Raw genomic sequence first — 72,089 nt, 5'->3', positions numbered from 1 at the left:
TCAAGCCCCACATCGGGCTCTCTGCTCAGTTTGAGCCTGCTTCCCCACCTCTCTCTCTGCCTGCCTCTATGCCTACTTGTGATCTCTTTTTGTCAAATAGATAGATTAAATCTTAAAAAAAAAAAGAAAGAAAAGGAAAAAAGAATGCAAACCCAGATTTCCATATTTTATAGGTACAGATTTTGCCCAAGGAGATGAACAGTTGTAAATAATCGTATCCTTGTCAATGCTTTAAAAGAAGCCCACTTTAGACTTCAATCTGCAGGCTAATGAGTATTAACTTCTGTCCTACGACACCCGTGGAAGCATGCTTTGTTATTTAACAATCAGTTTAGTAGGCTTTGTAAAAGACAAATAAGGTAGCAAAATGGTTTCATTTCACCCCTGGAATCAGAGCTCTCTGGGAGTTTTAAGATCCAAACAGTGAAAACAAACAGCAGGATCTAATAAAAACTAATTCTTAATTTGTTGTATTTTAGCACCTCTTTGCCACACATAGAGGCTCAGCCATGTAACTGGTGGTAGAGAAATGGACACCAGCGACTGGATATTAAATCAACCAACCATCACCTCAATGAGCTCTTCTGCCCTTCTGCAGAAATTCCAATGCAACTCAGAGAAACTCATTTCTCACTCAACTCAGTTGTCAGCCTGTTTAATAATTCAGAATGGAAACAGCCCTAGTACTAAAGGATAGGGATGTTTCAGGGGACGGCTATATCAGTATGTAAAGGAAGAACTTCTAAATCTGTAAGAAAAGGGCAAAATCTTAGAGGAGCTTACAAGGGGCACGTGACTCTGAGTGAAAAGCAGAACAAATACCATTTTTCTTATAGTTAAACTGTCCTGTTAATTTCCGTATCAGAATAATTTTTTATTAATGCTAAAATTCCTTTCTCTGTTGTTCAGAACTCACAGAGAAGCAGCCACATTATTTCCTAAATTATTAGTGATTGGAGAAACTTTCAAAACACAGAACCTACAAAGTATGTATCCCCTTTTTTCATTATGATACATTATTTACCCCGCACAGACCTTTTCCTCCTCATCTTTAAATGCGGAAAATAATTATTCTCTTTGGGGATATTGCAAAGCTTAAATAATTTAGTGCCCACAAACATTTAAAACAAAATGCTGACCCACATGAGGTATGGGACAAAGGCCAATAGAACTGACATTTTTTTAAAAAACTGGGTCGAACTCTATAGGAAACCAGCCAGAAATATTTTTTCCTCCAACCACTTCCTTCAGACATGCAGAGCTGGATATCTTTTCTGGTCTGGGACAACACGTTCAGTGATTCCTTCCGCCTTCTAGTCCCTTCATTTATGAGAAAAAAGCCACACTTTGGCAGTTGAAAGTGGCTTTTAGATGTTCCAAAGCCTAGCGTACACCAACACTGCGATTTCATACCCAACTCAATCTATCATCACATCAATTTACAGATGACCCACGTTCAGAGACGTCTGTGGGGAAGATGGGCTTTCAGTCTTCCTTCTTATTTCACTTCCCCTTCCCTCTTCCCCTTATTTTGCTCCTTTTCTCCCTCTCTGAGGCTGTGTGGTCTCCTTTCTCTCCCACTGTAGTAGCTCTGAGGGGCACACATGGCGTGGGAAGTAGGACAGAGCACTGTCATCTGATCTTTTGTTCCTTCAGTATAGCAGATGCCTACACGCTTCCTGGCTTATGCACCATGTTCACGGCTCTTCCATGGGCCCTGCAGTGACCTTCTTACCCTATTATGTCCTCAAGCGAGCAAAACAACACCCACCTGACCCCTTACGGCGCTCCACTGTTCATCTCCGGCTACCGGCAGGTGTCCTCTAACTTCATGCTGCTGGGGGCTTCTCACCAAGGCAGGCCATCCCCCTGGGCATGGACCCACCAAAATATCTTGAGCCCAGTGACTTTCAGCCCAGAGAAAACTCATCTATTCTTGTCAGACTGAGAGTTGAAGTTTCTACGTGCTGGTTACTGGCCCCCTCCTTGGGCTGCCTATCACAACCACTCTAGTCCGTTTCTCCATTTGACAATTCTCCAGGCAGCCGTCAGAAGACTCCATAGCAGTTTCTTTATTCGTGTATACTCTAAAACTCGGAATGCGTGTTAAGCCCTTCTGAGAACTCTCCATCCTCGCCTTCCTGCCCTGTCAGAATCAGGTGAGGAGGCCGGTCTCTGCCAACCCGTGCACTTCCAGTTACTGTGAGAGAACATTCTCCCACCTTGCAGCTGCTGCCTTCAAATCCCTGAGGGAGTCTCTTGGAGCCTCCCTCACCTGACTTGAAGATAAAGGAGAGGAGAAAAACAAGCAATTTTTATTCTAAGCCGATTAAGCCTAATTCTTATGCATTTCTTTCTTCATTTTCTATCTTCTGATGATACAGGTTGCATAGCGAGAGAAGAATTCAAAAGACCTTTCTGGAGGAGGTTTCTTGACCATAGCGTCATTAACATTGTAGAGAAGATCCTTTCTTGTTTGAGGAGGCAGGGCTGGTCCTCATAGGATCTTTAATGGTGCCCCTGCCCTCTACTCACTAGATGCCAGAACATTCCCTTCCCTTTGAGGTATGACAACCAAATGTGTCTCTAGACGTTGCCAGAGAGCCTGTGGGGGCAGAATCACTCTCAGCAGAGAATTCGCCATGGTTAGCTACAGAAGGTGTTCTCTGTAGAAAATTGTCTAAAAAAGATGATGCATAGTCTTCACCTCATTTCTCTCCGAATTTCATAAGATACATGCAAGTGGGATGATCTCTCAGTTATTTTTTCAGGAAAAGAGCATATTACCAACTCAGATTCTCAGACTAGCACCCTGACTACCCAACAATAAAACAATAAAATTTAAATTACCTCTGATGAGTTTGCCTAAGCAGAATCAACCTAAAGAAAGAAAAAATTTTATCTTCACCAGGCCCTTAATATGACAGAAATTTTAAAAATAAATACTAATTAGAAATGTAAGAAGCTTTTCTTTTAAATAATACAGCAATTGGACAGCACTTGTTAAAATAATCAGGTTCCAAAGATAGTTTAAAAATATAACTCAAGTGGCCAGATGACTGCTTAGCTCAAAAGAAAAACTGTTTAACGGTCCTAGAACTTGAACTACTTCTTCTTCCTCCCATTGCTCCCTTTATTTGACTGTATTCTCTCCAATTTTAGATCAGGTAGGTTAAACTGAGGAAACCTTTGTTCATTGGAAAGAACCTATTATCTCATTATCCCCTCACTCCTCTGCCAACCATTCTGCAACTCTCCGGTTGGTTCCTTCATTCTCTCTCTCTCTCTCTTGCTTCTATTGAGATGTATAGAAACGTTCTTAGGAGACCTGCAGCCCTAAGTTCCTATCTCAAGGATACCCAAGGTAACCATAAGGTTACTCTATAAACTCAGGCAAGTCCTTCTCTAAGATACCATCTCTCTAAAGCAGGGGGAACATTTTCCTTACATGGTTGTTATGTCAATTAAATGAGTTAATTAAAGGGGCACATACCACAAGCACAGAATTCGTCTGAGTCTTTCCCAGTCTTTTCTCCTGCTGCTAAGTGACTTAGGAATAGGAGAGATGAAAAGTATGATACACCTGCTGTGTATTTACCATTATATGTTAAAGCAATGAAGGTAAAAAAAAAATACAGTTTTTGATGCACTGCAATTTAAACAATGTCAAATCAATAAAACAATAAAAATGCATAAATATGAATAGAGAAGAAATATAAGGATACAGTTATTAAGAGTGATTATTTTAGATGGTGGAAATATGAATAGATATTTATCCTTTTCACTGTTCTCGGTTTTCTCTGTATGATTAATATTTAATTTCCTAATGAAAAGCATAAATAAACTTCATGGGAAAAGAAGAGAAACTTTTTAGAGTAAAATAAATTTCAATGTTCTCATTAATGAAAGAAAAGTTTACTGGGCTAACTAGTAACTCAGAGAAATAATCTGCACACCAAATAAGATAATGTTCTTTCATATTCCTCCCCGAACTGTTTTCCTGCCTGTATGATGAGTGAATTGAACACCAATGGGTCTCATCCACTCTCAGACTCTTGTCAACAGCAGTGATTCTGGGCTTTATTTTTTATTAAAAAAATATGGTATTTTTTTTCAAGTGATTCTAGCCATTATCATGATAATAGCATTAATCTAATCAGCTTTTTAATAAAGCAATTATACTTATGCAGATTAATACTAAATAGAATGATAATTTCTGTGGGTTAAGCATGTCTTTTTTTCTAGCACAGAACAAGTATCAATAGTTAGGAATATCTATTCACAACATTTCAGCTCGGTTTTGTCTTTTATCTGATGACTTACGAGTTACTCAAAGTATTGACATAGTGCTGCAGTGTGAGTCTAATCCAGGCCCCATGTCGCCATTTTAATTCAGAACCACCTAGACCCCAGGTAAACTATTGCCTCTTTGCCCTGCCACCCCCAGCTGTGACCTTCGAAGGGAAAAAGGACTTCAATCAAGAATTGTCTTACTCTACTGCAAAGAGTCCCACATTTATTTTCCTATAATACTGTGTTCTCCTTGAAGACAAAAGCAAGTTCTGATCTTTTCTGTATTACTAAATCAGTTGCTAAAACATAGATGTTCAACCATAAATACATGATGAATTAATGAATATTTGAAATGGAAGGAATCTTAAAGATCAGATAGCCCTAATGTCTACTGACTTTCAGAACACTTTCCACAGTACAAACAACAAATGGTCTGCCAGACCTTCTTTGGCTCTCCTTATTCTGTGACCAGACGCTTGGGACTATAATCCACCTGATTTCAGAATCCAGGTCCATCCTAAACCTGGCTTTAACTGAAATGTGTGATTTGTGGATTATTCTTCATGGGGGCTTCTTTTATTTGCCTGCCTTCTGGTTTTCTAAACATATCACACTAGTGTAGCTCTCTCTAAAGCTTCTTCCAGATCATAATTCTAAAGAGTACCATTCTGAACATATCTCATCCCTATTTATATTGGTTTCAACTGTCCACAAGGCAATATCCAAATTATTTGATCTGCAAATCAGGAACCAGCTGCCAGTTCCCATATCCATGCCTTGCCACTTATTAATTTATTCTTATAATCGTTATGTACTTATCGTACAACTACTCTGTTCTTCATACTATGCTGGATCCTGGGATATAAGAAATAATTTGACCTGCCTAGAGCATAAAGCTCAATGGACAACATGTAACAATATTTTAGAATAGTGTTCTTCCTGGTTTCACTTTCAACTGAGAAACAAAAATACATATGAATTTACCAACATAAATATAAAACAGCTATTCCCCCACATGCAGAATTTATAAAGAGGCTGAAGAACCACTCAGTACCTCACAGATCAAGGATATTTTAAAAATAAGACTTCTACTTCTGGCCATAATAAGGTCCACCATAAACAACACAAGAATGGAAAACACTATATGAGGACTGTTCTTAGATACTGGATAACAGGTAGCACAGGACTTCGATCCCCAAAGAAGGCAATCAGATAAAGTGAGCCCTATGGGCACATCAGCATATGATTTCTTCTAGGCACTTTCCAGACTGCATTGCAGGGAGAGAGATTGCGACCAGAGAGAGAACTGTGGCCTGAGTTACGGATACAGAGATCTAAGTGTGGGGTAGCTGAGGTGGTTAGAATTTGCAGGGTAAAGTACCAGAAAGGACTCCAGATATCTACATAGGGATCCTCCTGAGTCTTTGGTTGAATATTATCTGTGCTTATATAAGGTAAATCTCTATAAGGCAGAAAAAGAACCACCATCAGAGAGAATGGAGCTGAACAATTCCCAAAGTTCACATAGGCCTGGGAGAGAGGAGCACTGTGAATAGCCACAGGAGAGAAAATTTGTTGAAAATGAATACACTCAACAGAAACTCCAGAAGGGTCACATATTAATAATGGACTGAACAGCCCTAGAATACTCTGGAAACACCAGAAGGAAACTTAAAAAAAAAAAAAAAAAGTTTCAAAATGACCAAGCAGAGCCTTAAGTTACTTAGCTGTCAGAAAAACAAATTTCAACACTCTTTTAAAGAAGACAACAAGGGCGCCTGGGTGGCTCAGTGTGTTGAGCCTCTGCCTTTGGCTCAGGTTGTAATCTCAGGGTCCTAGGATCAAGCCCCACATCGGGCTCGCTGCTCTACAGGGAGCCTGTTTCGCCCTCTCTCTCTGCCTGCCTCTCTGCCTACTTGTGATCTCTCTCTCTCAATAAATAAATAAATAATCTTTAAAAAAAAAAAAGAAGAAGACAACAAGGTGAGAAAATCAACAATGTTAGATTCACAATGTACAGCGTCCATAAGCAAGTAACATCAGGACTTCTGCTACTATCAATGGAGTAACTACTACAGAAATGTCCTCCTGCAGGAAACAATTAGAAATTATGATAAATATATAATTTCCAGGTAAAATATGGGATGCTAGGCTAAATTAGAATTTCAGACAAATAATGTTAGTGAAAGTATGTCCCAGGCAACATTTGAGACATACTAAGAAAGTCTCTGCTAAGAAAGTATCTGCTCTTTACTTGAAATTCAGGCAAATAAAAATTTAAATTTTTAAATTACAGGTGCCTGTATTTTTATTAGCCCAGTAACAGTCCCAGCTTCAGATTAGAGGCAATTCTGAACATGGTTTAGGGTAAGGGAACCCAAACAGATCCCAGAAAACTGGAACCAAAGTGAGCATTCAAATAAAAATTGGAATTTAGGGACACAAAGATGGCTAAACTTTATAAATCAGAGTGCCAAGAGAAGAGAGTTACGAAGAAACAGATGTCTACAAATTCAATATCCATTGAGTCCTTGGCTGTGATTGCTTAGGATACAATTTCATGAGGAGGGAAAACAACAACTTCCAGAAAAAAGAGGTGGGGGGAACAAGGCATATAAATCAAGGCTACATAACTCCCAGAGCTCTCATAGGACTAGAGTCTCTCTACACATCAGAATGGGAAGATTCCATTAAGTATGCAGGTGCCTGGGTGGCTAGGTGGGTTAAGCATCTGCCTTCCACTCAGGTCATGATCTAGGGGTCCTGAGATCCACTCCCATACTGGGCCCCCTGCTCAGTGAAGAGTCTGCTTCTCCCTCTGCTTCTGCTGCTCCCCCTGCTTGTTCTCTCTGTGTGTCAAATAAATAAAATCTTAAACCAAAACAACAACAACAATAACAAAACAAAAAAAAAGACTCCCAAAGGATGAAGTCTTAATAGTCAGGACAAAATAGCTCTAGAGTTATTCTAACTCTAGATGTATCACAAAGATACACAACAAGCCTCAAAAGAATCATTCTCACATACAAATAAGTGTCATTGGCCAGACCAAAGACCAGCTCCAAACACCAAAAACTTTACTACTCAGCAATGTAAAATTAATAATCTTGAGCATCCAATAAAATATTTGCAGCCACAAAAGAATCAGGAATATATTATCTGTTACCAAGAGAAAAAGCCATCAATAGAAACAGACTGAAAAAATGACAGAGATGAAAAAAAAATAAAAATAACAGAGATGATGCAATTAGTGGGCAAGACCTTTCACACAGCTATTGAAAATATGTTCAGTTGGTGCACAGCCATAACATTAATATGATGGGGCAAGAAATGGAAGGTATTTTTTAAAGAACCACACAGAATTTCCAGAGCTGGAAAATACAATGCCTGAAAAGAAACAAACAAACAAACAAAAAAACCCCTCTCAGATGTGCTTGACAACAAATTAAAGACAACAGCAGAATTAAAAAGACTTAGCAATAGAAAATAGTCAGCCATGGAGAAAAAAAAACTGGGAAAAAAAAAAGATACAGTGACAGGTGTAACGATATCAAGCTAACATTGTTAGTAATCAGAAAAAAGATTCTCCCAGAAGAAGAAAAGTTACGAGGTCACAGAAAAAAGATTTGAAGAATGATTACATTTGCCAAATGTGATTTAAAATGTAAACCTGTAGATCTAAGAAGATCAACAAACACCAAAGAGAAGAACCACAGAGAATGCCACATTTGGACACATCATAATCAAATTGCTAAAAATCAGTGATAAATAAGAAGTAGAAACAGGTACACAGTACATAGCATAAAGGAGATCAGAATATCCCAATTTTCTGTCAGTAAAATGAAGACCCTAAGATAATGGAACAACAACTTCAATGTGCTGAGACAGAAAAAAAAAACAACAAACTTTCATCTCAGAATTCTAAATCTCAGGAAAAAAATATTTCACAAATAAGATAACCAAAGAATTTTTCAGAAATACAGAAGATAAGAGAATTCATTATCAACCTTATAACAGAAAGAACATTCAACTTCTTCAGGGGGAAGATTCTTAGACCCAGATATAAACTCAGATCTACACACACACACACACACACACACACACACAAAAATGAAGAGCACTAAAATGGTAAATATATGAGTAAACATGGACAATGTCTTTCACATTTTAATTTTCTTAAAAGATTAATTGGGAAATGAGACTTCCAGAATGGCAGACCATCAAATCTTCTTCACAATAAAACTTGATAAAGTTGTCAAAAAACAGTAATTTCAGGGCTCTGGAAATCAACCTCAGGCATACAACAAATTTGAAAGTGTTCATTCAAGCAAAGCTACTGAACCTTGGGTAAGAACAACAAGAATGTGTGGTGTTTTAGCCAGGGGTCTAGCGTACAACCTTCCCCTGGCTTCATCAGAATGGTAATTCTACGACAAGAAAGTAAGCTCTGCAAAGAAGACTTAGCTGCCAGAGGGGGCCGATTTGATTTTTAAGTAGGCCATGGCAAAAAAACATACCATAGTTGGGAGCCAAATGGTAGGTGACGTTACACCTAAACTGAAATGGCTGTTTCGATTGTGGCAAGCAACAGATCAGCTAAATAGGCAGAAATATAACTGGGTAATAATCCATGGAACAAGAGAGCATTGCAGGAGGCTTCGAGGAGCTCCTAAATACTCTGATGGTCTGAAAGGCTGTGTGCATTTACAGAGCTGTGCACAAGATCAAGAAGAGATGGAGGGGGAACCAGCCAAATACACAACCCCGAGATGAAAACTTGTGCATGCTCAGAAGAGACATGAGAGTGGAAAGAAAAAAAAGGGGGGGGCTAAATTTATAAACTGCCTCAACTTTGACTGCATTCCCCAATCCAGACACAGATCCACAGGCAAAGAGTAGAATCCTTACTGATTCAAATGAGGTTGTATTTTAGAAGATACTCTGACCAATCAATGGCTAATCACTAAGTTATGCTGACAGAGGGATTTTTTTTTTTAATTTGAGAACATATATCAATGTCCATATACCATCACATATCTTGAGGGAGAACATGTCCACAGATTTAATGCAAGCAAGTTACCAAACAGCAATAAAAACAAACCTGGGAGGATTCTAATACAGAGTTGCTCTAATGTATTCCCTAAAATATCCAGCTTTCAGCAAAAAATTGTAAGTCATGCAGAGAAGTAAGCAATATGACCATACTCAGGGAAAAGGAGCAGTCAAAAGAAATGAAGGCACAGGCTTAACAAAGTCTTCAGAAGAGCTATTATAAATATGTTCAAAGAACTAAAGGAACTCACATCTAAAGAGTTAATGGAAACTAGGGCAAGAATGATCCAATAAATGGAGAATCAACGACAGAAATTATTTAAAAGAGTCAATGTACACAGTATATTATATACATATATACATATATAATAATAATAATAATAATATGTACTTAGAGCTACTGCAATTCCTTCTATCAGCATTTTGTAGTCCTTCACTTACAGATTCTATACATATCTTATTAGACTTGTATCTAACTACTTTCCTTTTGGGAACTATTATAAATGATTTTTTTAACAAAATTATCAAATTATATATGTTATTTACTGGTATATGGGGTCAGAGTTTATTTTGGGTCATTGGTCTTATATCCTGGAAACTTGCTAAACTCACTTATTAGGTTCAGAAGTTTTTGATACATTCTTTGGTATTTTCTATATTCAGATAATATTATCTTTGCACTTACTTTTAGTTTGTTGTTGTTTACAGTTTTCCTAAATATAGAATTCTTGGTTTACTTTTTTTCTTTCAGCACTTGAATGTTATCTTACTACTTTTCGAACTTCATCATTATGGATGTCAGTTGCTCATCATATTGTTTTCCCTCCTGTATGTGAGGTTTTCTCTCTTGCCATTTTCAAGATGTTCTTGCTGTCTTTGGCTTCGAACAGTTTGATTCTGTTTGTAGATGTGAGCTTCTTTGTGTCTCTCCTACAAGTTTGTTGAACTTTCGGAAGTCTGAATTATTTTCTTCAAATATGGAAGGGTTTTAGCTATTATTTCTTTAAATATTTTTTCACCCACTTTCTATTTATCCTCTTCTAGGAGCCCATTATGCACTATCATGGTATACCATAGATCTTCCTTTTCCTCTTCTCTATTCCAATTTTGTTTTTAAGTTTCCCGACTTTTTTTCTTCTACCATCTGAAATCTACTGTTGATACCCCTAGCAAATTTTTTATTTCAGTTACATTTTTTCATCTCTAAAATTTGCATTTGGTGCTCTTTAATAAACTATATCTCTATTGATTATCACAACTTATTATATTAATAGAAAAAATGAAAAAAATATAATCCTTTCAATAGACACAGAAAATACTGAACAAATATAATACTCATTTAGGAAAAAGTTTAAGCCAACTAGGAAGAAAATAAGGGATTTCCTCCACCTGATAGAAGAGCATCTGTGAAAAATCAATAGCTAATATTGTATTTAATGTGAAATATTGAGTGAGTTCCCCTAAGACTGGGAACAAAGCAAGGATGATCACTCTCATCATTTCATTCAACATTATACTATGGGTCTTAAAGAGTGTAACAAGGCTAATACTAAGGAATCCACGTAAAAAAAAAAAATTAGAACATAGGAGTTCAGTAAAGTCAAAAGAGCCAAGATAGATACAGAAATATCAATTAAATATCAGCAATGAGCTGCCCACATATGAAATTAACAATTGCATTCACAATAGCCTCAAAGAGTGAAAAAAAAAATACCTATGCTGAATTTTAATAAAAGAAGTACAAGTCTGGTACACCAAAAACTACAAGACATTGCTGAGAGAAAGGAATGAAGATATAAATAAATTGAGAAGTATTCTATGTTCATGTTCAATAGTGTTAAGAAGGCAATTCTCCTCGAATTGATCTATAGATTCAAAGTAATCTCTATCAAAACACCAGCAGGGGGGCGCCTGGGTGGCTCAGTGGGTTAAGCCGCTGCCTTCGGCTCAGGTCATGATCCCAGGGTCCTGGGATCGAGTCCCACGTCGGGCTCTCCGCTGGGTGGAGAGCCTGCTTTCCTCTCTCTCTCTCTCTCTCTCTCTGCCTGCTTCTCTGCCTACTTGTGATCTCTCTCTGTCAAATAAATAAATAAAATCTTTAAAAAAAAAAAAAAACATCAGCAGGGGTGGTTTTTTTTTGGTAGAAATTCACAAGTTGTTTCTGAAACATATTAAAATGCAAAAGACTTGAGAATACCCTATACCATTTTGAAAAAGAACAAAATTAGAGAACTTATACTTCCAATTTCAAAACTTACTATAGTGATATAGTAACCAAAAATAAGGTGCAACTGGCTCAAGAAAGAAATGTAAAGTCAAAGGAAAACAACTGGATGTCCAAGAGTAAATCCTCACATTTATGGTTAATTAATCTTTGATACATACCAAGGCAATTAGAAGGGGAATAGAAATAGTCTTTTCAACAAACAGTGCTGAGACAATTGGACAGCCACATGTAAAAAGATGAATTTAGACCTTTATCTCATATCATACACAAAAATTAACTCAAAATGAACGATATACCTAAACGTAAGAGCTGAAATTATTAAAAATTTCAAGGAACTCGGGATGCCTGGGTGGCTCAGTTGGTTGAGTGTCTGCCTTCAGCTCAGGTCATGATCCTAGGGTCCTGGGATCAAGTCCCACATCAGGCTCCTTGCTCAGCAGGGAGCCTGCTTTTTCCTCTGCCTGCTGCTCTCACTGCTTATACTCTCTCTCTCTGACAAATAAATAAATAAAATCTTTAAAAAATTTTTTTAAAGAACTCAAAGAGAGGCTAGCTTCATGATTTTGGGTTAGGCAGAGTTCTTAAACAGTATACCCAGCGCATGATCCATATAGGAAAAAACTGATAAATTGAACACCATCAAATTGAAGCTTTTGTGCTTCAGAAAATACAACTGAGAAAATGAAAAAAATAAGACACAGAATGGAAAAATATTTTCAAATAATATATCCGATAAATACCTTGTGTCCATAATATATAAAGAACATCTACAAATCAATAATAAAAAAATAAACACAATGAAAAAAATTAGACAAAAAAGAATTGAAAAGATACTGTACCAAGAAACACATATGCGTAACTATTAAGCCATTCCCATTTTTGTAAGCTTGGATACCACACTCCTCAAGGGTCTCTTCTTCAAAATATATATCTCTCAATCATGTGTTGTTAGATGTCCTTATATATGCATGCTTTAGCTATTAAACTGATCCAGACATTTGGAAATATCAGTAAATAGCATGTTATGATTATGTGAGGAAGCAGAGACTAGTATGGATGTTGTTGTTGCACAGAGTAGCTATTAAACTGTGATGATTAGAAAGTCAGACTATAAGAGACCTTTCATATAGTTTCTTCTGTGGAAGTTTGAATGTAAAAACTTCCTAACTCATACTTACTTTCCCCCTTCATATCTACAGGATTTTTTCAGAACTTCCTTTGACAAGTCTCTTTAGTATTAACAACTTTCATGATCGACCAGCATTATACACAATTGGTCTAATACTTTTAAGTTTTATTCCAGCTTCCTTCCTTAAAATAGCAGTTTAATTTGGTCATTGGAACAAGGTTAACAATCAACTTCAAATTCTATTCTACCATGCCAAACCAGCTGAGACTACCTTCATTAAATTCGCAAAGACTTCAGTAATACTAGACAAGAACTATATACTCTTTTAAGTACAATATCTTGAAGATAATATGACATCCTGGGAATTCTACTATTGGTACGTCTAGGTGTGTGGTCTATCAAGTTGATAATTATTTCTCAACCTGGTCATTTTCTATCCATTGGTTTGTTGTTTTTTTAAACAGTAAAAGATACTGCCTCCCTGAACTGAGTACAAAAACAAAAAAATTAACTAATCATTAATTATGCATGACATTATATACCAATTATTTATGAAGAAGCCTGAGAGTGTTATAAATATAATCTCATTAGTTTTCTCAAAATTTCCACAGGCTTTAAAGGTAGACATTGTTATCTCTATATTTAACACATTACTCTATTAATAAAAACTACAGACTCCTTTACATTTTACAAAACACACCTACATTTATCATTTCACTTGCCCTTTTGTGAAATTGACACTATCATCTTTTTTCTAATGAGAAAACTTGGGTTTAATCACTTCCAAGATCTTTGTAATCATTAATATTAATGCAGGCTCACCTTTACCACCGAAAAAGTGCCCTTATTCAAAGGACCACCCTCCCATAGAAAAGAGCTGGGAGTACCTGGTTTGATATTAGGAAACGAGATAGTAAGGGCAGAAAGGGAACCTTTAAGGACCAAGACTTAAGTGGTATTAATTAACTCTATTGCAGTTAGGGTCTAAAATTTGTTTTGCCATCACTGCCTTTGCTCCTAGGACACTCCCATCAAAATTTGAACTGATATGTTTAATCACTTTTTCAATTAATTTTTTAACTTAACAGTCATTAACACCCAATGTTACACTATTTTCAGGCATACAACTTAGTGATTTGACAAGTTTGTGTTATGCTCACAAGTGTAGCTACTGTCTGTCACCATACAACACTATCACAATATCACTGATTTTATTTTCTAGGCTGTCTTTTATTCCCATGACTCATTCATTCTGTAACTGGAAGGCTATATCTCCCACTAACCTTTACCCATTTTGCCCATCCCCTTCCCCTCTAGCAACCATTAGTTCTTTGTATTTACAGATTTGATTCAGCTTTTTGTTTGTTTGTTTACCCATCTGGGGTTTGGGTTGTTTTTTTTTTTTTTAATACTCCACAGATGAGTAAAATCATACGGTATTTGTCTTTCTCAGTCTGACTTATTTCACTTGGCATAATACTATCTAGGTCCTTCCATGTGTGCGTGCATGTGTGTATATAAAAATCTTCTTTATCTTTAGTCTATCACTGGACTCTCAGGTTGTTTCTGTATCTTGGCTATTGTAAATAATGCTGTAATAAACACTGGGATGCATATAACTTTTCAAATCAGTGTTTTTGCTTCCTTAAATAAATACCTAGTAGTGGAATTATTGGGTCATACAGTATTTCTAATTTTTAATTTTTGAGGAACCTCTGTACTATTTTCCACAGTGGTTGTACCAATTTAAATCCCCATCACATATAATTAATCCTTAAAAGAACATTCTAGAGAGGAAAAAAAACATATAAGTAAGAAAGCAATGATGTTCAAATAGTTACTGATTATAGGGCTCATATAACAAGATTTACAGCCTTCAAGTTCCCTAAAACCCTGTATTCTTCTAGGTAGCTAAAGAAGTTTTCATAATTGTCATTAAGAAGTCAGGCCATTTTAGAAAAATGTCTATTTGGTTCCTCTGTCCATTTTTAATTTTTTAAATTTTTGAGAGAGAGAGAGAAAACACAAGTAGGGGTGAGGGGAAGCAGAGGGGCGGGGGGAGAGATGGAGAATCTTAAGCAGGGAGCTCGGCAGGGAGCCCAACATAGGGCTCAATCTCATGACCCTGAGGATCATGATCTGAACTGAAATCAAGAGACGGCCGCCTAAGGGATTGAGCCACCCAGGCACCCCCTTCTGTCTATTTTTGAAAATCAAATTGTTAGTTTTTCATTTGTTTGTTAAGGTGTATGAGTATTTTATATATTTTGGATGTTAACTTCTTTTCTGATTTATGGCTTGCAAAAATTTTCTCCCATTCAGTAAGTTGTCTTTTCATTCTATTATTTCTTTTGCTATGGGGAGAGCCACATGTTGAGATGCTCAATATCACTAATCAGAGACATGCAAGTCAAGCCACAGTGAGACATCACCTCTCACATGGCAGAATGGTTGTTGTCAAGAGGACAAGGGAAAACAGGTATGGTGCAAATAATGTATAATAGTACTGCTTATACATTATTAATGGGAACATAAGTTCATTCAGTCACTGTGTTAAACAATATAGAGGTTCCTCAAAAAATTAAAAATAGATCTACCATAGGATCCAGCTATTCTATTTCTGAGACTATACCCAAAGGAAATATAAACAGAATTTTGACAAGATACATGCACTCCCATGTTTACTGCAGCATTATTCACAATACCTAAGATCGGGAAACAACCCAAATGTCATCAATAGGTGAATGGATAAAAACAATGCGGTGTGTGTGCATATAAAATGAAATATTATTCAGCAGTGAGAAAGGATATTTGCTGTTTGAGACAACACGGATGGACGTTAAGCATTATGTTAAGAGGAAATTAAATTAGAGGAAAAACCAATATTGTACAATATCACTTATCTGTGTAATTAAAAAATTAAACTTTTAAGAAAGAGTAAAAAAGCGGTTACAAGGGGAAGAAGGGTAAGGAGATAAGACTGATGGTGTTTGAGGATACAGATTTATAATGATCAGTAAATAAGTTATAAAGATCTAATGCACAGTATAATGGATACAGATAATACTATACTGTAACTATCTAATATGCTAAATATCAGTACAATGCCAATCATGGTACAATATATAAATGTATCAAAGTAACACACTGTATACCTCAAATTTATACAAGGTTACATGTCAAATTATTTCACAAAAACATACATGCACCCTGCGTTCCAAAAAATTAAAATGTTCAAGAGGAAAAAAAAATGTCAACAGGCTGCTGTCATACACTCTGACTCCTGGTGGCAGATAAAAACAGATGCCACAGAATGCCACTGGAGCAGGCAGCTGAGGTTAAACTTAGCCACTAGTAACTAGCACATCTGTCAATGAGTAGCTCCCTCCTCGTGTTGCTGACTTTTACAGGAAGCACCCTAACACTACTGTTACATTATAACACAATGCTATATTGAGGTTTTTAATATTTGTATTGGAGTATTAGTTGTTTAGGCACCTGATAATTATTACAGCTTAAAAAATAATGAAGAAAAAGGAAGAAGAAGGAAGGAAAAAGGAAGGAAGAAGCAGCCAACAATCTGATGGCATGGTAATTTTTGGCCAAAACAGCCTCTAGTTGTGCAAATACAAAAACCATTGTCCAAGGAGGAAACGGAGGAAAGCAGGACAGGCGGTATTTCAAGAGCTCTGCTACTAAGTAACTTTGGGATTGAACAAACCACAATTCCTTACTCTGTAAAACAGTAACTCTTGCTAACTACTGACTTCATTTAAAAATACCTGGTCTACAGAAGTTCATCAGAAGGAAGGCTTAGAGGCAAAAGTCCGGTTTGAGCTTCCGCTGTGCTACAAATTGTCACCTCGTGGTCTTTCTAAATCTCAGTGTTCTCATATGAAAAGTAGAGTTAGAAATGTCTACATGCTGGAGTGAAGGGATTATTTTTTATTTTGAGAAGCAAGTGAGAGAATGCTGGCAAAATAACTTTATTGATCATAATTTTTAAAATAACTATAAGATTTTTAAGAATTTGTTAAGCTCTGGGTATATGACGGAATCTCTCACACCCAACCAAAGCCTTAGGCTTCCTCCCCTCTGTCCACCACCATCCTTAAAACAGTCCCAGTGCCATTCTGGTCACCCTATCTGGACAGAAGAGGAGTCCTGTCCATTCTCAGGGCCAACCTTGTCACCATATTTGGAAGAGCAGGTGTCCTGTTCCCTTTACGTCAGGCACAGATATACTATACTAGTATACACGTATACTATAAAGTCATCATGGAGAGCCAGGGAACCGGGAGCAGCACGTATATTAGAAGATTTACCTTGAAGTAATTACTTCCCACACACTGTACTGCATTCGTTGCACCCCATTCAGGTGATCACCACGCCTTTCTCTATACCTTTGCGCACTTCAGGGATTTACCACATATACCAAATATTGGGCACAACAGATTTGCAAATGGGTAAGTACCTTTTATGGGATTTTGTAAAGTACTGTCTAAATTTATGTGAGCATTACTACCCCTGATAACTTCACTGAAATGTTTAGTACATGATTTTGAGTCACGTTTAGCCACCAAGGGGGAGAAAATTTCACTTGTTCTTTCATACACTCAAGATTATTTTTAAAGCACTTATTGTGTCATGCCTTTGGTCACTTACTAAATACCACTGATGAATCATATAAGCATGGTTCCTGCCCTTATAGATTTCATAGTCTAGTGGGAGAAAGATAATAAAGAAATAAAGCAAGCAAGTCAGCATATGCACTGGTCAGGCTGGGCAAGATTATGCCTTGTTGATGAGCACCCACCAAATCTCAATGGCTTCAAACCAGTGAAGATTTTCTTCCCTCCACTCACGCAATTTGCTCAATGCAAGTCTACAGGAATGGTCTGCACATCCCTGTCACTCAGAGAATCAGGATGATAGATGTTTTCCCTTAACAAGTGCTTTCAACAATCTCCACGGCAGTGGAAAAGGAGGGTGGCAAATCCCACAGTGATCTTGAAGTTTCTGTTCCAAAGTGGTTCATATCCTTCCTACTTATGTCTTGTTATGCAAAGCAAGTCACATGGTCATATTTAAATTTGAAGAGTGAAGAAGTACAGCACCACAGTGTGCTCAGATGGAAGAAATGCAAAAATATTCAGTGAGTCATTCCAATGATTACCACAATATAAAACTTCAAATAAATGGGGGGGGGGCACCTTACGTGGGATGTCTGAAAATTCTCTTTAGACACGAATAGGTGAGAAGAACTCAGCCCGATCATGAGAAGAAGCCCTGTCAGCATGAACATGGGTGGAAATTCCAAGACTGACAAGAGCTAAGCAGTTACAAGGACAGAAAAATGACTGAAGCATGATCAGTGAGAAAGGCACTGGAAGAAAGGGCCTAGATGAGATCCTTTAGATCTTCATCTGCCACAGCGAGGAAGGACTCTGACGCCAAGGAGGGCTTTAAGGCAGGGAACAGCGTCATCTGGTTTCCGGTCACTGTGTGGAACATAATAGTGTAGGTCAGGAGTAGGAACCATGATGGTGCAGAGCTATTAAAAGTGGAAGGAAATGCACCGGCACCAGAGAAAGAAAGAACAAACACATTTCCAGATATACTTTGGTGGTGGAAACAATAAGACAGCCAGATAGAGGAGCTATGGGACTTGAGGAAAGGATGAGTCAAGAATGACTCCTGGATTTCTGCTCTGAGCCACCGCGTGGGAGGTGTTATCATTTATAGAGCTGATTAAGACAGGCAAAGGACTGGTTTTGTTTGATTATTGTTTCGTTTGTTCTTTTTTGGGGGAGGGAGGGGTTGGCTGGCTGCATCGAAGTTTGAGAGTATGATTTAAAAGTTAACTTTTGTAAAGCTGTGAGATATTCCAATGCAGATCAAGGAGGAAGTGCACAGTCACGTCTGGACTCCGTAGGTGGCCTAGCTGGTTGGATATATTTGGAGGTTGTCAGCATGTATGAGGCTATTGAAGCCAAAGAAATAGATAGTATCTCACCTAAAGAGCAAATTTAGGAAAGAGATGGGGCTCAGGATGGAGTCCTGGAGAGCTCTGACATTTGGAGGTCAGTAGGACAAGGGCTGGCACAGAGCCCAAGGAGTAGCCAGGGATGAGACAATATTCTGGCTTTGTTCCATTCCTTCATCCAACCAATATTTATTCTTTCCCTCCTGTGGACCCAAACTGCTCTAGGTGCTCAGAATATGGTGGTACATAAGCCAGTCAAGGTTTCTGCCTCCATGAAGCTTACATTCTGTTGGCATGCACACACAACAAACAAGTAGACAAATAAAATAAGATGATCTCCGCAGTTCAGGTGCTGTGAAGACAGACAAATGTTGGGAGTATTATTAGGCCAACTGAATTAGCTTTAAAAAGAGAAAAGGACATCAACATGCCTCATAACGTAATTATAAACAAAATGTTTCTCCTTGAGTTGAGTAATGGCAAATACGATTTGGTTTACAACTTCAAAAACAACGGGAGCAGAGACCGTACTGGGAAATACCTTCACCAATGGGAAGTGAAAGCGACATCTATGATGCCAGCTAGCACGGGTGCTCACTCTGTGAGGAAAAGAAAGGAATCCGTCAAGGGCAGTTCAAAGCATTTAGCAGGGCTCTCTGGATTCTAGTAACTCCACAGGATATTTCTACCATATCACAAGCACTGCGGGCTTTTTCAGATTGATGTTAACATGTTTTCTATCAAATATTTTCTAAGAGAAGCAAATATATTTTCTGTGTCATCTACAGTTGTGCTCCATATAATTAAGATGTGTGACAACTGTCTATATGTGTGTGTTCCAAGAAGGCAGTCTGCCAGGCAATGCAAGAAAGAAAATGTCATCGATTCTATACTCTGACCATACCCCTCCTCCCCAATTGACTGTTTCTGTCCCTGCTCCAGGGAAGGCATTCAGTGCACAGGAGAACCTGGAGTTACAGAGAGATGGAGATGTGGCTTTATTTCACTAAAGAGCCAGCAAGAGCTCCTTCACTGGAGCTAGTTTGCAAAAATTTTCTAATGACCACTATGCATGTGCATGCTTTCCAGGTACCTCAAGCTAGGCAAGTACTTTTCTTTTCTTTCTTTTTCTTTTTTTTTTAAAGACAGAGTTTGTCTTCCCAGAGCCATATGCATGAGAGCTGAGTGTAGGGCAATAGAGTTCTTACAGGAAGCCTATCCCAGACCACGACCTGAAAGTAGCTGTGGTTTGAATTCAACTCTGCACCAATTAAAATTATTTCTCCTATTTTCTTCAGAATTGGACCATGATAAACTTATCTGCCATTTAGACCCAAGCAACTTCAAATCTTTAATTTTCTTTATCTATTAAAAAGAGCTAACTAGTCATAACCTACACTTCTTAGGGTCTCAGAGGAGTCTCACCTTCCTAGAGTAGATAACTAAGGTGTAAGCAATGTTAGTGTTTGTCTGATCCAATATGGTTGCCTATGCAGTAGAATATAAAATTCTATAAAATTACCTCCAAGATGTTAAGAAATACCTAGTCCTTATGGGAAAGAATTGAACACTGAAAGGTGCCTGGAGCTCATGAGGAAAACACGGATGGGGACACGCTAAGATAAAAAATATTCCAGGGCGCCTGGCTGGCTCAGTGGGTTAAGCCGCTGCCTTCGGCTCAGGTCATGATCTCAGGGTCCTGGGATCGAGTCCCGCATCAGGCTCTCTGCTCGGCAGGGAGCCTGCTTCCTCCTCTCTCTCTCTCTCTCTGCCTGCCTCTCTGCCTGTTTGTGATCTCTGTCTGTCAAATAAATAAATAAAATCTTTAAAAAAAAAAATTCCAAAGAAAGTCAAAGTCATTGACTCCTCTCATTCCTCGTACAAATATTTTCCTTCATGTCAACAGCCTCTCAGGTAACAGTGTTGGCTGGAGACTGAAAGACTTAAGTAATGCTAATTTAAGAAGTGATTTCTGTGACCTATATGTGTCTTCTATTCAATATACATAGCTTTGAAATAATCCTAAATTATCTAATTGCCTGCCTCCCAGGAGGCTTGCTGGCTTCACAAACAGTATAAAATTTTCTCACGTTCCTAAAATCCAAATTGGTCTTTTTCTTTATTAAGTTACCCCAGAAACTCCAAGGAATGTGAACAATGAAGTGAAATTCTCAATACCAGATGCTGAAAGTTATCCGTTTCACCTAAGACCAAATCTGCATATCCCGGCCAGGGCGGGCGGGGAGAGGAAGGTGTGGGCAGAGCAGGGAATATGAAAGGAATGAAGTTTGCCATCAGCCTTCCTCTTTCCATCTCCCCATGGACGACAGCTACCAACCAGCTCCTTTGAAAATATGCTGTCATCCTATCCCCACCACGAGAAACCCATGGTCTAGAACTATTTTACATCTCATTCCTATGGACCCCAAGTTACCAAGTGGTAAATGTTGTCAACTCAACCATGTACTATAGAAGAGAGAGAGAAACCCACTACTAAACAAGGACATAATTTCTATTGCTATTATGACCCACTAACGAACTTCAAGGAAGGCGAGCAAGGGACCGTATCAAGCAAAGCAGAATGTTTATGAGCAGCTTAGAGTCCAGGCAAGGAATCTACCTTATGCGTGACTGGCTGAGCTGGGAACAAGACCAGCAAGCCAGATGCCTCTTAGTAATCATCCAGGTCACCTCAAAATTACATATTTAAGTTGATCGATATTCTATAGGGCAGCAGTGATAAAATTACAAACAACTCGATCAATATGTGTAGTTCACTAACTTCACAGGTCAGTCCACAGGATAGACAACAAGGAGTGAGGCGATCTCACTGCCCTACAATGCCTTCTCCACACTGCCTGAATAGGTCTCTTTCCCTCTGCTCAGGTGTGAAATTCTACCAAATCAAGATTCATTTGGGTTAACAAGCCCATTTTGAAAGGTAAATAAGTCTAAGAGAATTAGTTTAACAATTAAGTCCTTTATGGAGAATGCACTGGCTGCTTTAAATTACTTCCCTCCTAAATTCCAGTTGAGATATCCCCAGAGTAATGAGTACTTTAATAGAGACTTAGAAAACAGAAGAGTAATTTTGGAATATGAGGAGAAGGGCTTTAGGTACAGAGATGCTTAGGTAGAACTTAAACATGGATGGTCTGAGCAGCCAGAGGCACAATGTGAAGTAAAGAGCAGGGGTGAGGAACGAGAAGTCTGAAGGCCCTGACCACAACAGATAAACACTTCAAAAATGTGTCCTGGACGAGGCATGCTCCCAGTTTTCCATGTAACATTGCCTCTTGACTAGTCAGATAGGAGAAGATAAGGGTCTAACAGTCTCTACTAAAAGAGAAAAGTCAAAAGCTGCCTTAATCGCGTCACACTTTGTAGAAACGGATCATCTTGAAATTCAACTATGTGACTAGAAAAACAACAACAACAAAAAATCACCTCCATATATCTCTATATTCCAAATTTTGGTAACAGCTAAAAGGAATGAAATCTTTTTTTGATATTTTTCAAAAGCCTTACTGACTTAAAAGAACGTATGTCAAAAGGCACTATCAGTTGATGGCGGTGGGTTGTCAACCGTGGGAGTCAAATGTAGGGCCTTGTTTCAGTTCTCTCATGCTTCCGTTTCTCAGACCTTTATTCTAGTCAGCCAATGCTGGGGATGAACATATTTTCACTCAGATACAAACCGCCTTTCCTTGAATATTCTAGGGGTTGGGCGGGCCTCTGGAGAAGTCATAAACAGAGTATAGAAAAACCAGTTTTTACCAGACTCCAGAGTCAGATGAAGGTATCTTAAGTCTATTACTTACTGTGCAGCTCAGACACTTGATGATTTGTCGTTGTGGACACCAAACAGATGATCTATAAACCGCCTGTGGCCAGAGCTGCTCGAAGAATCCCAAACCTGGCTGGAGGGAGCTGCGCGGTGACGCCCTACAGCGCAGTGACTCGGTGAGCCCCGAGGACTCCAGAAACCTCTGTTTTCACACTGGCTCTACCCGCCCAGCCTTGACGCGTCACCGCAGGCAGGCTTTTAACTTGTTCCCCCTGTACTTCTTTCCACAGTCTGTGAGTTAATCAGCAGCCCTTGGGAGGAAAACCTAATTTAAATGATTTGTAAACGAAAGTTTTATGGAGAACAATTAATAATAAATAGCAAGGCGTTAAGCCCTTGACAACGCAAGTGAATCAGTTTCTGAGCACTTTCGTCCTCTTGTCGGCTGCAATCGGCTGGCAGTTTTTACAGGATGCTCACATCTGCTGTCGGACCAAACCTTCCCAACCCTGCTCAGCTGGAAAATGTGACGACTTTAAATTAGCACCTGAGCCTCTTATGGAACCTGGACTGGATCCTGATGGAAGAACTAAGCGGCATTCGGAGGCTTTGGAGGACCGGAGATTTAACACCAGCGGGCTCAGAAGAGGCTGTTCCCCAAAGGTCTGAGCCCCCAGCTCAAGGAGGAAGGGTAATTTATACCTTTCTACTTCCGCACACGTGGTACTTCAGGTGCCTGCGACAATGGGGTAGGGAAGAAGAACCAGGAAGTCCCCTAGGACAATGGCCAGGAACTTTTGGCCACCTTGGCTACAAACTTTCCCAAGGCTGACTGGACTTCCCTACCTGTACAAAGCGAGATCTGAAAACAGTTCCAAAGCTGATGTTCTAGGGCTGAGGCAGGAATTTATTCTTTAGTGTCCTGGGAAAGCCCTGGAAACACATTGGAAAGCCAGTATGACCTTCAGCATGTGTGCCCAATATAGCAGACTCACCATTCAACCCATGACCTTGACTTAAATCGTAATCCGTGCCAGTCTTTCATGTGCCTTCATGTGTCCCTAGCTTTGGCACTGGGCCCTTGCTGCTTCTAATATCTCTACCTTTTTAGCATGTAGCTCTCTGAGAAGAAAAAAGTGTTGAAAAAACCAAACGAACAAAAACTAGAGCCCATCTAGTTTATCCCACTGAGATCCAGAGCCTTGATTTCCATCAGTCAAGTTTGTTCAACCCAAATGCCCATCTATATCAATCCCAAAGCTTGTGGTTATTATTTATGCTGTTGTTGCTTTTAACTAAGACTTTGTGAAAGGATGAAAATACTTGTTTAAAGATGTTTTACTCATCCTATGAAATGAAAAGTATATGCAATTTATTGTAGAGCTAACTTGAGTATACTCACATGCAATTATTATAGCGGGAGGACTAGAATACATAAGCAGTTCCTCTCACTAAAAGGTTAATGAAAATCCTTTGCTAGGGTATTAAAAAGTCATCTCAGTTCTAATCTAGCATGGTTTCCTCTCCTTGAAACATATAGTCCCTGCTAAACCCCTTTTATGGGCTCCAGTTGTGTATATTGGTTCCAGCCTAGGCTGAAACAATGTTTACTTTTATCACCATGCTTATTCATAGTCTCTTCATGAAAACTGCTCTGAGTTACATACTGGCTTTAATAATTGTGTTTCTAGAAAGCCTTTACTTTCCTCAACACACTCTGAAGAGTATCTGCCACTAATTGGTCCTCATGCTGTTTCTGTGATGCTATAGTTGGGCATGAATTCTGCATGATGCCTTTAACAGAGACCTTCTGGGATGGACTCACTCACTTTAGAGATGAAATATAATTTCATCTCTACACCATCATTAATATCCACACCAATTCTCCTTCCAACTCATTTCAACAATAAAAACCAATTCTCCAGCTTCTCCCTGGATGGAGCTTGTCTACACATCGAGCACCCCGACTTTTGTGGCTGCCATCCAACAGATAGAACCCTGTGCCACCTAGCTCTAACAGTGAATGGGGCTCGGCATTCATATCCCACAGGAACACAATAAGCAAAAAAAAAAGAAGTTTTCACATATGGGCACACATGTTATTTCCTCCTGGCCCAGCACATATGGGTAGTCACACCTTGTCCCATCACCTGTGAATTCTCGTGAACTTCGGACCTGGGTGTGGTAGACTACTGGTCACTCCGAGGGAGTTTAGTTTTTGACTTTGTAGTTCCTGCCAAGTTCAATCTTTCCTTGAGGAAGTTCAATGCTTGGATTATTAGCCATTAAGGACTTTTAGAAATAGTCCGGATTATTCAGAATTTAAAAGCAGCTATAGGGCCTCCTGGGTGGCTCAGTCCGTTGAGCATCTGACTCTTGATCTCAGGGTTGTGAGTTCAAGCCCCATACTGGGTGCCATGCTGGGCATGGAGCCTACTTTAAAAAAAAATTAAAAATAAAATAATAAAATAAAAGCAGCTGTAATCAAAACCTTATAGATGTTACCTCACTCAAGGTTTCTTTCCTTCTTTTTTTCTGCCCCATCTACTCATCTACCATCTACTCATCTTCCTTTAACCCTTAATCTTCTTATTTGCTCTCCCACAGAAAAAGACTTTCTCCCCCATGTCTACCCTGCTGGCTTCAGGTGAAAACCTCTGACATCATAGCTGTCTACCATCAACCCATCAACGAGTGTGTAGTACCCTCAGCTCTTAGCACTTCTAGCCTCCATGATGCTTGTCCCTGGAGACTTGATTCATCATTCTTGCTTCAGGTCAAAATTGCTCAATTTATAACTCCCTTCCATTCCTCAAGCCTACCTTAACTCTAGCCCTCGGAAACTCCTACCTCTTCCCTCTCTCGTTTGTACTAAACTCATGAAAAGTGTTTTAGATTTCCTGTCCTTCTATCCTAATATTTGCCTGAACTCGAAAGAAAAATAGTCTATACAGTGCCCAGAAAAAGTACACAAAGGGGGGACATTTATAAACAGGCTGTTAGCCTCCTTCAGGAAAAAGCCAGAGAGCCTGGCTGGGTATTTACCATTGATTTATATCACTTGAGAACCCCCAAGTTATCATGCCCTCCAGACTCCAGCCATTTGAATTCTATCGCTTTTTCTGGCTGTTTCTATTCCAGTTTACTAAGAAGTTGTCGGAATGGGGCCTGTTTCCATAGCTTTTCCCACACTGAGTAGATCAGCTGAAAAAAGTATACCAATGTGCTTGGAAGCTAAATTTCTCATTACAAATTTATGCTTTACTCTGGTTGGCTCATCCCTCTCATATGAGTCTGGTTAAGGTAGCTCATCCCCTAGAACATCACTTTCAAAAAAAAAATACAAACATTCAAATTTCTGAACATGAAATATTTTGGCTCCAATCTCCGACTTTTAGAGACTCAGGAAAAAAACTAGGGTTAAATGCTCAATTCCACTATATTCCTGGGAGTTCCTTAACTCACAGCTGGGCCCCTGGGTCCTTTCAGTCTCATTTTTAACTTTAATTACCACAAAATTATACACAGGCACACACAAATGAGTATTCTATTACTTTCATTGGCACTTCCGAATGAAAATGTCTTTGAATTCATCCATTTTGAGTTCTTCATTTATAGCTAGTATTTGCATTTTTTAAGTCCCGGGTTATTTTACTTTGCCAGGAGTTTGATAAAATTGCAAAAGTCTCAGTTTCTTCAAAAAGTCTAACATGTCCCCAAAATTTTAAGCCAAGAACTCTTCTGAGGAGCCCATTAACATATTTAGGAGAAATCAATGCAGTGTTTCCCACTAGCAAGCATAATATATTTCTAATTACCTCTTCTTTTTTCTTAAATCTCCTGTCTTTCCAGATTATTGCTTAAAAACTCTCTTTAAGACATCACATAATAAGATTGACCTATCTCAGCAGGCATCATTATATTTGGCTTTTCCTTCCTAGCTGTGGATTGTTTTTCTGATCCTACTACATTTATTGATTTCTTTCCACAAAGAGTCTTCTGGTGAACTTTAGTTCATAAATATTTGAGCCCTTTGTTGAATTTTAGGAATTACCAAAACTGGAGATTGTTATGCTTGTATAATTCCTGTTTGACTATTACAACCTTGACTTTATTTTTAAATACTTCATTTTTATCCCTCCTCTCTGTTCTTGTAGCGCTAGTCTGCTCTGTGCAGTAAAAGGAAACAATAGGCATCAGAGTCATAAACTTTCCTTGAGAGAGTAACAGCAACAGGTATGGTACGATGCTTGAACCATTTTCTCCTAGGATACACATACACCACCACACACAATGGAAGGGAAAATGTAGTAGAGAAGTCCCTGAACTCCAACCAGATTTTTTTTTTTAAAAAGATTTTATTTATTTATGTGACAGACAGAGATCACAAGTAGGCAGAGAGGCAGGCAGAGAGAGAGGAGGAAGCAGGCTCCCCGCTGAGCGGAGAACCCGATGCGGGGCTCGATCCCAGGACCCTGAGATCATGACCTGAGCCGAAAGCAGCGGCTTAACCCACTGAGCCACCCAGGCGCCCCCCAACCAGATTTTAAGAAGGCTGTTTTTACCATCACTGTGTTGACTACCTCAAGTTCTCTCAAATTGTCTCTGATGCATTCTCCATAATGCCAGAGTGATCTTTTTCAAAGCACAGCTCTGGCCTTGCAATACAATGATGACTCAACTCCTGACTCCCCTTTCTATACAGAGTGAAACTCTAAGATAAGCACAAGCTCTTCTATCTCTATCCTCTCCCTTTCTCAAGCCCCTTCCTTTCTCAGGAGCCCCTTCTTCCAGGGTCTGCTTACCACATATATTCAAACACCACCAAGCTACTTGAGTAGCTATGCCTTGCATTTATTGTCTTGCATTTATTGTTCCCTATAAATACAACTCCCCTTCCCTTATTTCAGCCCCAAAACGTACTCCTTTTTAAATATCAGATACTCATTTTAAAGTATATTTTTCCCAACCATTAATAGTCTCTGTTTAATTCCCCCAGTGATCAAAAGCATTCATTACTCAGGTCCTTGGCAAAGATTATGAATGGGGTCAAGCAGCAAAGCATGTCCAAGTGGTCTAGGGGACCCATGATCCAGTCCTAACCCCATGTTGTCAGCAACAGAGCAATGTGATGCACGACGGTCGACACACTAACATCTCTCTCACACGCACATGCACGCACTTTCCAGGCACAGGGTCCAGATTTGGGTCGAGATATAAGGAGGATCAAGAATAAAGGGTGACTTTTTGGAACTCCCTTCAAGCAGTCAGAAATTTTGCCCAAAATCTTTGGCCTTGTCCCACTCTCAATTAGATTCGAGCTTGACTATAATCTTTTTAAAACCTATTTATTGTCTTTACAATTACTGAACAGTAATAGGACCTCCGGGAGGAAAGACAGTGTTGTTTCCATCTTTGACTCCGACAGAACTAATAGTGTGCTTATGTATTATGTTCCATGCACATTTACTGACAAAATAAAACACATGATATATCTCATTACCACTTTTATAGTTGAGCAGTGCCATAGATATTTATGTTGCTAAGTGTAATGCAGACATTCTGATAAATACTATTAACTGGAAGAGAACACCAACAAAAACTAAACTAAACTCAATTATGCTTTCTTTACTATTTCAAATGTATTTTTGTCCGTGGGCATTTAGCATAACTTATTCAGTATGTATTATATCACTTAAGAGTTTATTAAACTACTTAGGCTTTCCTTATGTATTCATGGCATTTTACCCCAGAATGGGGTATTGTCAAAACATTCTTTTTCTTTTCACTAAAAATTGTCAGATTTAAATGACTTGATTGCCAAAGTTACTTGCCTAAGTATTTTAAATTATTTGGAGACGTTAAATATAAATTAGTCAGGTAAATAAAATTAGCTATTACATTACAAAAGCAGTTTTTGCAAATCCCCAGGTGGAATATGTCTGACTTGTAGAAACTGATATTTATAAAATAACTCTCTAATCCACTGAAATATACACAATTGAATTAGATAGATTGAAGGGTCGGTTGTGAAAACAGAGGAATTTCTCTAGGCATTTCAAAGAAGAAGGAATTTAATACAGGGAAATAGTGCCTATAGAACTGATGGAAGGGCTGAGGGGAAAAGACTGCTGGGTTTTAGGAAATTAGGAAGCTGTGGACTATTAAGGGTATTGCCATGAATGAATTCAGCTGACAGTAGCAGTGAAGATGAGATTTGCCACCTGCCCACCATCATCAGGTACTAAAAATGGCCTCTCTTCCAATTTCCAAATATCATGCACATGCTTCATTGTCAGAATCCAATCTAGAACCCTGTGACACAGGACTTACTATTTTTATTTTTTTAAGATTTTATTTATCTATTTGACAGAGAGAGAGATCACAAGTAGGCAGAGAGGCAGGCAGAGAGAGAGGGGGAAGCAGGCTCCCTGCTGAGCAGAGAGCCCAATGCGGGGCTCAATCCCAGGACCCTGGGACCTGAGCCGAAGGCAGAGGCTTTAACCCACTGAGCCATCTGGGCACCCCAGGACTTACTATTATTCATGGCAAAAGGACAAGAAACAAATGCATAACTTGTCCTCTGAGCAAGTCTGAGAAAGCGTTGACTAAAAAAATACCTTTTTTGTTGTTGTTGTTTGTGTTTGCTCTTTAATGTACAGACATAGCTGGGGTGTTTTTGTTTTTGTTTTATGGCTACAAATTCTTTGATACTTCTCTCATCAAGAGATGTGGTCTGCCTCCCCTAGATTCTGATAGCACTTAAAGCTGCTCAGAAGACAGAATATAAAAGAAGTAAATATATGTGAGTTGTGTGGCTGGGTAGTAAAGCCAGGAGCTTCTGCCTGGTTCTCTCGGAATGCTGGGCCTCAAGGCTCTCCCTCTAAGAACTCAGCCACAGTGCTTAGAGAAGCGGTAAAGACAGTCCCGGCCAAGCCCAGCTTTGAGTCACCCCTGCCTAAATATCAGGTAACAAGTAACAAAGCCTCTAGATGCTTGTCCCCTTGGTTCCACTAAACCCCGGTGAACACGAAGACTGACATACTGCACAGCAGAGACGGGCCATCCTCTATTATCTTGTCTGAATTTCTGGCCCACAGAATCTATAAGCTTTATAAAATAGCTGCTTTACACTACTAAGTCTGGGGTAGTTTATTGCTCAGCAGTAGTTACTTGAACAACTTGTGAAAACATGAGAAGAAAGGAAAGCTAATGAAGTGGATGGAGACTTAGAGACAGTGGTATGCAACTTGAGTATGCTAATCTGAAAAGTTGCCCCAGTAGACTACCAGGTGAGATTTATCCACAAAGCCATGCAATTTGGCTTACAATCATCTGCTATAAACCTGGAGGCTTTTTCTTCTTCCATTTTATTCCTTCTCAGTTATGTGATCTCAAGTCTGGAGTCTGAAACTTCAGAGGGAAAACATCTGGTAGGTTTGGGTCCTCTTTACCATCCCCATACCGTCATGCAAATCACACAGATGTAGTGCAATGGGTCTTTCAGAAGTTGAAATTTTCAAAGACACTGTGCAATTTTACCACATTCATTAACTTCCATCCACACACTCCCAGAGGGAAAGAAGGAACAAAAATTCCAATTACCAAATCCGTTTGCTAAGGAAACTAAGATTCCTGTAAGTGGAGCCTATCATATTTTTCTAAACCTTTCCCTTGAGTTTGGCAATCCACAGTTACAGAACGTTCTTATGGCTAAGTTTCTCTTCTGTTGCTCCCTCTCACTTTTTATCCAGATGTTCTCTTTGATTTTTATCTTTTTGTTCATTTTGCTCTACTATCAGGAGTGATAGTTGTTGTAAGCTCTTCTGTGCACTGTATGTTATCAAGCACCTCGGGGATTAGATCTATTCATTATTCTGTTCTGAACTCATTATCACCACTTTCTCTATATTTTTGAGTGTGCAGTGTGTATATAACCATAGCTCAGTCCTAGGGCAAGTGAAAAAAGTACTGGAAGATATAGTTCCTTGTTGCAAAGAACTTATTTTCTGATGAAGACAGGAATGGTGCACATAAAACAGAATAGATTTCTTAATGAAAAATAAGAAAGAAAACCAAATTTGCTGTTATTTGGAAATAATAAGAATAGTTTTATAACGTGGCCAGGCTCAGTTGCAGGCCTTGGTTAGAACTGTGATGTCAGTGATTGGCCCAAGAAGGATTGTGCTTGGATTCCCCATGTCTTTTTTCCCCATCTTACTAAGCAACTAATGCATGCCAAGTAGTATGTTAATCAGTTTACAGTTTTATTAGAGATTAGATTTCCACTTCTAATGTTGGGCAGTGATTCAAAAGATCAAATTAAGACCATAAATTTGAGGGCTTGTTCAAGACAAGGGAGGTTCAAAGCCGACCAAATGTGGAGTGGCAGTGCCAGAGTTATAGGCGATCAATCCACAAAAAGCAGAATCCTAGGGGCGCCTGGGTGGCTCAGTGGTTTAAGCCTCTGCCTTCAGCTCAGGTCATGATCCCAGGGTCCTGGGATGGAGCCCCACATCGGGCTCTCTGCTCAGCGGGGAGCCTGCTTCCCCCTCTCTCTCTGCCTGCCTCTCTGCCTACTTGTGATCTCTCTCTGTCTATCAAATAAATAAATAAAAATCTTAAAAAAAAAAAGCAGAATCCTAGTCAAGTCTTTCATATACTGGCCATTTCCCATGTAATAGGAACTGTGCTAAACCTGGAGATAAAGATGGTTAAGCCCTCGTCTCTGCCTGCAACCGTGTACGTACCACAGGAGAAGTATACATAAGGCCAAGTGGGGGCACAGAGAAAAGTCTGGCCCCAGAGGGGATGTAAATAAGTAAGGCAGGCATAGAAGATACCCAAGGACCTGGGCAACTGGGTTACAGTTTAGGATGGACCTTTATTCCCCAAAAGTATACTAGCCAATCTAAAAACAAAAGACATACTGACACAAACAACATAGATGAGTATCAAAACAGTATGTTTGACAAAATAAGAAAGACGTAAATGAGTACATGCTCTATGATTCCACTATGAGAAGTTTGAGAATAGGCAAATCTAATCTGTGGTGAAGGAAATCGTAACAGTAGTAGCTTCTTCAGGGTACTGACTGGAACAAAGCACAAGGGAATTTCCTGGGGTGATGAGATATTCTATATCCTGTTTGAGTGTTGGTTACAAGATAGTATGCATTTGTCAAAACTTATTAAATTGTGAACCCAAGGTCTTCTCAGTATTTTAGTCTGTGTTATGCTTAGTTTCTCAGCTTCTCAGCCCCCCAGTCCTGGGTACTTCTACCTCAGCAGATCCTCAAGGGCAAAAATGGCAGAGAACATCTGGTTCATCTCAGTACACTTCCCTGCTTTCTAGTAACTGGGACCCTTGCGTCCCAAGTTACATGTCCCAAGGACATGACAGCTCAGCGGTACCTGCAAACAATTCATTTTATACAATTATCATTTTTATTTTATTGTTTCTACTTTGTCTTATCAATACACAAGCTAGTCCATTCTATCCAGAAGTCAGGGTCTACCATAAATCTTTTAATAGTGTTTTGCCGACTGAGAAGCCATATGGAGTAAGAGAAAACTGAATCTGTTCCTCTTCACACTGCGCACCTGTAAGAATATCAAGTGGATCAGAACAAGAAACCACAAACATAGCAGGAAAAAACACAGCTGTGTTCTTTTATAAGCCACGTGTGGATAAAAATTTCTCTAAATCAAAATCTTGAAGCAGGTCAGAAACAACTTGACATTTTTTACTACATAAAAATTAAAGACAAAAAATTTTGCATCACAAAATACTATATACAAAGTAAAAAAAAAAAAAGAATCAATGAGCTTTCTCCTCATGCTGAATTCTGTAGACCTAATTTTAGTACTAACACTTCCACAAAACATGGTGGATCTTCTCAAAACTTGCTGGACTGTTTATAAAAGGATAGCAAGCACCAGCATCACAAAGTGACACAGGGCATGAAAGGCAAGAATTCTCTGTATGCCCGAGAAAAATGCCATGATGACAGGGAACAGAGTGGTTATGGTGGACAGACTAAGCCAGTTTTTTGGGAGGAAGCTGAAACTACAAAGAAGATGGTGTTGAGGCTTGAAGGTGTTGAGCCCAAACACAGATGGAAGAGAATCCTGGCCATTAAAAGATGAGAATATTTTAAACTGGGAGAAGTTAAGAGATCCAATTCTAAGCTTCATCTTCTATTTTAATATGAGGACAATAAAATCTCGAGGTTACATTCACTTCTAAAAATAAGCAAGTAAGTGACAAACTGAGGAAGATGTTTGCAACTTACAGCACAGGGTATGGATATCCCTAGTATTTAAAACACTCCCCATAATGGAGAAGAAAATGATCAAGTACCTAATACAAAAACTGGCAAAAGACAGGAAGAGAGAGCACAGAAAAATAAATAAATAAAGATGCCTCTGAGGAGTGTGATTGTAATGCTTTCTCATTCGTAATTAGGGAAGCAGAAATCTTAAACTATATTCTGTAGACTTAATTTTCATACTAACACTAGTATTTCTATTTTTAAACCATTACCAGTATATTGTAGGATAAAGTGAGCAAGTAATTCTGTTAATGTCAGCAGGAACAAGGATTTTTGGGCTTCAGGGGAAAAAAAAGTTCAAGAAGTAAAAAACAAACAAACACACACACACACAAACTTACATCTTAAAATTGCATTAGAAATATTAATGTAAAACTCTTTTATCTCCCTTGTTTAAAAATACATATTGACTATTTTTACCTACTGTGTGCCTGGAAGTGGTGGCAAGTCTGGAGCCCTGAGCACCCCTAGAACCCAGAATGCAATCTCTGATTCCCATTCCCTCTGAAAACGAAGGGGAGTTCTTAGGGAAAACAGCTGAACTCAAGTCCACCACAGATCATAACTTTTTTGACCTAGCCAGTGACTGGCAATTTTTCTGTCCTGAGTAATTATACTTCACAAATGCATGAAGAATGTTAGAATTAGAAATTCATCATTTTACAAGGTCTAATGAAAAAATTTTTTGAAGCTACTGTCACAAATGTACATGAACAGTATTGGGAGAAAAGCTGAAGCGGTCAGTGATCATTCAGCATTACCAAACGTGAGGAAACCAGATATTCTATGCCTCCAACTGAGACTCAGATACACATCTATGAAGTTTAGAAAAAAGAAAATTTACTGTGGTCTAGCAAGCCTTAGAGAGAGTCCCTTCTTCAGGAATGTAGAGCATGAGGGAATGAGGAAGATTATGCCACAAGAAGCAAGTCCAGCATATAGGAGATTCTACAGGACAACTGGGCTGATTTCTTCAAGTCAATAGCACATGAGAAAGAAAAGGAAGGAAGGAAGGACTATTCCAGACTAAATATTTAAGAAGATGCTTAAGAGACACAGTAACCATAGGCAATGAGTGGACCTTATATAGTAAGAGCAACTCAAAATACACATTTTTTATACCACTGAGGAAATTTTAACATGAAGTGAATATTATATTAGAGAATTATCATTAACTTTGTTAGGTATATTAATGGTATTGTGGCTCTGTGAGAGAACAGATTTTATTTTATTTTATTTAAAGATTTTATTTATTTATTTGACAGAGCGAGATCACAAGTAGGCAGAGAGGCAGGCAGAGAAAGAGGAGGAAGCAGGCTCCCCGCCAAGCAGAGAGCCTGATGCGGAGCTCGATCCCAGGACCCTGAGATCATAACCTGAGCCAAAGGCAGAGGCTCAACCCACTGAGCCGCCCAGGTGCCCCGAGAGAACAGATTTTAAAAAATAAAGATATACAGAAATGGATTAAAACAATAGATTGTAGTTATTGTCAGTGCTAAATATTGTCACCCTCATCACATCGTTTTGAATGAATTAAAATTTTAAAATGTTTTAAATTATGTGCTAATAACTAATACAAATATCATTCTTTTATAATGTATTTATTTATACTGACTCAATTTCTAGCTAATCTTGAGGTGGGGTACTTTATAGTTCTGAATAATTAGTTTACACGAGGCAGGAAACAGGTTTACAAGTAACTCTTGTTAGGATGTGAAGCATGATCCTTTTTTGTATCATATTACCATTAAATAATTCACCTCTAGTAACTCTTAAATTCATAAATCATTGTATAAGAATGAAAAACATTGCTCCATCTAAAAAAAGGGGCCATGGGGTATGCTCATCTTTAAACCAAAGCACACCAAAACAAAACAACCAAAAAACCAACCAAAAAATCCTGACAGTTTCCAATGGGTGGCATCAGAATCTTGGGATAACTGGAATAGTCCCCAAGAATCGTCAAAAGTGGTCTCTGTAGATGGCTGCACAGGATGGCACTTCATGAAACATCATTTCTCTGCTATGCTGCCCAGCACCTCTGGTGCTTCAAACATATTGTCTATCTCATCAAAAGGAGCTGGTTCTAAAGGTAAGAACTGAACAAGGGTCATTGCTGAGGAAACAGAGCAGATGGCCCATCTAGGACAGTCTGTCTTCACTTGAGGAGAGACCGCTCCAGTCCCAAGCAGACTGGTTGCTAATTAAAAGAGGTCCTGGCTAAGGGACACCTGTCCTTTCCTGCGACACAGAATCAGTGTGGCCTTTTTTCTCAGACTCTGCCTACTGCCCTGCTCCATCGCCACCCTCTCCAGAAAGGAAGAGGTCCCTCATGGCCAGTTCTGTGGGATAGTCCACAGATACTTACTGTGAGGCCTGGATTTCTCCCGAACATTTCATCCCGGTTCCAGGCTACACTGTATTTTCAGACCCTTTCTAGCTTCATCACTGACAAAGAAATGTGTCCATGCTTTGTAAAGAACTTCAAAGACACGAGTTAAACATAAGAGAACTGTTTGGACTTCCTTCTTCTACAGAAATGGGCTTTATTAACTATTCTTTCTAAACACATTTTAGGTGAATATAATCCATTTAAGTTTTCACAAAAACAGATGTAACAGATACGATGAACAGGCGTGTTTTAACTTTCAAGAAAGTTCAGGTTCCTGAGCCCTGGCGTTGTTTAAGGAAAGCAATAATAGGAGTCTGAAGATAACCATCAAGATCAAATGTCTAGAAATCTCGGGGGAATCAAAGTTTTCTCTTGTAAAGGAACTTAAAATATTCTGATCCTCTGTATAAAAATTTTTTAACTTTGTATTAAGAATTAGGTCTTTAACTTCTTTTCCCCGTACTTTGTAACAGCTTTCAACATGATCTCCCTGCCTCCAGCCTTAGATTCCCTGCACCTCAACTTCCACACACTTCCAGCATATCCTTGCTAAAACTCAGATCTGATTAGGTCACTGACTCTTCTGTTCCAGAATCCCTTCGTGGCTCGGGACTCATGCCTTCCAGTGGAATTCAAACACTTCCTTCATCTCCTTTACCCCCATATCCCATCTGTGTACCATCCTCCTGCCATTCTGCAGGGTTCCCCAGTCCCGAACCCTTGCATACCTTTGCTCTTACTCTTTCTTTGGTTGTATGCACTCCTTTCTTCCTTTCCATCCTGGCAAAATCCAACTCCTGTCAAAATCTAGTTTAAATGCCACCTTATCTGTGAAGCTTTTCTTGACTCATCCAGCTAGAATTAAATCACACTTTCTGGGTTCTTATACCTTAATGTAGAGTGAACAGATGGAAGGGAAAGCTTTAGAGCCAGAAAGATCTCATTTCCATTCCTGGTTCCTCTGCCCGCTGTGACCTTGGGCAAAACACTGAAGATCTCTGAGCCTCATATTTTTCATCTACGAAGTGGGTATAATAGTATTAACATATCAGGGTCCTATAAAAATGAACTGTGATTACATGTACAAAATGCTGTGCATAGGTCTTGGCTCCATTATAGTAAAAACTCAAAGGAAGGTATTTACTTTTATCATCACTTGCTCATTTACCACAATCTGACTGATATTATAGGTCATGGAATGCCTGCGTAACCCATGAGGTTTTCAGTCCCTAAAGGCAGCCCAGTGAGCTTCACATCGCTGTCCATGGTGCTGAGCACAAAACCTGACTCACCGATGCTGCCCGTGTATTGCTCATTGAGTAGAAGTCCACCAGCATCTGATGCAATGATTTCCTGAGCTTTGCTGAGAGAATGTCCACTGTATCACAACTGTTCACTCAAAGACACCAAAACATGAGTTACTTTAACCATATAAATATATATGGTGCTATAAATTGTTCTTTTTAGAACTTTGCACAGAATAATCCCTGAAAGAAGGTAGCAGGACAGGAACTATCTCTTGTCGCCTTCCTTTCATCCATAAGTGTAAAATTAAAATGACTTTGTAAGGCTTATAGAAAATAATATATCAATTCACCTCTGGCCTGTATTTCCACCAACATAGCTGCTGGAGGTAGTCTGGGCTGAAATTGCACTAAAACTCCTGAATGATTCAGTTCACTCAGTTCAATTACTATTTCAGCATGTGCTATGCCCCAGTTCATTGGGAAGGCAGCATGCAACAAGACAACACGAAAGGCTTTCTTTCTAGTTCAATTAAAGTAAACAATGACATGTGCCCTCTTGAAATCACAACTGAACAATAGCATTAAATCCACCCCAGATACCCAAATGGGAAAAGAATGCGTAATACAATTGTCTCAGCCTGACCAGTTCGTGTCTGTCCCTGGCCTTCAGTCCCCAGGAAAGGAACGCCTATCCTGCCACCAGAGTGAGCCTTCGGCCGTGTCACTGCCCAGCTACAATTCTTCCACAGTTGCCCATTTCTGGCCTGCAGCAAATAGTCCAAACCTTGAACCTGGCACAAAAGACTTTGGAAAAGTGAGACCAGACCTATTTCCCCAGTCTTGCTTCCTTTCCCCTCTTCATACTTCCTATGTGTGAGGGACAGGAAAATTATTTCCTTGGACTTCCAGTTTCAACTCCTAACAGAGTGAAGAGCCTTAAAGTCACCATTCCCATCCTTATAACAAGTAAAACCTGAAAAAAACTGAAAATTATTTTTCTTGGAATCATCAGAGAACTGAGGTACTACTCAGGGCAAGCTATAATGTGGAAAGGTGGAGAAACAGAAAAACATGACCAAGATCTTACCTGGAACAGAAGCCCACTGGAGCCATAAACCAGTAGGAATACTTAAATGGCAAGAGTTAAATGGTAATTTTGATGAGCTGCTGGAGAGGGAGAGTGGGCTAGCTGGAGAGGGAGAAATTCCTGAAGGCTGTAGTCTTGGGAGTTGGGGGACACACTTTCATGGGTTTTACCACTAAGAAACTCACCAGGTTCTCACGGTGAAGATCTAAGAAAGATCCCCTCAAGGGCCCTGGTTGGGGGAGGGAAAGAGTAATTATCGTGAAATATGAGCAGAGATTTCTTCATAAAAAAGGTCTGCACTCCAGGGGAAAGGGGTTTTTCAGAACTTTTCCCTACTGGGAAAGGGCATTCTCCCACTACAGCTTCCTCTAGCCTTCTGGTCTCATCTAAGAAGATGAAAACATAGTGAACAGGGGTCCAGATCTCAAGGAAATAGACTGGGAACACTGCAGCCAGGCAAAGAAGTAGAAGGTGGAGGCCTGGGGGAAAGCTATACTACTGGAAAGACACCAAAGTTACACCCCCAAGACTCAGGCTGTATAAAACAGTGATTTAATCAAAGAATTATATAGAGTGTTCCCCCCTAACATATCACCAGACCAAGACTCCAGGATAGTAACAATGGACTGCAGCTGAAAGAGCAGGAACTCCACAAGGAAAAGTACTTAGGAAAGTCCAAGGTCAAATAAGAAGACAAAAACACAGACACTAGAGAGATTTGAAACCTCTAGCACCTATAGCTAAAGCAAATATTAAACCCAACCAAATTCCTAGCCAGCTTACATAAATCCTTATACTAAATACCTATATACTATTTCTGATAAAATACATTTGGCTTTCAACAACACAACAGCAGCAAAAAATTAAGGCATCCAAGAGAAAAAAAAAAACAGTCTGAAGAAATTTAAAAAAAATCATCAGTTTTAATATGATATGCCTAGGGTATGTTTATGCATGCATGCACACACGCACATATGGGGGGACATGGTTTGCAATTATTTTGCTTTGTGTTCGTTGAACTTCCTGGACCTGTATATGTAAACTCTAGGGCAATAAACTATTATTTATTTAGATTTTATGCATTTATTTGACAGAAAGAGAGAGTGAGAGAGGGAACACAAGCACGGGGAGCTGGAGATGGAGAAGCAGACTGCCCGCAGAGCAGAGAGCCTAATGTGGGGTTAGATCCCAGGATGTTGGGATCATGACCTGAATCAAAGGCAGATGCTTCAAGACTGAGCCACCCAGGAATCCCTAGGGCAAAAAACAATTTAAAAACAGGTATAGGGATGCCTAGGTGGCTCAGTTGGTTAAGTGTCTAACTTAGACTCAGGTCATGATCCCAGGGTCCTGGGATCGAGTCCTGCATCTGGCTCCTTGCTCAGCGGGGAGCCTGCTTCTCCTTCTGCCTTTCTGTGCTCTTTCTCTCTGACAAATAAATAAATAAAATCTTTAAAAAACAAAAAAGAAGTGTAATTGTAATGCTGAGAGAAGATAGAATGGAATCATTAAAATTGCTCAGTTAAGACCAGAGAAAAAAGGGAACAAAGGGAAAAAAAAATGGTAAGGGTAATGAATAGAAGACCAATATAAACACAGTAGATATTAATGTGACTATATCAATGATCAACTTAAATGTGAATGATCTAAATACACCAATTAAAAACCAAGATTGTCAAAGTGGATAAACAACACAAAACCCAACTTTATGTTGCCTAAAGAAACCCACATAAAATATAAAGACAGAGAGGGGCGCCTGGGTGGCTCAGTGAGTTGAGCCTCTGCCTTCAGCTCAGGTCGTGATCTCAGGGTCCTGGGATTGAGCCCTGCATCAGGCTCTCTGCTCAGCAGGGAGCCTGATTCCCTCTCTCTCTGCCTGCCTCTCTGCCTACTTGTGATCTCTCTCTCTGTGTCAAATAAATAAAATATTCAGAAATATATATATATAGACAGAGATAAGTTACAAGTAAAAAAGATTGAGAAAGGCATACCATGATAACACTAATTGAAAAAGTTGCAGTAGGTATACTAACAAATCTGACAAATCTACATTCAGAAAAAAAGATTATCAGGGATAAAGAAAATGCATTACGTAATGATAAAGTCATCAGTTCTCTAAGAAGATACAACAATCTTAACCATGTATGCATCTAACAAGAAAGCATCAAAATGTATGAGGCAAAAATCAATAGAACTGCAATGAGAAATAGATAAATCCACTATTATAGTCAGAGACTTTAACACACTTTTGTCGGTAATAGATAGATCAAGCTGCCAGAATATCAGTAAGCATATAGTTGACCTTAACATCACTATCATTTGACTTGCTCTAATTGACATTTATAGAATATTCCATCCAACAACAAGAGAATACACACTCTTCTCCACTCATACCTATAAGTACAGACCACACTCTGGGCCATAAAACACTCCACAAAAAGAGCACAGAAACCATACAAAATATAATCTCAGACCACAACGGAATTAAACTAGAAATTAATAATAGAAAGATAGCAGGAAAATCTCTCAAATATTTGGAAATTAAACAACAGACTTCTAGATAATACATGACTCAAAGAATTCTTGAGAGAAATTTTTAAATATTTGAACCAGATGAAAATAAAAATAAAATTTATCAAAATATGTGGGATGTAGCAAAAGCAGTGCTTAAAAAGAAATTTATAACATTGAATACATATATTATAATAGAATAAAGGTACAGAATCAATAATATAATCTTTCTTTTTAGGAAATCAGAGTAATTTAAGCATAAAGCAAGCTGAAAAAAATAATAAAAATTAGAGCAGAAATCAATGAAATTTAAAACAGGCAAACAATATAGAAAAGCTGTTTTTTAAAGACAAAGAAAAAAAGAAGACACAAATTAACAATATAAGAAAGGAGTTTTCATTACTCTTGATTTCAAGGACATAAAAGAATAATGAAAGAATATCATGAACAACTTTGTGTCCACAAATGGGATAATTTAGATGAAATGGACCAATTTCTTGGAAGATACAAACTACTAAAACTCTGGTGTAGAAATAAATAACTTGAAAAAATTCTATTAAAGATATTGTCTCAATTAATAAACTTCCCCAAAAGGAAAGTACCAAGCCCAAATGGTTTTACTGGTGAATTCTACAAAACATTTAAGGAAGAAATAATACTGATTCTTCATAACCAGGTTCAGAAAATAAAAGCAGAGGGAAGACTTCCTAACTCATCCTATAAAGACAACATTGTCCTATTAACAAAATCAGGTAAAAGCATTACCAAAAAATAATAATAACAACTACAGAGAATAATTCACATAAATATAGACATAAAATCCTCAATTAAAATATTATTGGATTCTGTTTGCTAATGTTTAAAAACAATTAAATGCTACAACCAATGAAATTCATTCTAAGTATGCAAGAAAGATTCAACATTCAAAAATCAGTTAATGTAATCCATCATGTCAACAGGTTCAAGAAAAATTATATGATATTATCAATCGACACCCAAACAGCATTTGACAAAATCTAACATACATTTATGATTAAAAAAAAAAAACCCACCAGGAATAGAAGAGAACTTTCTCAATTTGACAATGAACAACTAACAAAAACCTACATTCTGCATCATTTTTAATGGAGAGAAGCTGAATGTTTCTTCCTTAAGATCAGGAAGAAGTCAAGGATGTCTTCTCTCATCATTCCTATTCAATACCTAATGGAAGCCCTAGCTAGTACCACATAACCTGAATATAAAAGTTATACATGGTGAAAAGGAAGAAATGCAACTCTTATTTGACATAACTACCATGTCTAAAATCCCAAAGATTCTGCAAGAGAAGAAATCTAGAATGATTCATGGTATAATGGCACTGAAGTTGGCCATCTGAGTACAAAGTCATGTTTAGTTCAATATTGATACAAGTAGTTATATATGCATCTATACTGTCTAGTTTATACATACATATTTCCTTTCTCCATCAAGCCTGCAAGCATTGACACTGCAGCAGAAACAAGTACACCTAGCCTCCAGATCTTGATTTCTAATACCACTCTCCAAAACAAGGAACCAGGAATCTTTGGAGAAAGGACAGATTCTGGGACAAAATAAAAAAGACAAAATATACAGGATGGGGGCACCTGGGTGGCTCAGTGGGTTAAAGACTCTGCCTTCGGCTCAGGTCATGATCCCAGGTCCTGGGCTCTCTGCTCAGTGGGGAGCCTGCTTCCCCCCACCCCGCCTGTCTCTCTGCCTGCTTGTGATCTCTGTCTGCCAAATAAATAAATTTTTAAAAATCTTAAAAAAAAAAAAAAAAAAGGATGAACCTGAAGCATTCAGTGTGTGAGAAAGTAAGGGGGAGTGGAAATAATAATGAAAGGAGTAAGTCAAAGGGACAGACGAATCAACCAAAGAAGCTTTCAGTGGCCAAGGCTGGAATAATTTAAGCAACAGAACAAAGGAGTACTGGGTTATAATACGAAGTATAAAATAAAGATCCATGGGTCCATACTGATATATACATAAATAATTGAATAAATAAATGGTGACAATAAACCAATTGCTCATGCAGGAGAACTGCCACTTATTTATGTAGCTACCTTATGCTCAAGGAGTTGGAGTAGAACTCCCCACTCTTTGACGAGGTCTGTGAATAGCCACTTTCTTACAAAAACATCCAAAACAGGATGAAAAGAGGGGGGAAAACAGTAGCAGTATAGTAGAGAAATCTGACAAACATTGTCTAAGCCAGGTGATAAAGGTTAACATCAAAAGTGATTGATATATCATCAAACATCTATTGGAGAAAACAGACCAACTCTACACAAGGGACGTTCTACAGATTACCTGACAAGTATGCTTCAAAACTTTTAAGGTCATCCAAAACAAAGAAAAACACTGTCACAGCCAAAAGGAACCTAAGGAGGCATTATGACTGAATGCAAAGTAGTAACCTGGATTGGTTCCCAGACCAGAAAAGACCTAAGGTAAAAATTATGGAAACTGGAATAAAGGGTTGACTTCAGTTAATAAGGTGTCAATACTGTTTCATCAACTGCAGTAATTTTATCATACTAATGTAAGATAATAATCTGGGGAATCTGGGAATCTGGGTATGGAGTCCATGTGGAATCTCTGTACTATTTTTTTTTTAGGTGGTTGACATATTTATTGCTTTGAAGGTGGGGAGGGCAGGCAGGAGCTCCAGAGCCCTTGGTGGGGTGCGCCTCACTTCACTTCACAGGCTTCTGGCTGCACGGATGGCACTGGCTCTGTAAACTGCAGCCACGCACAGGTCTGGGCTGTAATTGTTCTTGTAGATCACGTGTCCGATGTTGCTGAGGGTGGCCCGAGCAGTCTTGTTAATGGCGGTTTGCATGTAGGAGGTGGCAAGATTTCCCTGGAGGGATCTGCACTTCAAGATCACCACTACACCTTTCCCTCTGCCCACCAGGCTCCATACCCACAGTCTTGCAGTGAATCAGCCCCTTAGAGAAGGAGGAGATGTGAGACTTCGGGTTACTGGGCTCAGTGCTGTATGTCTGTCGGCTTCTCTCAGTCAGGAAGCTGGAGCAGTTCCTCAAAACCATCCATTGCTGGGCAGACATGGCCCCAGCGCCTCTCACTGCACTAGCATGAGACAGGCTTTCTATATTATTTTCACAATTCTTCTGTAAGTCTAAAATAAAAAACCTGTTTAAAAATATATTTTAGTTGAATCATTATGTGGTACACCTGAAACTAATATTACACTGTCTGTTAACTATACTTCAATGCAATATATATATATATATATATATATGCATCACTTTTATGCTAACATTATGTTGCTTTTATCTCTCCTTCTCGTTATGATGTTTTCTTGGCCAGACATAAGCCTACTTCTCCATCTGTCAAAACGCTAAGATTTCCTCTATAAAGTCATCTTCAACCTCTCCAGACAGTGTTCTAGTTTCTGCGCTTGATGCCAGGGCAATTACCACAATGGAATCATGTGCTTACTTACCTCTTCCCACACGAAGCTGAGTTCTCCGTGGCCTGCACCACATCTCATCATTCTAAAGCTGCGCTAGCAAGTGCTGACCACAATGGAGGCACTCAACTCACGTGTATCGCCTAAATCAAAGATCATGTTACTAATGCTTCTGCATTTTTAAACAAGTTCACATACGTTATTCTGTATGTGCCTCCAACCACTGTATGGATTTAGAGGCCACTATTTTTCCACTTAAAATGAGTAAACTGAGACTCAGAGTCAAAAAGGTTTGTCCTAGCTTACACTGCTCAGAAGTGCTGGAAAAGGTATTCATCTCCTTTTTATGCCTCCACGTTGACTTTCCCCTCCCACTGTAGAGATAAGCTGAGGCTCTCCACCTGATTTAAGTGCTGGCTCTGTCCACTGCTCTCCTCTCTGACCTTGAGCAAGTCACAAAATCTAGGTGCACTTCAAAACCCTTGCACGTTTTAATGGAAACGAATGCTAATTTTTACCTCAGAGTTTTGTGAAGATTCATGACACAATGCTTATAAATTTAGTGACTGACACTTGGTAAGAGCTCTATAAATTGCAACTGCTTTTACTATTTTTTCTCTAATATTACTAATAGTATAACCATTTTAGAATCAACCCATCAGCTTTGCTGAAATGCAAAAAAAGAAGATTCTATTTGTTCTTTTTGAGCCAACACACAGATCCTTTTTTTTTTTTAAAGTTATCCTCCCATTTAAAAAACAAGCCCAATGGCAAAGAACCAAGTCGTCTATTTGAGATAAGCATTTGTACTGTATGACCTCCAACTTCCTTTCTGCACATACCCTTCCATATTCTTTATTTCCTTTGCAGTCCCCCAAGTACTGTAGCCTATAATATCAGAGGTTCAATAAAGGTTGGCTGACTGAGGCTTTCCAACTCCCAACACAATCACTTTCATGATGCCAACTTTGATTCAATTTGTGATTTATGGGCATATGGAGTGTTTCGCATCCCAGAGTTTCCTCTTTTGAGTCATGATTTGCAAATGGATATAATAACCCATAAACTGATATCAGCATCCAAACAGAGCTATCCAACTCCAGTAATGAATGGCCTTTGGAGTGAAAAGACACCAGCCCATTAGGAAGGGCTCAAACGGCAAGCGAGTGTGAACAGCCGCCTTCATAAAGTCAGAGTTTCTCAGTTCATTCCCCACATTCTGTCCATTCGAAGACATTGTGTGCGATGAGTGCCTGATGTAATCGGACTCTCACTCTCCTTTGGCAAGCAGGCCCGCAACAATAGACTAAACCTCGGCCCTGCCAACCCCAAACAGGCATGCCAGTCTGTCTCGTTCCAGATTTGTGGCTTGTCTCCACAAAGTCATAGTGATTCTCTTGTCTATACCAATTGCAGGCTGCAGATGGGTAGCCTAATGTTGTAATGTCGGACTAAATTCTACACAGATGAACTGGAAAATTTCCTCACTCATTCAGAAATCTGCCAGCCAGCTGTCAGGTCTCCAGGACTCCCTCACTTGCCCAGATCACCAGTGAACAGACGGTGTTCACCACAATGATTAGGCTGTGTTTTTAGTTCAAGCTCTTTGCCCCTACCGCATGATTTAATTCATTCTTCTTTCTTTAAAGACTCTGGGAAATGGTCAGTGGCCTTTTCTTAAGCAGGGAGATTCTTCAAGAAGACAACTGAGAAAACAGTCAAAACTACCTTAGAGTAACCGAGCTCTTCATCGGCCATCACCCCACTGCATGCCTGATCACTATTCCAAGGTGCCCCATGGAAGACACCATTGTGTGCCAACAGAGATGGGGAACTGGGAAGCAGGTGCCAGTTCCTACGTACTGGACTGTCACCATCAATAAAGGACACAACATAATTTTAGGGGAACTCCAAGAGGCAAGACACGACACTTAAAAAGAAAAAGAAGTGACAAGTGGACTACAAAGAAGTAAGAAAGGAGGGAAGAATCTATTTCATTTGCATTTCTAAAATAGGAGAATATTGCACAGTCCAAAAAAATGTCCTTTTTGCCTTCACATATTTAAATAAATAAAGAGACCTTAAATGGATCTTCTGTGTATGGACTTTTTGAAGGGTTTTTAGGTTTTTGGTTTTTTTTTTAATAGAGTTTGTTCTTCCTTTAGCATTTGATCTGGGTGCAGCAAGTTCCAAAACATCTAAGAGTGTCCATTTATGGGGTCCTTCTCTAGGGAGGGGGGATTGTGAAAAATCCCAAAGTTCTTCCTGAACAGTTTTCTCTCGGGGCACTTCCTTGTCAATTATTAGTCTAAGTGACTCACTTACGTATAACTTCCCAATGAGCAGGAGCTTTGTGGTTAAGTAAGCTTAGGTTCAAAAGCTGTCTCTGTCATTTACAGTGTGCAAAAACATTTAAAGACCTATTTAATTTTTCATAGCCTCCATTTCCTCATCTTTCAGTTACTGTGAGGTCTCTATGCATGTTGTCAAGCCACCTGTCAACAACTCCCCAAACACTCCCCCTCTAAACTATACAGAGTCGACCAATCCTGCTAAATCTGGTCCCTGCCTTCCTCTTTAATTCTATCTCAAGCTACTCTCTTCCGTTAACACACCATGCTCAGGGACTCTGACCTAATTTCTGTTCCCTAAATATACCAAGGACTGTCTCCTCTCAAGGTCCTCCCACGTCTTGTCTTTTCCACCTAAATCACCTTGCTCCCTGCTCTTTCCATAGCTGATTTTTTCCACATTCTTCAGATTTCATCTGGACTGTTACTTCCTCAAAGAGGTCTTCACAGACCCCTTTATCAAATAGGTCCTCTAGCCAAGGATCCATTCGTTCTTTATAGCTCTTTTCAGTTTGTACTTAGGTATTTATGTTTCTTGTTACCTCTCTCCTTCACGGAGGTGGAGGATATGCCTACCTGGACACACAACTCCACTGCTCCTTTACCTCCTCACAACTCCATTATTTTGACTAATTAGCATTCATCCTTTTTTTTAGTGACACCACCCAGAATTCCTAGATGAGGCTAAATTCCCTCTGTATGTATTTTCTTAGCACCCTGTACTTCTCTTCCAAAACTCTCTAATTGTAATTACTTGGCCATTGTCTCTCTTTCTTAATATCCTCATAAGGAGGACAGGGTCCAAGTCTGTTTTCTCCTATGTCCATACAGCTCAGTATAGTGCCTGACATCTAGAAGATGCTCAATAAATGTTAATTCTTGTGTTCTCCATGTTACTAGTCATTCTAAACCCCACAAACACCTTAATTTTCCCCAAGTCTTCACGTCGATGCCCTCTTTACATGTGGATTCAACACATTTCTCTTCAGTTTCTCTTTCTTCACACCATAAGTCTCTTCTACTTCAAAACTATGTGGGAAAACCTAGAATTACTTATTAAGACAAATTTCCAGGGTATTCAATTCAAGGAAATTGTAAAATCGGAACAAAGCATAACGTATACAAAGAGAGATGAAAACACCCACTTAATTTGCTTTGGGGGTTTAGGGTGAGTGAACAATTATACACATAAGCAATTACTTAACAAATAAGACCCAAATAGTTTGTGGAAGCTTCTGATTATCTCTTTCCTGATTTTACAGAAATGTCTCATCTTTTGCATTTCGATTTTTCTTCTTTCTTCTGCCTCTCCATGGCAAGCTAGTTTTCACCTTCTGTATCTCCTAGCAGTGAGTATTATTCTCCCACACTGAAGCCGAGATGGCTACACGGGTTTGCACTTCTCTGTGGAATCCTCTGCTCTCAAAATTCCTAATTGGTAAAACTCATACCTCAGGGGATAGTTGTCATATGGCCAAATCCAAAACAAGCTGTCAAATAAATAAGACCATCAAGTGCTCTGGATATGCCAAAAGTAAATACAGAGACACCCATCGACTACTAATAAAGGTTTTGATCCCTGTTCTGGAGGACTTCTGATACTCAAAGTCACCCTCATTGTAAAACTCTGAGCTTTGCAGTTAAATAATAAAGTTATATTCTTTTTCCTCATTTTATTATAGTAATTAATAAGATTATTGCACTACATCCATGTCTAAAGTTTTCTCAAAAACATTTTCTCCTATTTAGTCCCAAGCAAAATTAAATCAACCTAAAGTTTGGGAGACCGTATGACAATAAATCACAGAAATGCTATCCAGAGAACAGTAGCAGTCTTATCATGGCAGGAATTAATTATCTAAACATTTGCAGAATTTTAAGAAGTCGGGAAAATAGGCCAAATTTATTGAAATGCAGCTGAGCCATGAAATGTTTAAGATGTCTCAGAAACATAAAAAAAAAAATCTAGGTTTTAGCAACCTTTTAATACACTATCTCTTTAAGAATTAACAATGTACAAATGGGGAAATAACAACATTCTTAGCTACAACTGGAAAGCATCTAAGAGGTTGGCAGTAGGAAAATATGCAGACCCCACTGATGTGGGACAGTACAGTTTTCATTGCCGACTATAGCAATGAACAAGTATAGTTCTTTGAAATATAGGTATTATTTAGATTACAAAGAATTAGATGATAATGCAAAGTTAACTTAATATTTGAAATCTAAAAGACCTATCTGCCCTCCCTTTGCTTTCTGTCCTTTATATCTATCACTTCCATATGGCAAACCGTGCCCTTTGGGTCAGAGGCTGAATTTTAATCCTGACAATGTAACATAGTGCAAGAGACTTAAACGCTCTGAACTTGAACTCCTCCTCATCACAATAGGGTTAATAGCTGTCTCATAAGGTTTGGGGATTCAGCAAGGGGAAGTATGTAGAATTCTTGGCATAAAGGCTGGCAGACATTCAGTGCTCAATATCTATACTCACACATCCACCTTTCACTTGAGGAAAATAGAAAATAAGCATCTCTTGTTACCTTATGACTTGAAATGTGCCCTCTGGGTCAATCTTCACAGGACTCAGTTGCCTAGATCCCAAATTCCATTATACCAACTCCAAAATGTTTTACAGCAGTGGTTCTCAAAACCAAGAAATACTCCTCCACCATTTAAAAGAGGGGGGTGGGGAAAACCATTGGTGAACTGAAATACATCAGTGGCCACCTGAGCACTTAAGTTAAAACAACAACAACAACACAGTACTAAAAGTAGAACGCTGTCTCTTTAGGCAATCACAATAGACATTGCAAAGACAATTGCAAATCGGGTCACAGATCAAGTGGAAGGTGGAAAAAAAAGAGCCATCCAAATAAGCCAGGATATATTTTAAATGATTTTGAAAATGTAATCATAAAACTTTCAGTCCTCAAAGCCTTGGTGTACTCCTGGGAAAGAAGTCTCCCTAGGGGCACTTAGGTGGTTCAGTCATTAAGCATCTGCATTTGGGCTCAGGTCATGATCCCGGGATGCTAGGATCGAGCCCCACATTGGGCTCCCTGCTCAGCAGGAAGCCTGCTTCTCCCTCTCCGAATCCCCTGCTTGTATTCCCTTTCTCTTTGTCTCTCAATCTCTCTGTCAAATAAATTAATAAAAATCTTAAACAACAACAAAACAAAAACAAACAAACAAACAAAAAACAAAAAAAGAATTCACCCTACATGCCAGTTTGAAAAACAAAGTTTCATAGTAGCAGAATGGTGTGTTTTTCTAAAAAGCAGATTTCAGGCTTCAGAGGCTAGGAGTGAAACTGAGGTGTGTCACAGTTTACAATGTGTCTTCCTCGCTATTTAAAATGCACTTTAATCCAAGTAAACCTCAGTGCTTTAAGAAAGCGGGAAAAGGGGAATTACGAAAACACAACTTCATATTTTTTCCTATTTTTTAATCTGTTTTGCTGTCTTTTCTCAATCATTGTCTGGGAATTTGGGTATCCCAGGGTCATACTCAAATCTATGCAGCTGGGGTGCCTGGGTGGCTCAGTGCATTGAATATCTACTTGGGTCATGATCCTGGGGTCCTGGGATCAAGTCCCACGTGGGGCTCCCTGCTCAATGCGGAGCCTGCTTCTCCCTCCTCTTCTCCCCCTATGGCTCCCCCATTTGTGCTGTCTCACTCTCTCTCTCAAATAAATAAATAAAATTCTTAAAACAAAACAAAATAAAACCTAGGCAGCTACGCCAGGACCATGATGGAACACAGCCAGCCGAATGTAAGGAGTTATAGGGAATATTCCCTCTCTCTGATCCCTGTTCGAGGCTCCTTGTGGGAACTCCCCTAGTACTTCGTGCTTACCATTCAGGGTATTTATATTAAGAACAAGAGCTAACCTTTGTTACAGAATCCTGGCATAGGGCTTAAAGGGTCAATAAGTATTCAAAAACTGAAAGAACAATAAGTGGCTTATTTATATTTAATAAAAAGTAGCTATCAATTCAGTTTATCTTTTCTAATGCCTTATCATTTATCTTCTAATAAAGAGTTATGAAAAAAGCAGAAACAGACCCACAAATAAAGAGAACAAACTGACGGTTGCCAGAGAGGGGGTGGTGGTGGCGAGATGGGCAAAATGGATGAAGGGGAGTGGGAGGTACAAGCTTCCAGGTATGGACTGACCGCATCATGGGGATGAAAGGCACAGCATAGAGAATGCAGTCGATGATATTGTAACAGTGTTGTGTAGTCACAGATGGGAGCTACCCTCACGATGAGCACAGCATAATGTATAGACTTGTCCAATCACTAAGTTTTATGCCTGAAACTAATGTAACATTGTGCGTCCACTAAACTCAAATAAAAACCGGAATATTTACTCCCCCCTACCCACCACACACTGCTGATATACCCTGTCTCCTCACCTTGTCGGGACAAACAAAACCAAACTGGCTCAGAGAACTTCTGTCTCACCACATTGGTTGAAAAATTTAAGATTCTGAGATCCATTGCCCTATCACAGCAGCATCAACATATATGATCACAGTAGTACCATCTAGCTATTTATTTTGACCAAGGGTTATCTACTCTAAATTGGACGAGGGTTAGGATTAATTACAGACATCTTATAGTTGAGTGGCTCAGTGATCACTGCCTGGAATGATCCTTATGTCTTGATGTCTAACAATATATGCAAACCAACCATCAAGTCACTAATTGGCATGATCTGCAGAAGTCTCCGGAGAAAAGCTAAGAAACTGAGCACTTTCTAGCTTCAGTATACTCTTGAAGCATGCTTTCCCTGGAGATCAGAGCTGTCAACGGGCACTTTGATCATGGGAGACCATTAAGGCTCCTCTTCGCTTTCAAGATGTCAAGATTTTAACAGAAACATAATATTGCACTAAATCCAATGTCATCTTCTTGATACTTATAAGGAAGCAAAATAAAATGGGCAATTAAAAATCTATGAAGGTCGATTGATTTTTCTCTACTAGCAATTATGCCTTATAATTGTTTGCTAAAAGAGGAATTGGCATTTTACAAAGCCAATGATTGGCTGGAGTTTTGTGCTTACTGAACCTTTGTGGGTTTAGAGTTTGGGTTTGGATAAAAACCAAGGGTTGAGCAGCATTTGAGAAGCTTTCTCCCATGTCTTTCATCTAGAAGCTGGCTGGTGAGCTCACGAGGTTTCTGACATTTCCCCCATTCCAACCAGGCTGGAACCCCACTGTAATCAAAATTCACAATGTTCCAGAACCCAGACTTTGGTCCTCATTAAAAACCCAACAGACAAAAAAGTCCAGGAGGCCTGCTAGCCAAACCTTTTCACACAGCAGGGAAGGTTTGCATTCGGTTTTATTTTTAAGTTAGCAGACTAGGTCAGGACTCATTTTAAAGGCTGATGAAAGACCTAGAGCCCGTGTTTCATCTTCTGATTAATCCAAAATTAAACAATTCAGAGATTTTGATCACTCAGTCTCTTTTTTTAAACATATGTGACAGATAATAAATAGCCATCTCTAGTACACATAGCAGGATACGTTGTGTCTGCCTGCAGGCTCTTGATGGACCATTCTTAGGCTTATTCCAAGATCAGATAGTAAATCACAATTTCCTTTTAAAGTACTGTTACAATTTTCACCTCTTATTGAAACCAAAATATGTGTATTCTGCTACTTAGACATGACTTACCTGCTGCTCATATTCCCAGTCATAATCTATCTTACTTTTTAGAAATACTTTTGACGCCGGCATGTGATTTATGTAAGCCTTATAGTACATGAAAGGGAGAAGGAATTAGACACATATTGTGAGGCTCATTAGTCGCATTTGAGTTAAACATAAATCTTTGGAGAATAACAAAGTATTTTGCATTTTCTAAGTTTTTTTTTTTTTTTTCCTAAATCAAGGCGTGAAAATTAACAGACTTTAAAAATAATAAATAATCCATCCCACAGGACATGAATGAGAACTCCTAACACATCAAGCAAGATCATGGATGTTTCGGAGAGATAAATAACCAGTCCTCCATGTTGGGTGCCTGTTGCCATTCTAGTGGGAGATTTTTAACAACCCCACCTTTTATGAGCACCTCGGCCGTTGTGCTTCTGGTCCCTCTGACCAGTTTCTGTCCCTTTCTCTGAGCTCAGTAAGGAACACAGCAGGTCTCCAGAGGACGTTGCCTACATCTTCTTTATAACTCAGCACAATGCACTGTGATTATTTGCTTCCTTGAATGTCTTCCTCACAGATAGCGATCTCCTCAAGGACTAAGCCTTAATTGTCTTTTCATCCCAGCATAGCATATTTATTTGCAGATGCATTTTTTTTTTTAATTTACAGTTTGACTTTTTTCTAAAGAATATTTTGAGGTGCTTTATAGAACAGAGGGGTTTATCTCAGAGGAATAAAAGATAAATCCCTAAATAAAATAGGGCACAATAAAAATAAGAGGTGATTAGTTGGTGCCCAGCAGTTGCTAGAGTCTATCAGTCAGGGTCTCAGCAGGAATCTGTGGCACATTCAAATTGAATCCATTAAGGAGAGTTTAATAAAGGGACTATTTGTAAAAGTGCTGGAAGGATTTAAAAGAAGAAAAAAGTGGGTAAGTGGAGTGCCTCTGGGAAAATAACCAAAAAACCTCTGCCAGGAATTTTTTTACTAATCTAGACCTGAAGGGCAAGGTGAGGGAGTGGTTACCAGTACCCAGAGAAAGAGCTCCGCAGGGAGGGGATGCTCCACAGGACTGTGGACCTACAAAAGGAAGGAGCCAACCCGCTGTGCCGGGCTGCAGAGAGCTCAGGGAATAAGTACCTAGCTTCATTCTCTCCTTGCCTTTAGATCTCCTTCTGACACTTCTCAAGGCCCAAATCCAATGGAAGCCTGAGGGCAGAGAATCCCCTTGATACAGTCCATACGGGTCAGGTTCTAGAGCCCTGAGCCACATGCAGAAAGTAGGGGTAAGAAGACATTCAACACACAGCATCAGCTTGTATATTCCATTGTAGACATATTAGCAACCGGCCAGAACAAACTTAGAAACATAATTAGTTCCAAACCTCAGAGCATTTATCATTAATAGTGTATCAGGGGTTTCTGAAAAGGCACAGAGGCCTGAGATAAAAATCTCTCACGGTAATGGCAGAGAGTGACTTTCAGGGACTTCCTTCGGTGGCATGCCTGCAGGTGCACCCAGGGCTCAGGACACAGAGCTGTGGAGAACAATTCTACAAGGCCACAAGTAATGGGGTCTACCTACCAGTCTCCCAGCCTGATGATCTAGGGGTCAATTTTAAGGAACTTGAAGGAAATGTCAAACGGGTTATCTTTTATGTAATTCTCCAAGAATATCAGTCACTTCTTTTTCACAAAGGTTTTGAGAAAAGTTCAGCAGCAGACAATTAATATTCCCTGGCAAAGATAAGGATTACAAGTGAAGGAGGAAGCTGCAGACTTCGTTAATCAAATGAATGGAAGAGAGGGCCAGTCCCTTTTGTGAAATTTAAGGGGCCAACCCAATTCGCACCTGAATAGATGCCCAATACAGGCAAAGAGTCAAAATGACTCTAGACTCTCCCAGAAAGACCCAATAAACATTTGCTTTAAAAAGCAAAAGTGGGGGAAAAAAAAAAAAGCTGACGTGGAGGGGTGCCTAGGTATATATAAAAAAAATATATAATATATATATATAATATAATAATATATATATACACAATCTTCTAGTTCTGTTTCTCTGGAGAATACTAATTCAAGTGAGTTACTTAAGTGCTCTGTGACTCAGTTTCCTTACCTAGTAAATGTAGATGGTGACAGTTATGCAAAATTAAGAGTTAATGTGTATATTTAGAAGTCTAACACTTAGGAGCAATTTAAAACCGTTAATGATGATGGTTAGACTATCAGAAGAGCCATAAGTTCTTCTTACTGTAATGAGGAATGAAATAACTAGTTTCTTGGCCCTTTTTTGCATTTTTGTTCCATTTGGGACCTTAATCAATTGAATGGTGCCTGCCCACATTGGTGAGGGCAAACCTTCCTCAGTCAGTCTCCTGATTCAAATGCTAATTTCTACTGGAAACACCCAAAATAACGTTCTACCAGCCATCTGGGCATCCCTTAGCTCAGTCAAGTGGGCACATAAAATTAAGGACCACATTGCTCAAGTTCACCCAGTATGCTAGAGGTTTTTAACTTAAGATGTCTAGCTTCAGACATCTCTCTCTTAATCACCACAAAATTCTAGCACTCTAGTCTAACATTAGATGAGGAAAGTAGATAAAAATCCATCCCCTGTGAAATGAGAAACTGGGCAGGATCATGAATTGTCACCCAAATAATACTTCTAGTGTAACATTTCCCAAACTGGGATTCCATAGGACATCCTGTCATATTAGATGCACCAGAAAAAAAGAAGGGTTCCAAGGACCACGAAGTTTAAAAACCTACATACGAATATCGTACTTTGTGAAAGTCATGATACATCATATATTACAGGCTCTGAGAATGTACTCATTAAAGAAAACTTTCTCTCTTTCATTATCCAGATTCTACTAAATTTATTCCATCAGTGAATTCATTCATTGCTTCATCCTTGCTAAGGTCAGCAATGACCTCTGGGTCACTAAATCCCAAGGACTTCTTAGCAGTTCTAGACAGGATAGACTTTGCCCTCCTTTTGAAACACGCTCTTCGAGGGGCTTCCGCATTATAAAGCTTTTCCTCTCCTTCCTTCTGTGTGTTTCTCATTACTCTTTAACAGTTAATCAACCATCTTCCAGTCCACAACTCTCGGGACTTGTTAGGACTCATTCCCTAGCTCCTTCCTCATCTTCCTTGAGAGTTTCTACTTAGGTGATTGCATTTACATCCACTGCTTCACTATCCACCTATTTGCCGACGATGCCTAGATTTAGGTCAATTTCCCAGACTTCATCTCTAAGTTCCAGAACTGTCTTTCCAACTTCCTATTTGAAATTCTATCTACAGGGTTCCAAAGTCTTCTTAAGTTCAACATGTCCAAAGAAAAGCTTGTTATCTTCCTCCCAAACATCATCCTTTTCATACAGTCTGCTTCCAGGAGATGGTAGAAAGAAACCATACATTTGCTTACCAATACCAGGACCTCATTTTGTGACTCCCTCTTCCTTAGCATCCATAACCAAACATTATCAGATCCTGCTGATTTTGGAGCTAAATGCCTCTCATACCCATGCATTTTTTTTTCTCTATTTAAAGTACAAGCTTAGTTCCACGTCACCAAAGTCTTTCTCTTAGACTCTTGGCAGCAACACAGAACTTGGTTTTATGAACTTCTCCTCTCCATCAGCGATGCTCATCTCTTCTCCACCTTAGAGACAACATGTCCAGATGAGTGGTATTTTATAAATGCCAATAGAATCACGTCCCCTTTCCACTTAAAACAGATCAGTGGTCTCTCATTAAACTTGTGATAGAGAAAACCCTCTTAAGGTGGTCTCCAATGTTTTCCATGCATCATCCTGATCTATTTCTCTGGCTTCATGTAGCAATTCTTTTTGTCCTCAATGTCTTCACTTGGAAGATGTGAACGTTCTGCAATTCACCCACTTGCTGGGTTCATATCTTGGACGCTGGCACAAGCCATTTGCTCTGACTGGAATGTGTTTCTCTCCCTTTCTCTTCTACTGAGAAGCCACTCATCCCTAAGATTGTATCCAACTATTACTCCTTCAGAGAGATCTATTTTAGACCGCCATGAAATGATATATCTATCTTCTATAGTATGCCTTACTTGTAATTTTATATTTTCTACATAATTATTGGCTCAATATCTATCCTCCCTACTAGACTGTAAGCTACATGAGGGGGAGCGATGTTCTTTCTGTTCCCTACTCCATCTTTTGCAGCTAACACAGCACCTTGAATCATGTGGGTGCCCCTGGACAGGGAGCCCTTTTACCAGCGGTGTGCTAGGTGCTGTTGATAGAACATTAAAGAAAATGGATGGTGTCTCTTTGCTGATAGAGCTTCTAGCCTAGTGTAAGAGAAAGGCAATCCATCAGTATGTACAAAGAAATGTGCAGTCGGGGTGAAAACAGGAGAGGTTCCAGGGAAAACCAACCTGTGGAGGGTTAAAGAAGGCTTCCCAGAACAAAAGGCCTAAATAATAGTGATAGCTATGTAGGCACTTTATGTATTAGTGTTTGTGTTAGTGTATCATGTTACGCATTAATGTATTATGTATTAACTCACACTGATCTCCACCTAAGAGGAAGTAAAGAAGGAAGCTGAGGAGCAAAGAACATATGTGACTTGCCAAGTGTGCTCGGCTAGTTAGAAGGGGAGCTGGATTCAAACCTAGACAGTCTGGCTCCTACTTCCGTGTTCTTAACTCACACTGTACTGTTTCTGAGTTGCTTCAGCAAAAGAGACTCAAGAGACAGGCAGAATTCCAGACAAAAGGTAGAGCAAAAACAAAGACAGCAGAAAAGAACTCTAGACTTTTCAGAAACTAATTGATCAGATTGCATTTTTAGAAAGAACGAAAGAAAAATACCACTCTCTGTAAGATGGAGACGGGATTTGGAACAAGGCAAGGCTAAAAGCACATTACCCTTTCCACACATCCACCATTACAATCCTCTGGGACACAAGCTCCTTGGAAGACCATAAGCCAATACCGCTCTCTACAAACCTGAGACGGAATGAAGGTTTGCTCCCTATGTGGGTCACCACTGCTTTTCAAGACAGCAAACAGAGAAGTACATTGAATTAAGCGTTTTACAAATATACACGCTTTGGCCCAACAAGGGAAGCTGACGGGGTTCAGAACAAATTCATTTCCAGAAAGTTCAGACAATCTCAATGTTTCAGAACTTGAAAAAACTTTTATCTTATCAAGTCCATGTGTGACAATGAGGAAAATAAAAGGACAATTACTACTAACCACTTCCCTGGGGAAAAAAAAATTCAAAAGGGATATAGCTTAAAAAAACAGTAAGCTGGTTTTTCATCCTCACATCTTTGAAGGGGTGTATAGGGAAAGAGGGTGGCAATGCTAGATCAGGCATTTTTGTACATATTATCCACAGGGAAATCTAAATCTATAACCATCATCATAAAATGAAACAAGAAGCAAATCAGAAAGGAATGAATGAAGGGCAAGTGATAGCCAAGGGGTTTACAATAATCAATTATTAAAATGCCTTAAAAGAGCAAAGAAAATGCTTATCAGATCAGCAAAGCACCTTTTAATAAATAATATGATTTGGGTTTAATTAATGGCCTAATTACAGTTTTACCCAATAGGCTTAAATGCTCCAAAGGAACAGTTTGAGTCTCTTTGGTAGATAATCTGTGTTTTAAAAAATGTTCTAATTACATATTTGCTTGAGTAAATAATGTGAATTTTACAAAACTGCCTAATGATATATTTATGTGACTATATTTACCCAAATGGCCTCTCATTCTGTACTAATGGAGCGGGGATTACCGCTCCAGGGAGACATGGGAAAGTGGGAGGGCTCCAGCCTTCACCCGAACACCCCTGTTATTCTCACCCTGTTCTCACTCTCTCTCACCCCAAAATACACCACCACAAGTGTATGACCCACTTAGTCATCATCAGTTTAAATAGGGGAAAAAAAATGTCTTCCTCAGCCTTTTGCGTAAACACATTTTACAGAAAGGATACAGACTCGAAAAATGATTATTAATACTGTATAATGCTCCATGAAAAGTAGCTAATGAGACTGTAACCAAGACAGGTCACTCAAGGTTTAAAAAGCTGCATAATTTATTCTGTTCTTTATAGAATGTCTTTACAATGCCTTATGAAAATCCAACTCTATGTGTTGGAATCACAGTGCTATGACCTAAGGCCACATAAGGGTGTATGTTATGGAACAGAGAAGTCCTACGAAAACTGAGTTCGAATCTCCCAGCTTTGCAGTGACCGGTGTCCGTTCATGAGCTGTAAATCATTTTCACATGTTTAAAGACATACATCTAGAAAAACCAGCACATACCTACTCATGAAATTAGATGAAGGAAAAAAGTCCCATCTCAGAGTTCACTCATAAAATCTTACTTTTAGCAGACATTTACTGTTTAAAATTAGGTGATACTCCATTCCCTATGTAATTAATCATGACCCAGGAAAGGGAAAACAGCATTTCTATTTCCAATCATTCTCCGAACAAGAGAAACATCAAACCAAAATACATACAAAAAAAAAAAAAAAAAAAAAAAAAAAGATAAAAGAAATGGTTCAGGGAACAAGAAAATAAGGACAAATAGCTAAGAGAATAAACTCAAGGATTAGGATTAGCATCCCATCTCAAGCATGCAATAATAGCTCAGAGTCCATAAGCTTCCAAGAGGCCAAAGCAAAGCGAGAAACATGACGATTTACACAAGTTAATTAAGTCAGATAATCAGCAAGATCGAAAACAATCTCTCCTATAATCCTCATAACCAGGGTTCCTTGTAACACAGGAGGGTTCCTTCAACCATACCTCGACAGAAGGGTTTCATTGGATTGTGAGTTACCATTTAGGTTGGGGACAGAACCCCATGCTTTAAAAAATGGAATGCATAATAAAAGTCACACTAACTGTGCTGATAACAGTGGCATCCCTTTGGAGGGTTCAGAAGGCATTCCAATAATTGCAGGGACTCAGGGCCCTCATTATAGGCACTAATTGTATTTTACTATAATTGGGCAAAATTGCTACTTAATTGAGAGTTCAGTGGATAGAGTGCCAGATTAACTAATTTTCACCTTAATAAATGTGTAATTATTCATTAAAATTTTGAATCCCACTGTTGACGCCCTTAAACATTACTTCTGGGCGCTCGCTCTCACAGAGCTCAGCTAGATGCTCCCATTGCTCAGACCGCAAGACTTTCGATTCTGAACTGTGGAGGAAGAGATGTCCACAGCACGGAGCCCGAAGCCCAGTCCGTGCCTGTCTTTGTCCAGTGGCCTCTGGGGCCTCTTGCCTGCCTGAATGAGGTGGTACCATCTGTTTACTCTGGCCTCGTCTGCTTGGATCAAGTAGGAAATTGAAGGCACTAATCTGAATTTTTCAGAAACTTTATCGTAATTTAAAAGAGAAGGTGATAAAGAGGCGGGGGGAGCTGTTTGGCAACTTAATTATACTGGTCACTCCATGGGCTGAATAATAAAGCAAAGGCGTATTTTTGAAATAGGACCAAGCTAAGAGCAAAACCATAACTCCAAGCACTTTGTAGAGGAGCCCATCCTCTCAAGTAGGCATTTATAATTCGGATGTGAAACTCAGCCCTGAAGTCATTTATTATTGAAATTGCCTTAAGGTGATCTCCAAAACAACTTCCTCTCTTGATTTACCTCCTCCTCCTCCCCTTTCTAAAAGCAGCAAATGGAATACAAGGGATTAGCCTCTTAGGAGCAAATAGGCAGAGATGAAATGCAGCCAGGAGCTAATGCTTGGCAGGACCCAGAAGGGAGGTGCCAAGAGGACATGGGTAGATCATCGGAGAATTGATTGGAAAGATCCTCTGTTCCCAGAAGAGAGCAGGCTTCAATGGTTTCTCTCAAGTTTTATTGCACATTAGCAGAACCATATGGTCTGCTCGTGTGGGCAGCACCTGAGGGGGGGTGAATACAACAGCTTCAGACTAAAATGCAGAGTTCGGAAGTTTCTGCTTAGAAAATGAGATCTAGAATGACTGCAGAAGCTGCACCTGTCCTCGGCCTCCACAGAATATATTTCTTCATGCGAAGTCTATTCAAGTTGGGTTTTTTCCATTCCATGTCCACCAACAGGAGAAGAAGAAGAAGAAAAAAAATACAACTTTCTATTACTCTGAAACACACAGGAGAAAAGATTCTATCTTTTTAAGAGGATGGCAGGTCGTTGGAGGGAGGGGAGAAAGGCGAGAAGAGAATGTTCTTTTCAAGACTTGAAATCAATGTCTTATCAAACCCAAATCAAATTGTATACGCCAAAGTCATTAGACCCAGAGTCTACTTGTTAGGAATAAATATTTTGCCCTAGGATTAAATCCCATTATGTCGCAGAGGCTGAGTTTCTTCAGCCAACCGGAAAAACCGAGACAGGTAAAACTTGATAGCATCTCTGTACACTGGGAGATGCAGGAACATAGAATCTGCAAGTTTAAGTGAGAAACCCTGCCGTTTTTGGTGTCCTCAGAACTACGCCATTTGGGGCAGCCCCGGATGGTAGAACTCCATTTGGGATATAAGCCGTATTTGTCCCTAGTGCTCATCCTGGCCCCCGCTCTTCACGCGGTGCCTCCCCACTGCTTCCCCTGTGATGTCTCAACGCTGCTCCCAGATCACCCGCTTTGTAGCCCATCCTCTCAAACTGCTTTTCCTGGCATTATCCCACGCTCCCTGTCTTTCCTGGCTCCTTTCTCACCAAACCTTGCTGTTTCGTTGGCTACTTTCTCAGGAAATCGGTGATAAATGAGAGAGCTTTACTCAACACTGAGATAAAATGTGAATGTGTTACACCCTCCAAAAAGCAGAATTATAGTTAACAGAGGCCTCGATGGTTTTACTCACAGAAGAACCTGTTGGTAGAATTTTAGGTAAAATGGCTGTATGGGAAGAAAATGAGCTGTCAAGTCGTGTCTTTCAGGCTAACTCCAACAAACCACACCTTATCAGCAAGGGTGGGTTTGACTGCCAGTAATTTAATCTCTGAATTGAATTTACTCTCTGAATCTCTGAATTGAATGGTCAAGACAATAAGCGTATTTATTATCTCATATAAGAAGTCTCAAGCACTAAGTAGGCACAAGGCTGTCCTATCTCTACATGTCCAACTCAGCCTGTCCCCCAGCGTGTTCCAGCTAACCTTTCTTATGTTGCCAAGATGCCAACCCTAGTTAGAGGAATCCCACGAAGACACAACTATGTCCAGAAGAAAAGCAAATATTGTGTCCCAGATAGACAGATCTATATATATGTGTGTGTCCTATATTTATATATATAGCAAATATATATACAGCAAATATTGTGTCATATATATGTCATAATGTATGTATTATATATAATCAGAGACAAAACATTTGATAATTTTTGCCAGCAATCTTCTCATCTGTCACTGGCTAGAATAAGTTCATAGCTCCTTCCTAACCCAGTAATTGTCAAAGGCAATTGTGTAAATTATGCCAGGCTTAGACAATAGACACTATCTTTTAGTCACTTAGGAGAAGGCAGGACCTCCCAAACAAAAATGAAGATTTTCTTATAGTTTGAACCCAATAAAACTTAAATGTCAGTCTGACCTTGTATCCTTAATGTACTTTGGTTCAAATTCAGTCATGGTGTCCTTCTTTCTGCAAAAGATTTTGCCGCTTTGAGCTGCAAGGATCTCAATGTAAGAAAAAGAAGAGAGGGAAAAGAGGAATTAGAAAGACAAGGTAAACAGAGGCATCTGAATTTTGTTGGGTCTAAAAGGTTTTATTGTATGACTGCCAGTTTCCCATAACCATCGGCCTTCATGGTAACTGAAAACTCAGAAGCAACTGGGTGTGTCAGACCACTAAAATGAAACTAGGAGCAGGGGAGGACAAACTTGGGAGAGGTTGCCATGGTCTACTGGGTGGGTGATGTAGGCACTAGAAATGATATTTTATAGTGCTGACAAGTCAAAAGCACCAATCACAAGTAAGACAATATTTTTCTGGAAGTTGAGAAAACTAGAAAAATATGCCTTAGGCCTTTGTTTTATTGACCCAAAGTGAGGAAAATCAGTTACGTTCATTGCTCCAAATGTCATCTCTATCTCTAAGAGAATCCCAAAGATTAAAAAGTTTTCACTGAAAAGTAAGTTCAACAGGCTAACAGGCGAGAGGCAGGGTAGGTCTCTGTCCCACCTCTCTTCATCTGCTAACAAACCTCCTAGGAGCATGACCTCTATGATGTGGCTTTTCACAGACTGGCCTGTACTATGAAGAATAGGGTCTCAACTTATTTTATTTTATTGATTAACATATAATGTATTATTTGTTTCAGGGGTATAAGTCTGTGACTCATAAGTCTTACACAATTCACAAAAATATGGAGCGCCTCATGAATTTGCGTGTCATCCTTGCACGGGGGCCATGCTAATCTTCTCTGTATCATTCCAATTTGAGTCTATGTGCTGCCGAAGCGAACACAGTCAAAACATATCTTAAAAAAGAATAAGATCTCCTTATTGTCCCAGCATTCCCTAGGGCTTGGAATAGTGCTAATAGATATAAATCTAGATTTATTGAAAAACAATTGCTTGGTTAGAAAAACGGTTGAATACACTCCAATTATTTATAGTGTGCTCTACTGAACAATATAGAGAAGGGATGAATCTAGAAAGTTTCTTTGAAATATGTTAAAGCAGAAGTTTTAACTCCTTAATGTTTCATCCTTCGCCCACTGAAAAACCAGGACTGCCAGAGTAAAGGTTGTGAAATAGTCATGTATTTATTACAGTGAAAAACCAAGACACATTAGCATTGTAGCAATTCTGGCAGAAAGGGTCACTTTCAGAAATCAAGTTTTATATATGAGCGTACTGAGACCTACCTGTGGAAGTCAAGCAGGGTCTCCCCCAAGAGCCAACACTGGAGCTCTGGCTTGACAGCTCTTTACTCTCACAATGGCCAAGAGCCCAAGGAACAAATCAGAACTCCTATGCTATCCCCACAGCATCACTGCTTGTCCTGGTAACACCAAATGACATAAAGAAAAACCTGTGGCAGAAGAACACAGCGTTTTACTCAGTGAATTTCTGAACAATTACATCCTAGTGGTTGGGAAAGTATTCATCTTTCCCTACTCATTTTGACAGACAATTTTGTCTCCTACAACCTACAGACAGAAGACGGATGTTTAAGGATATTGCTGAGTGAGGATCACCAAACCAACCTAAAACTTGACTTTAGCTTTCCTTGAGGAACTGCCTTACTTAACTAATGGCTGCCCTTCCTGCTAGCCACGTTTGGCATTCAACTATATTAAATAACGTGAGGTAAAAAATGTCTCCTTTTGCTTCAGCCTGCCATAGTACCTGAACTTCTAGTCATTAATATGACTCAAATTATTCAAGTAAAAAACTATGAGCAACTTGCTTTATAAGGAAAACACATTGATTAATTGAGAAAGTAAGAAAGAAAAATAGACACAATCTCTATTTTATAGCGCATATAACCCACGGTGGGAAAGGATACATATGGAAATTACTCTAATTCAGTATGTGCCCACAGAAGAGAGCAAGCAATATACTAGGGAGGATCAAAGCTGAAAGAGATATAACCCAAATGGGAAAATCAATTGTAAAAGCAACTGGGAAAAATCTTAGGCAAAAGTATATGTGCAAAGAATCTTACAAGATAGATTTTTATCGGAGGAAATAGTGACAGAGCATACAAATCAGACAGACACAGACATGCAAGTAGAGACCTCTTCTTTGTTTATACATTTCTTTCAAAACGGGCAGTCCAAAATGGATTCAACTTCACCTAAAAACAGTGCTGCAAACAGCTGCCAGACAACAGGATTCAGAGGAAATCAGGTAATTGACAGGGAGGTTTCAATGGTCAGGAGAAGCCTTTAAATCGTCCAGAACATGTGGTAACAGCAAGCAGATCCTGGAGCTTCTAGGGGCAGCATGAGATCACTGGTCAGTGAGGTGGAGGGTGTCCCCCAAACTGAGTTTTGTCTGTTTACCGTTTATTCTTGGGCAGCCTCTAACCTCAATGTGCATTAATCCGCCTTGACAAAGCAAAAAGAAAATAAATCTAATGCTGCACTTTGCTGGAGAACGTAGAATCTATATTGAGGCCAACCTCAGGGAAACAGGAAATCAGAGTGAAGGTTACAGCTCTGACAGTGACCTGGGCTGGCTGAGCTTTCATTCCTTTCTAGGTCACACTGACATGAAGCCCAGAGACAGCTTTGAAATCTGCCAAAAAAGTCAGCACATGCCAGGATGGAATGGAATTCCACACCCCTTTGCTTTTAGTAGCAAAAAACTCTCGTCCGAAATAGTCTAGTGCTTTAAACAAAGCGTTGCTTAGCTTAGTCATTCTAAAAAGCCTCTCGATAGCCACAAATGGGCAAGGAAACAATAAAAGGACAAGAGAGAAACATGCTCAGGATGGAAATACACTAAATTCAAAGGAAAAAAGTAAAAATAGACATGTTCTACTCACTAATAATCAAGGACAGATTAAAAAAACTGGATACCATTTTTCAGTTATCAAATCAGCCATTTTAAAGTTAGAATATTCTATGTGATAAAGGTATACGAAAGCCCATTCTCACAGAGCAGAAGCATAAAGTATTAGCAGGAGGCTTTGGCTCGGTAATTCAACCTTTGGGAATTTATTCTAAGAAAATATATTCTATCTATTTATAGATCATCTTTTCACATCATAATTATTTTTAATAATGCAAAATTACACACAACTTTATTGTAAACCACAGAGAATGATCGGATGCTCTGTTTTATAACCCTGTGAAACAGTGACATGAAAATGACATGGGACTCAGAAAATGCTTATGAAATAAATCAAGGTACAAAACTAGCTGCATATCAGGACCACAAGAAAGTATAAAGTAACAGTGCTTGTTCTCTCTAGATATTGAAATTCCAAATTACTTTTTTGTTTCTCTTATCCTTACATATTCTCCAGTAATAATGTATCACTCCAATAATTTGAAGAACCTATGCACTTTTTTAAGCTCTCTCACTCGTTCATGAATTTCTAACTGCTGTTTGATTTCAATAAAACTAGTTCATTACAGTATTTAAAGTACCCGGAACTTTGTTATTTGGTCATATTCAGTGTTGCCCAATAAAGAAGCTGTCGCATAAGAAATAGCACTGGGGAAGGAATCCTAGTTCCTGAGCCTCATGGAGAAGGATTCAGAAGTTATCATGCCTATTCCACTCTTAACCACACACCTTCAGATCCCAGACACTGCCCCTTGTGATCATAGTCACCTATCTGCTCTACAAATAAGATTTGCAAATCTTAGGCTTTATAGAACATCTGTTCTTAACTTAAAAAAAACAAAAACAAAAAGCAAAACCACAGGATTCTGTGGCATCTCAATTCTGCAACTCATCCACTTAATTAAGTCACTTAATTCCTGGTCCGTCATCTACAAGAAAAATGTAAAAGATTGCTTCATGTTAAGTGACATGTGTAATGTGATCAAAACTGTATTACAGTAATACCAGGCATGAGAATCCTTCTTTGCTTTATAAGAAGTACTTCATTGTGGTAGAAAAGGAGACCTTAACAGTATTACAGGTAAAGTGCTCTCTGTAAGAAAAGTGGAGTTTTCATTCTTGTTTCTGTGCATGTGAGTTACAAGGCAAGGAAAGAAAGGAAGGGAAGAGGAGGAACAGGCAAGCAGCATGGCGGCAAGAAGCTCCGGGATTACCGGAGAGGAAAAGCAGTGCCCAGGAGAGACTTCTGGTGATGCTGTGGTGGCCAGGCATAGTTGTGGGTAGCCATGTGGGATATGATGGACAGAGAGGCAAAGGATATGCAATCTGCACCAGCCTTGCGTCTGTGACCGCTGTGAGGGGCCCTCATTTAGTTGGGCATAAAAGATTGAGCAAAGAAAGCACACATTCAGCGGCAGCAGAAAATTGGGGCGAAGGTGACCAAAGCATTGGCTCCTAGGGAAATGAAGGAAATCTTGGGAAGGGCTCCAGGACTCCAGCCTTCTGCAATTCTGCAATTCTTGGAACAAGGCTTCAGTCAATCTGAAAATTCTATGGACTCCCAGCTGACTTCCACGGGAAACAGCTAATGGCAGAGAAAAACCCCAAATCCCATGCTTTAGACCCTAGGTCAGTTTCTGCACCACGATTTCATGCTACCTCTCAATTCTATTTCCTATTTATATCCATTCTAACAAGCTATATAAAACATAACTGTCATAGAACAAAAGAGATGGATAGGATAGGGAAAAGAGGAAGGAACGCCCTTTAAACTGAAACTTGCTTTTAAAGTACCTAAGATCCCTTCAAACACCTGCTATAGAATAGACTATTGCATAGCAATTGAAATGGCAAAGATAAATGATAAATAAGCTTTTTCTGTTACTTTTGTTCTTTCTTCCTTCCTTTCCTCCTTCCTCACTTTCCTCCTCTCTTTCTTGTCAGTAAACATTCACTGCTCTATGGGAGATGCTCAGTTTCCCAAGCCCCCAAAACCATTATCGGGAGACAATGGGAAATCTCAGCTGTGCCACTACTTCCTGATCCATAAGGAAAGAGCCAGCACATATCAGTAAGCATTTGGGAGAGTCAGAAGCTGTGCGATTGTCTGAGCCATCTCTCGCATCCATTTATCTTTGGGGTTCCACTCCAGCCCCGAGACTGTTAAGATTCCCCAGTCTCTCTCATATTCTGAATGAGGAAGAAAGACTTCGGGAGAAGGGAGGCCATAATTTCTAACTCACCAGAGTCTTGTGTTGAGGAAAAGCTTTGACAAAAGACTACATCTCAGGGAAAGACCACAATGAAAGGAGAATTTAAATGTCCTTCTTCTCACAGACCCAGCTAACTCAGTGAACCTGCATTGAGGAATGAACCCAGCGTGCCACAGGCAGTTACTGCTGATGGAAGATGTGACAGACAAATCTTCATTTTATTTCTATTCTGTTCTTTTTCCACGGTGTCATCAATCTCCCCTTCACCTGTAAGCCAGCCTGTCTTAAGGAGCAGCACCAAGCATGACAAGCTTCCGACATTCACTCCCACCTACGGTTCGGCACTGGTGGCTGTCTGGGTGTAGTTTGTACCCTATTTCCCCGCTCACGGTGGAGATTCACGTCGGCAGTCTCTTGGGCGTTGGAAGTGTGGGCCGAGGGCCAGCAGTGTTGCCATCACCTGGAAACTTGTTAAAAATGTGGAAAAGCAGTCCTCACACTGACTCAAAAGCTGCATTTTAATAAGAACCCCAAGTGAGTTTGATGTACATTAAAGTTTGAGAAGTGCTCTAGGGAAATCTGAAGAGTTGTCCCCTTTTCTCAATCTACAGATCACCTGGGAATGTCATTACTTAGAGTGGCATCATAAAGCATGGGCTTTGGCCAGCTGCTCCTGGGCTCACCACCCAGCAGCTGTGTGTCACTGGGCAAATTATATAACATCTCTGGCTCTCATTTCCTCCCAGGTTTAATAAAATAATAATAAAACCTTTATCACAAAACTTTGAGAACTAACTGAGACAATGGATCTAAAACATGTAACCTAAAACTGGGCCGCAGTAGGTAGGTATTTGAAGTCATAGATTCAAAGTGTGAGAAGAGGCTTTGAAAGCTCCTTTTTTTGTCAAATGCCCACCGAGCTCAGCTTTAGCCAATACCTGAAGCTGAAGAAGGCAACTTTGTGTCACGTACAGTCTTTAACTTAAGAGCTGGCTTTCCTTTAGATGAAGGACCAACTACCTCAAAACGTTTCTCCTATCAGACTTTATGGAATTTGAGGTTCATTCTTTAGGGTTTTGCTATTTTATTACATTTTGTTTTGTTTTGCTCTGCTTGCTTTGCTCTTTTTTAAGGCAAGAATTCTCAAGAACAAAATCTCTGTAACACTGGAATGGGGATGTCCCAAACTAACAAACCGTTCAGTGGTGGTGTATAGTCAAGACCCTACAAAAGTTAAACCATATCAGTTTAATAACCCTTCAGCAGAGAAGAAATTCTTAATCAGAAAACATGTGCTGAACACTGATTTTTGGCTGAGTGTTGTAGGAAAGGAGATAATATAAAAAATAAGAGAGTCTACGCCCCTGAAAAACTTTGTCTTTAAAAAGGTCATGCAATAAATGCTATGGAAAAAAAGAAAAAAAAGATAACATTTCAGGAGTTTATAGGAGGGGCATCTAGACTGTAATTTCAGGGCTGGGGAGGAGGTATTCTTTGAAGACCTCCCAGGTAAAGTCTCATTTAATGTGTGAAATTATAAGCAAATTGTTTACAAGTCTATCAGCCCACGAAGTCTCATTTAATGTGTGAAATTATAAGCAAATTGTTTACAAGTCTATCAGCTCACTCAGGAATAAACAACTGACTGGGTTCAAATCCTAACTCAGAGGTTGAGTAAATTATTAACCTTTCAAAGCCTCTCTTTACATAAAAGCATAACAGAAAAAACATTAGTACATCTATCATAAATTCATGGCAAGAATGAAAAAAAAATGTATCTATAGCTGATGCTCAGGAAACACTTACTAGTTTAGTTCTTCCCTTTCGCATACATTGGTGTAAGAATAGCTATCCTATCTCTTACCAGAATTTCTGGTCATGATAGATTACTAGTAGTAGTAGGTGTGTTTGTGTGTACGCACACATCTACCTTTGTCCATACACATATTTATGTACACATACACACATACATATATTTACTTACATGGAAAATGGTTATAGTAAATTAAGAGTAAGACATGCTTACGTAGGTAGGTAGTGAGCAAAAGCCTCTGGGACAGACCCCAAAGATGTCTCCAAGTCAGCCCCTCCAATATCAAATTACAAGCTCACCAAAACTACTTCTTCCAGCATTGTTCATCTCCATGAGTGATAACACCCTCTAGCTATTGTCAAGTCAGAAACACAGGAGTCATCTTTGAGATCTCTTTCTCCCTCATGTGTCCAAATCACACCCACTACTAAATCTTGAGGACTTTGTCCCCTAAATCTCCCAAACAATTCCCACTCTGAAATTCCTTCACAATGTACCTCAGGTCACATGGCTCTCAGTGCTGGATACAATACTTGGCATCTGGTACATTCACAATGAACACTCGTTGTATTGTTGAGTGCATAATGAAACAGGACATGCAAGAGGGCAGAGCCAAAAGAAAAGGAAAGTTTTTAAATGCATCCAGGCAGTACCAAATTGCAATGCACTGCATTTCTGTGCAAATGTCTTAGCTTGGCAGTAGGAAAAAAAACAAATAAGTGGTTGGTACTATCTCTAAGAGCAAAGAAGACTAAAGTAAAACATCAAAACTTCAAATTTAGAGGTAGAAATAATAAAAGAGATGCAGAGAGGTTTTTGGAGCAAGCTGAGGCCAGTGTGCCAAATCTGGTTTTGATTTCACTAGAACACGGCATACTCATTCTTTGACTATTGGCCCTGCCTGCCCTACGCTCTGGGGCACAGAAGAAGAGTTCCAATGGAAACTGGAGGGCACACCAGCCTTGAAGGCTTGCAGAAAGAGCTTACCTACCCCACTTTAGAAAAATAAAATACAGCACCTGGGTGGCTCAGTCATTAAGCATCTGCCTTAGGCTCAGGTCATGATCCCAGGGTCCTTGAATCTAGCCCTGCATCAGGCTCTCTCCTTCGTGGGAAGCCTGCTTTCCCTCTCCCACTCCCCCTGCTTGTGTTCCCTCTTTCCCTGTGTCTCTCTCTGTCAAGTAAATAAATAAAATCATAAAGAAAAAAGAAAAAGCCTATGTAAGTTTTAAAAGGTACATATTTATGTAAATAAGGTGAATTGCGATAGAATATAATGTACTACATGTTTTTAAAACTTGTGAAGAGAAGACAGCACTGAAGTAGAGGCTGGCAGTGGGCTGAGTAACAGCCCCCAGAGAATAAGGCCCTCATCCCAGGGACCTGTAAATGCTACCTCGTCTGGAAAAAGGGTGTCTGAAGACGTGATTAAATTGAGGCTTTTGTGACATAAGCAGATGATCCTAAAAGATCTGGGTGGGCCCTAGATGCAGTCACAAGTATCTATAAGAGGTAGGTAGGGGGAGATAACACACACACACACACACACACACACACGAGAAGGTGATGTGAAGACAGAGGCAGAGTTTGGAGTTTGGACTGTGTCACAAACCGGTGAACAGCATGGGTTGCCAGCAGCCACGAGAAGCTGAAGAGGCCAAGTTACAGATTCTCCCCCACAGCCTCCAGACTGCCCTCCAGTCCTGATGACACCTGGGGTGCAGAATACTGACTTCTGAACCTTTGAGAGGATAAATTATCCTTGTTTTATGCAACCGAAGCTGATGTAATTTTTTACAGGAACCACAAGAAAAATCAGGTCCATCTGTGCACAAAGCAGACAGGAGTGTGAAGTGATTTTATCACAATATGTAACATACCTGGAAATTTGTATTTGGTCCTATTCAATTTTGCCAAATGAGAAGTGTTGCATAAAAGAAATAGCACTTAGGGGCACCTGGGTGGCTCAGTCAGTTAAGCATTTCCCTTCAGCTCCTGTCATGATCCCGGAGTCCTACATCAGGCTCCTTGCTCAGCGGGAATCTGCTTCTCCCTCTGCCTGCTGCTACCCTTACTTGTGCATGCGCTCCCTCCCTCTCTCTCTTTCTCTCATAAATAAAATCCTTTAAAAAAAAAAAAAAAAAGAAGATAGCACTTAGAAGTGAGTTCCATGTCCCAACATGCAGTATCTAGTAATTAAAGTCTCCATGTCTCTTTCCATCTCAGCAGCACACCTTCAGGCTGCCAACATTTCCTGTCTTAATTTTAGAATAACCTGACTGTGCCCCACAAAGGAGACTTACAGATCTTCAACGTTGTAGATAACCTATTCTAATAAAGAAAGAACATGAATGGAGAAAGGACTTTTATCATCTCAACTCTGCTACTAAACGATTTTATGAACTTAGTTAAGACTTAATTTGAGTCATCACTTAACCCCTCACCAAACACGCGCACGCACACACACACAAGAAAAGAAGAGATTACTTAGGTGACAGATGTAATAAGATTATAAAAACTACTATGATAATGCCTGCATCAGAATTCTTTTTTTTGTGAGGAAACTACCTTTGCTTGAGAAAAATACCTACTTCCAAAGAAGTAGGGCCTCAAAGGTATTCAAGAGAATTAATGTGCTTGACATGAGACAATTAGAAAGGTTTGCGTTTTTTGTGGGGTTTTTTGTTGTTGTTGTTGTTTTTGTTTTTTTACCTGGTGAGTGAAAAGAAAGAAAGAAGACAGAAGAAGGGAAAGGAGTGTGGGGGGTGGAGATGTAAACAGGTTGAAGGGAAAGGTCCAGAGAGCAACGAACAACTAGGCTCAAATTGGCCTTGTCCAGGTCCCCTTCCCCAAAACACAGGGCACCCCTAGGCTCACCCTTCTAACCCCTCTTCCAAGACACTACACAGACACTATCAGGAGTGCTTCCAGGTTCACCTATGGAGCAGCTATTGTGACTTGAGGGTCCCAACTTAAAAGATAAGATGTATTTGTTGATAAAATGCAGAACAGTTGGGCTCTAAGACCCTCCTTTCCTGCTAGTGATGCCTAAAGTTTCTCAAAAAGGAAAGAGCACATGTTTTATATTAATTCAAGTAGTAAAGGCTGAAAATGCCAATGAATTTCAAGCCACAATCCTTCAATAAGTGCTGTTGTTTGGTATGAAAGGAAGTGCAAGGCGCCGTGAAGTGCTAAGAAGAGAGGCAGGGTCTCTGCACAGGGTCTCTGATACCCAGTATCAGAGAGGAGTCTGGTCATGGAAGTGACTGTGATTCTACAATGTGTCGAAATTTGTCCTTCCCTACACCCAGGCAAGGCAGAAAGCAGCCACCAGACAAATAAAACAAATAGGTAAATATTTAGAATATTGGGTGGTGATAGGTGTGAAGGAGTTAAGGAGGCTGATTTCTATATATTTTTTAAAGATTTTATTTATTTGAGAGAGAGTGAGCATGAGCAGGGACAGAGGATAAGCAGGCTTCCTGCCTGACAAGGAGCCGGATGCGACACCTGATCCCAGGACCCAGGGATCATGACCTCAGCTCAAGGCAGATGCTTAACCAACTGAGCCACCCAGGTGCCCCTGATTTCTATTCTTTTAAAGAACCGAATGAGATACTGTCATAAAAGGGCTTAGAAAAGTACAAGGCAATGGCTGAAAACTCTATACCATTTAAAGAGTTGCATTTTTCTGATGCTTTTGATTTTACTCAAAGCAAGTTTTGCTGTGTCATATGCCTCTCACAAACTACCTGTGTAAGTGACTCTCGCTGCAAACCCATAGACAGCGTTGTCCTTCCTCTGGGCAGATGGTGCATGCTCACCAGGGAGGGGCAGCAAATGGGACCTCACGTGCACTCAATGACCCCCACCCTCTCCAGTAATCCCCTGACGGTGGCAGAGTATAGAGGATGCATGGCAGAATGGCCCCACAGGCTGACTTCCACCAATGTTTCAGCCACTCCTGTGGCATTTCACGCTCTTAGTAAGCAGTGC

General features: G+C 39.5%; 1 non-coding gene and 1 pseudogene across 1 annotated transcript; both read right to left on the bottom strand.

The window, feature by feature from the left end:
• Positions 1 to 42,769: 42,769 nt before the first annotated feature.
• Positions 42,770 to 43,187, bottom strand: LOC122916730 (annotated as a pseudogene).
• Positions 43,188 to 61,903: 18,716 nt separating this feature from the next.
• LOC122917856 lies at positions 61,904 to 62,010 on the bottom strand. The gene has a single exon (XR_006386484.1). It is a non-coding gene; the product is annotated as a U6 spliceosomal RNA (small nuclear RNA).
• Positions 62,011 to 72,089: the final 10,079 nt, after the last annotated feature.

This window comes from Neovison vison, chromosome 9 (genome assembly GCF_020171115.1).
Source record: "Neovison vison isolate M4711 chromosome 9, ASM_NN_V1, whole genome shotgun sequence".
Taxonomy (NCBI): Eukaryota; Metazoa; Chordata; class Mammalia; order Carnivora; family Mustelidae; genus Neogale; species Neogale vison.
This window is presented reverse-complemented; position numbering and strand designations above follow the sequence as displayed.